At 39.8% G+C, this 72089-nt stretch overlaps 2 protein-coding genes across 2 annotated transcripts in view; one reads left to right on the forward strand and one right to left on the reverse strand.

Annotated features, from left to right (window-relative positions):
- Positions 1–4276: 4276 nt before the first annotated feature.
- LOC104083061 (excitatory amino acid transporter 5-like) lies at positions 4277–42540 on the forward strand (the record flags this gene model as incomplete). The annotated part of the gene is made up of 9 exons (XM_009586422.1): positions 4277–4492; positions 16209–16251; positions 17192–17411; positions 21098–21197; positions 22782–23015; positions 32414–32608; positions 35794–35928; positions 40087–40186; positions 42304–42540. Coding segments are annotated over 9 exons (1480 nt in total), but the record flags the coding sequence as incomplete, so codon positions are not given.
- A 12065-nt stretch (positions 42541–54605) lies between these two features.
- PODN (podocan) overlaps positions 54606–72089 on the reverse strand; it is a gene marked incomplete at its 5' end in the record, with an annotated part of 20373 nt that continues 2889 nt past the window's right edge. The window contains 7 exons of the mRNA XM_009586423.1: positions 54606–55283; positions 56737–56938; positions 58785–58933; positions 61629–62286; positions 64308–64423; positions 66431–66587; positions 68848–68957. Of these exons, the coding sequence (XP_009584718.1) occupies positions 56770–56938; positions 58785–58933; positions 61629–62286; positions 64308–64423; positions 66431–66587; positions 68848–68957 (1359 nt within the window). The remainder of the gene's footprint in view (positions 55284–56736; positions 56939–58784; positions 58934–61628; positions 62287–64307; positions 64424–66430; positions 66588–68847; positions 68958–72089) is intronic.

Raw genomic sequence — 72089 nt, forward strand, 5'->3', positions numbered from 1 at the left:
AAAGCCAAATATATTTTACTTATTAAGAATAAAAATTTAAACCTGGGACAGATTGTAAACCTGAAAATATTGTGGAGCATCAGATTTGCATTGTGTAGAGATCTTCAGATTATCAAAACACAACTTTGAAAAGGCTTGAAAGCCACAGATATATAAGGACCATAGGACAGATATTTGCACAGATACACAGCAGATACAACAATTTTGGAGGCTATTCTTTGAATCATGTGTAGTCTCTGATAATACACAATTTCATCCAAGATTTGTTGGATAAACAAGATAGATAGAATAAAAAAAATGAAGCAGACTACTGTAGACAGCAGAAAGAAAAGCCACAGGAAGATCATTTTTACATGTAATTGGAACAATCTATGCAGGAGATAAAGAGGTCATGGGGCTACTTAGTTTATTATGGTGTCTGTTATTATATCCAGCACCAGATGTTTCAAAGCAAGGTGCAAGAAACCTCTTAAATCATAGTAAACAGAGATTTCACTTAAATCCTGCACTACAAGATTTAATATCTCATCCAAAACTCATTAATGTATTTTGGAAGCCTTAGGCTTGACATAATTTTTTTTCTATACAAACTAAGAAATGGTCTCTGACCATGAAATTACACTTTTGTGGAAAATTTTTCGCCAGCCTGATTAAATGAGTGGCATGTACTGTAATTATTCAGAAAAGCTGCAGATTGTTTTTCATTGTCTTAATCCTGCTTTGTCCATTTGGCAATCATTAAAACATGTTATGGAAGCTACGCATGAAACATACATGTGGAAGCTACTCAGCTACATAGTAAGTCAAATGATTTTAATCTATGAATCAAATATCTGTCCTGTTATTCCAAGCCTAACCAGATTCTGAGGCTTGACAAGAATTAAAGGTACACGGTTTTTCATTCCGTTGTGTTTCATGAGAGTCTAGTAGTGGATGGCATGGGAACATCTTTGTTCAGTCTCAGAAGAAGCTTGGGAAACTGTTGGGGAAAGTTTTATGTAGCCAAGAGTGTCTGATAAAAATTAGATTTAAAGGGAAAATCTGAACATGATACAGTGATCTTAAGTTAAACCATCTGGAAGTGTATTCCTCCTGACTTCCTTATTCCCTAAGAAATAAGAAAAGTACTTTTTCTTGTCATTCTTTGGCTACATTATGTGAATGTTAAGAGCTCTAGAGATCAATGGTGAGGAACTCCTGTGATGTAACTGTATATTACTTCATACAACAACTGTGATAATCAGTGTCTCTTGATCTTTATGTCTTCTGTCCTGTTCCCTCTGACATCAAACGTATGAAGCCAAATGAAAAATAGTTAATGAGTGATTACGGTCTCATACTAGTTACAGGCATTTCTTTCTGAAAAAGATTCTGAGCAAGTGCTTAAAATGACATGACCACTGTTGCACCTCCATAGTTAATTACTTTTGAGGACTTTCTCATCACAGCATGAACTGAGCATGACTTTATCTGGTGACTGGATAATCTCATTACAGATGATGATCTTGTTAATGAATATCCCCAAGACAGAGCAATCTCATTATTAGCCCCCTCAGGATTTGTCACCTAAGAGCCAATGTATGATGAGATTCTAGCTGCACAACATCTCCCCGCATCCTAATGGCCCAACGTCTTGAGGCTGAGGTAGCACCCTCAAAGGCACAGGAACCACTGGACGTTTTTAATTAGGATTGTTGTCCCTAAGTACTTCTGGACATACTTCCCAGGTGAACAATCAAGATAGTTCAAGGGCTATGTGCAGTTTCATCTCCCTGTTGTTCCGTAGAACAAACACAACACAGCGGCATCAAGGACAACAGAAACAGCGTGGCTTTGCCACATTGACAGTGACTTCAGGGCAGTACCAGGAAGTGTACTGTGTCTCCTCCGTAGTACCCTCTCCAAGTAATCACTCTGCACGGTGTCCTACCTACAAGTTACATATCTGCTGGTCAAGGGTCAGGCCTTCATTCCACTGGTGTCTGTTTCCCTGCATAATGTATCTATAAAGAACACTGAAAAGTATTACCATGAAAAACATCCATCTAGTTAAAAATCAACCTGATGATACTAATTTTTCCTTTTTTTTCTGGGAAGGTTAGGGTGGGGGTGGAACAGTGCTGAAGTCTGGTATAATATAGGCGTCTCCTTTGGGCATCAAAGCTGTTGAACTGGCTCAATGGCCTGTGAAACCTCAGCCTGCAAGAAGAGTTCAGTCCTAGAAATCTAGTAACAACACAGAGATTGTTTTACAGAAAACTAACACATTAATTTGAGCTAAATATATTTAACTCAACTGTTTTATCAAAAAAATGTTTTAGAGTATTTACTCTTCCGTATGGACCCATCCAAGAGAAATGTCAAGGAACTAAGTATCATTGCTGCTATTGTTTTCTTAATATGTAGTGCTGTGTTTGTACAGTGCTTTACAGACATGCAGAAAGGTGGAATTTTTATCAAATACAATGCTAAAAGAGAGGGAAGAACAATGGTTACAAGAGTGAGAGTTATCGAGATGCTCATTTTCTAAATGATCCGTATTACAGTGCAACCAATGTTTCCCCTTGCTCCTATAGTGTTAACAAAACCCATGCTAGATGAGAGATTGGCAATGCAGAAAAGCAATACATTTTCTTAATTAATCTGGTGGATAGCGGGAACCTGGGCACTAAATCCCACCCATTTGATTTCATTAAATCTACTATAAAGGTTAAGCTGCACTTTAGCATTGGCTCTAGACAACCTCCCCCAGCAAAGTGAGGTCAAGGAGATCTCATTCAAGGAGGTGCAGCTTAGTAAATTACTATTTATGAGAAAAGGCCCGATAAATGGTTCTGTTTTGATGAGAAAGCTAGGCAGTGGGGCACACCAAATAGTAAATGTGGTATTTTATTTCACCTGCAGTTTTCCTGAGATGTATGCTTTGAAGAGTTTACAGAGAATTATTCCTAGAATCATAGAATTATTTAGGTTGCAAAGGACCTTTAAGATCACCAAGTCCAACCGTTAACCTAACACTGCTAAGTCCACCACTAAACCACGTCCCTAAGCACCACATCTACATGTCTTTTAAATACCTCCAGGGATGGTGACTCCACCACTTCCCTGGGCAGCCTGTTCCAAACAAGCTTTGTTGCCCTTCTTTGGACATGCTCCAGCACTTCAATGTCTTTCTTGTAGTGAGGGGCCCAAAACTGAGCACAGGATTTGAGGTGTGGCCTCACCAATGACAAGTACAGGGGGACGATCACTTCCCTAGCCCTGCTGGCCACACTATTTCTGATACAAGCCAGAAGCCCCAGGCAACTCTGGTGTCACTGGAAACTCAAATCTCAGCCTTGGGTCACTTGGAAACAGTGTCAGAGTCTATGTCAGAGCAGCCTGGAGCAAGTTCAGGGACGAAACAGTGCCCTGTCTAATTTGCCTATAAAAGAGGGTCAGTGGGAGCTAAAGCACTTGGCAGAGAGTTGTATAACATTTGCCAGAGGCAAGCTATACAAGCAAGAGGATGACTACTGGACATCCTCTGGCAGTGATGGGCAGGGAGCTAAAGGAGAAAGAAAAGGGTGAAGCGACCATAGTGTTTTCTTTGCTCACCATTGTGCAGCCACACCTGCCCATGAAAGAGTTTCCTCTGCACGCCATACATTGTCTCCACTTCAACTGGAGGCACAGTCCACTCCCCAATGTGCCCCCTGGTAAAGCAAAAATATATTGTGTTTTGTGTTGGTTTAGTAAGAAAAAAATTTATTCTTTTAAGTAAAAAATGGACTACATAACAAAATAGCCCTTTAGTGTTTTTCATTTTGAAGTCGTGGTCTGGCTTACACAGCAAGGGGTAAGGGGCTTGACCAGATTTCCTTCAGAGGTCCCTTCCGACCTGAATTATTCTATGATTCTGTAAAATTATGTGTAGAGTTTCATACCTAAGTTTGTATGACTGATTATTGCCATTGCTCCTGTGAACTGAGCCGTCACATGTGTAGGTTATGTAAAACTATCCGTCGAGCTTCAGGGAACAGTCGATAGGATTCAGTCCCCATGTGTGCAGCCTGAGCTTGCAAGTTCCTTCAAGTAACCAGGATCTCACATGGCAATTGGGAAACATCCCTTTAGACACAGAGGCTACAGCTTTAATGTTACTGGCAAGCTTCTAAAAACACTGATATGCAGGCAATCCTGAGAGAAGCTGGTAAACTGCAATTAGGAAATTAGGTTTTCAGTTGCATTAATGTTATGCAAAAGATACCATATGTGTTGTGTTTTCTTTCCACAGCTTAATGTCTGGGCTAGCAGCCCTGGATGCCAAGACTTCCAGTCGATTAGGTATCATAACCGTCACTTACTACCTGTGGACAACATTTGTGGCTGTGATTGTGGGAATAATTATGGTCTCCATTATCCATCCTGGTGGAGCGGCACAGAAGGAGAGCACTGAAGAGGGCGGAAAGCCCATCATGAGCTCTGCAGATGCACTGCTTGACTTAATCCGGTAACTACATTCATTCTTTCTGCTTTCTGAAGGTAACATTTTGTACCTAACTGCTTGAGAAACTGTGGCCTGAGGATAAGTTCTGAACCTAAGGATGAACATTTTGTTTATATCAAGAAAAAGAATCAAGAAAATTTCAGAAGATGATTTTCAAGTTATCAGATGTTTATACTGTCTCTTTCTAGTAAAATTTAAATGAATGGCCACCAAAACGTATCAGAAGTACTAACAACACTGGGGTAGGTTTTTTTTCACCGCTGCAGAATCACATGTAGCCTGGGGAGCTTATCATGAAATCTATTATTAAGGCCAAGAAAGTATTAAAATGTAATGTTAATTTAAATAAGGGCAGACAGTTGTAATGGGCAAACCCTTAAATATAAGAGTTGAAATCCACATTTTTCAGGAAATAATTCTTAAAAGTGCTGTTACAACTGGTCATAGCAACTCTCAGATGAACGACACAATTAGAAGGACCACTGTTGTGATCTTTTTATTCCTTATTTTTATCACATTATTTGTTCTGCTTCGTGGCTTTTTCCTTTTTTGTTTTACTTTGTTTGGCAGAAGGAAGGGTTGTTCTTTCAGACCAGCATTAGAGCACTGATGGCATTTTTATAGCCTTGCCTTAATATCCTTCTTTGTCTCAACATTTCAGGTGCTAGTGGGATTAGTTTCCTGACTGAACATAGTATGTGCCTCAGATTTATTTTGCTTATGCAGAAAGACCAAGTTTTGCCTTTGTTTGGTAGTTTCTCAAGCCGGTGATCTCATACCATATTGGGCAGGGGCGTCTAGGCCCGGTCTGTATCTAAAACAGAAAGAGTTCTCTTTGGAGTTTGACTTACAAAAATAAAAAATGTTGCACAGTTTGTCTTTCAAAAACCAAAATTCCTGACCCTGACAGGGCATCAGCACACCGAATACTTTAATTAGAGTTACTGGGACCTCAAATCAGAAGGAACTGGGATGAAAAACTTATAAAGATCTCTTTTTTCTCCTCCAAGTTGCACTTAGCCAGGCCATCTGAAACCTGCATGTTTTTCTATTGTATCAATGTCTTAATGAGAATGGGCCAAATTATATTAGTCATGGAGCAGCAGCTGAGCTTTCTTTTGTAGCTTTCCACAAACCACCATCTTCATCTGCAATGGGAAGATGCCCACTTCATGGCATCTGTATCTCCCCAGTGACTTCACTGTGTAATCTTAATGATTATCTTCATAGTGATAGTGTTTGGAAACCCTTTCTGGCGTGCTGAGCTGTTTCTAAGGCCTCGGTCTTAGACAAGTAAAGGCATAGTGAGACATATGGTGCAGTGTTACATCCAAACTGACCTTACAGCTGTCTCTGGAAAGGGTCTCCCTCACCATAGGTTCCCATTCCCTTCTTCACACCAGCCCAGTTGCTTTTTGAGACCCAGAGTAAGCTAGTTCATGAAGATGAGTCAGATGAAAAGTAATTTGGGCATGCAAAATCTAAATTCAGTTTGGGCACGCAAAATTTAACTGCAGTTCTATAGTATGTTTGCACAAAACAACTGAACGTTTGTATGGCTGGAACCTGAGATCTGAGTTACAATCTCATCTCTTCATCTCTATTTGGGTAGTCCCTGTACACCACAGGTTTAGTGGTGAGGTTTGAGAACACTTTATTCTGCTGAGCCTCATTGCAGATAAAATACTATGTCCTGATCTAAACATTTGCAAATATAATCTATAATTTCACTTCCTACAAACATTTACCTGAGCAAATTATAATAGTTTGCATGCATATTTCAGGTATTCCTGTTTCCAACCAGTCTGCAAAACCTTAGAGTCTTCACTGGTTTGGGCAGGTGTCAACAATGACTGGCCAACGAGCCACTCTCACTACCGACGCTTAAAAAGAGAGAATAAAGCTCTCTCCTTTTGCTGGGCTAAGCAGCAGTCACAGCTGCAATATTTCTACCCCGAGTCCACAAACTGATGGTTTTTATTTCTCCACTACAGAAATAACCACATTTGCTAAATAAATAAATAAGAATAACACAACTTTGGGGAATGGGCTTTCAGCCTAGGCAAACACTATGGGTGAAATCCTGGCTCTGCTGAAGTCAATTGCAAAACTCCTAAATATCTATGTGGAAGTCTGGATTAAATGTAATGATGTATCTGCTGGTTTGAGCTAGAAAAGCTGATCCTTTAGCTCAATGATAAATCACTTCCATTCACAGCTGGAGACAATCTTTTTAGGCCCAGATTGGCTTATCTTCTCAATTCATTAATTTCCTCTCAATTTATCAATTGCATATGTGCACAGAAGTTTACACAGGAAACATCTGGTATTCTGCAAATGAAGAATGCTAAATGTACAAGTGGAGAGATGATATATGTGACATAATTGTGGGGTTTATTTTAAAAGCATGAATCTTGGCATGGTGATACACATATTCATCCTCACTGATTTCAGATTTGAAGCCACTTTGAAATTATTAAATACATTATTATTTCTTGTGATGTTATATATGACATTGTCAGGTCTGGAATTTTTGGCAGGGAGGATGTTGCTAGAAATTTAACTTCTGGAATTTTTGGGTAAGGCTTTTGCTTTTAGAAGTGGTTTTAATCAGAAATTAAAGAATGTACTGACTTAGCAATAAATGAAACCAAGAACTACTGCAGACCCGCATGGTCATCCTAAACACCTGCAACATTAATCAATAATTACATTATTATTCTGCATTATTTAGTCTTTATACCTAAAATCTTTAGTGCTGCTTTGGCCTTAAATGTCTGAATTTTTGCATTACTCTGATCCAGCTTTAAACCAAGTACATCTTCTGCTGCCTGTGGAAGATACCCGTTTAACTAGATAGTTCACCTTTGTTCCTGTGCAGGAATCTCCCCTTCCATAACTAGCCCCTCTCTATCGGCAGTGCCAGGATCCAGGCTAAGGACACATAATTCAGAAGGCAGCTGTGAGTCTGAAGCTGTGCAGGAAATGCTATTCTGAAGATGCTTCTCTCTTTAGCTGCCACTTTATTACTACATTGAGACAGATGTACAAATCTGCCTTAATTATATTCAAGGTTTCTGGTACAAGCACTGCAACACTCATGAAAGTATATTTTCTTCCATATTTAAAACTATAAATCCTCAGGCTAAGTATCATCTTGTTCTCTTTAATGCACTGAAGTACCTGGTGCTTTATGAATTTTAATGGATTTATTTTCATTATATGCAATACTTCTGTGAGGTAGGCAAGGACCATTTTCCTTTCTTACAGCTAGAGAATCAAGACACATGGAAAAGAAATTACCTCACTGAGGATTGTTCAGAAAAATCTGTGGTGCCAGAGGAAATATTCCCAGCTTGTACGAGACCTAGTAGGGGTCTTGTTCTAGGAATGTGTCTTTTGGGGAACCTCAATGGAAGTAATAGCAATGAATCAACACACATCTTTACCTTCTCTTTCTTGTGTGAATTATCGAAATTAACTCTGTACTATGTCCCAAAAAATAAAAGAGAGAATTTTTAGTAGCCTTTTGTGAGTTAAGAAATTAAGAAAGGCAAGATATCAATTTTTAAAAATAATTCAGACTTTGGGTGTTTTATTTAAAAGGACAAAATGGGACATACTTAGAGGAATAGTGTTCAATTTAAAATATTAAGTTTGTTTAATTCTGCAACATATATTCACCTGACAAGCAGAATAGAAAATGCCTATAATAGGGGATGAACATTTGTAAAACAAGATATATGACTCAGGACCACAATGTTTACATTAGCAATTAATATTTCCACCACATTCTGCTGCTGTTATTAAAATACCTTTGATTTAGAAGGGTAAATCTTAAGGCAACTTAAATCATGCTATTTGCTTTTGTCACCAAGAGAAACAAAATTTGGCTGATGAGATAAAAACGAACAAGCAAACATTCACATGAGGAAACAACTCCCACCAAACTGGGGGTTCACCCTCCTGTTTTATATAAGACTGACTGTGTGTGCAAATCTGGGCACCAGCAAGCGCAGCGTTCACAGACATTTTTGGTCTGACATCGCAAGCTTATTCAGTTCAAAAGCTCCAAATAAAACAATTCAGTGAATACAGTCAGGATCAAATAATGCCTTAACCCATGACACACAAATTTGTACATTTCTGAAATTTACTGGAAGGATAAGAGCATTTTACCACTGAATATTCAGGATTGCATCCAATTTAATAGCAGGTACCAGGAAACTCAATCTGGCTTAACCAAGACAGGGGTTTTTTTTAATACCATTAGTAGTTAGAAGAGGATATAAACACTGTAGAGGATTTATGTTTTCATGGGAATCCTGAGCACTCTTTAAAATAATTTTCTTTCCCTCATTTCAAGCTAAGGGCTATATTCTATTTTATAGAAATGGTGTTTCTTGAAAATAAGGCAGGAGAAACCCAGTTATTGGCTGTAGTTTGGAAAAAGTCCAGGCTGTGCAGAACTGAAAATCACACTTTAAAAAGTTTACAGCTAAAGACTGAATTGTATATACACACAATAAGATATTTAAGACTGCATTAAATGATCCAGGGTTTAAACTGTGAAAGAACTTTTTTAATACCTTTGCCCTACATATCTTCTGCCAAAAGCCACTGTGTACTATGGTAGAAATATTTATCTGTCCCCTATGGCAAACTACCATTTTTTACTCATTTCAGATCACCAGTTTTCTTTTATGTCACAAAACCAGCCTGGTGCCAGTGCTGTTCTGCACTGTATGTGACCAGATGTTCACTTCTGGTTAATTTTTAAGCAGTTCAAGCTGCACAGAAGCCCAAACCTCAAGTATTTACAAAGGACTCTGAAGCCCCTAAATGTGTGGTTCCTATCTGGCACAAAAGGAAACCAACATGGAAAAAAGATAATTCCATGATGAAAACAACACTGGGGAGATGGACTACGAAGCAGTTTCTGCTCTCTGGTCAGGAGGCCTTAGTCACAGAGGGGGAGGTGCATGGGGGCCAGGAGTTAAAACTGCTGGCTTCAACCCTAAAGGGAAATAAATTGTCCATCCTCCTGGCAATTGGCGTGGACACCTTCCAATGTAAACGTTTACTTTTTATGAAATAACTTTGCCTTGCTGGAACCATAGTGGAAATACGTTGATCCTGTCATGCTACCTTTGATATGATTCAGCCTTTTCAAGATTCCTAAAGATGTGATGTACTTGTGCTTCCACTCCAAAGAATGATTTTCTCAGAAAGCCATAGCCCTGTTGGGGCTGTGTCAGGACCTTTTCTTTCAGAAGAAGCAGGGAAAAGAGGTTCACCCTCCAGATCCCTTACTGGAACTGAAAGGCCATGCAGCAGTATCACCCTCAGGACAGATAAAAAGTCCATGTGTTTGGCAAAACGATTCCACAATATGAGTTCCGCTCTGATCTGCAAAAAGACAATTAGTGTCTTTTCAATGATTTTTTTGCATTCTATTAGTAACTTTTATCACAATAATGAGGATTTAAATGCCTCGTTAATTCTGCAAAAGCCTTCTTTGGTCCTTTTAGCGGGAGGTAGTAAGATTGATACTGAGAAATGAGATGAGGCACTGGAGGTGACTACTGATGTTCAAGATGCATCCTCCCGTGTGCCCTGAGGTCATTTGTTCAGTCTTGCTGAATTAAATTTTGCACTTGATTTCGGGAGTGCAAACCCTGATGGAGCCCATCGACACCAGCAGGAAGGTATTTCAGATGTATACCCATATGACTAAGGACAGGATTTGTGGCTCATGTGGTACAGTAATGGTAGTCAGGAGTCTACACAGCTGATGATGAAATCATGCAGAGGACAGCAAAAGCAAACGAATTTTTGAGATTAAGATAATGTCACTGAGAAGGACCTCAGCCTATAGTAGATAGGAGCCACAGTGCTGTTCATTCTTGTGTACAGCTGTAAAACCTGGAAACTTTACAGTTGTCATGTCAAGCTACTCAGACTCCATTTTTACTCTCTCTATGTCTTTGCTATATAGAGTGACAGGGTAAGATCTCAAACACTGAAGTATTAGAATACTGTCAAATACCCAGTCTTAAAACAATGTTCTTGCAAGCTCATCTATGCTAGTTCAAATCTGAGAGCAGTGTGTCCAAAGCCGTTTTATGCTCAGTGCAAATATAGGCCAATAAAATATTACTCGTATATAGCAAAAACCCAGTCTGGTGGCATTAATTCCACAGCGTGGGAGACTGCAGCCAAAGACTGTCTGGTATGGCAGCAATTAGGTACTGATAACATCAAAGTCTGAGAGCAAAACCAGATTGCTGCTGCAGAGCACAGAGTGCCCCAGAGGGAGTGAGTGTTCTGAATCGAGGAAACGACATCTGCCGTACCTGTGGCTGCTCTTGTGCTAGAGCAGCTGGCCTAATTTCTTATTAAAAATATCTGCAAAAGCTGAATGCTTTGAGTTAACAGATATTGTAGTCAGGACTTAGAATGAGTATTTCAGATATTCAGTAGTATAACTGCAACCAGAATTTGGCCTATTATTTCTAATAGAAGTTATCCAGCAGCCATCAAACTGGCTATCCCAGTAGCTGTAGGCTCATGTTCTGTGGACAATTCGGCTAACGGCATGAGCAGTAAACCAGTTTAACAGTGCTGATATTTGTATCACTACTGTAGTTCTTAGAGTCAGCAGCCTTCTGAAGAGAGCAAGAGGGCTCCCACGTCCTGGGGGGAGTGCCAAGGCACAGCCTGAGCTGAAAAATGGCTTCCTAACACAATTCAGCTTCCTAAAGCAGCAGAAAACTAGGGGAGCAAAAATGAGTGAATATTGTTAATTGCTAGGTTAATTGCTGGGAGACAATGGAGAAGGAAAGAGGACCTCCCAGTTTTGGCAGTGGTAAGGTGCTAAGTAGTCCTACATGCAATGGGAAGCTGCACCCTCAAAACTGCTCCTTAGACCAGGTGCTGTCTATACTTGATGTAAGTCTTCAGGATTTTATTCAAATTCCATGGCTACCAAATTGCAGAACACACGGTGCCTTAGTCATACATACACATTTCTAACTCGATACATGCTTATGTCTGAATCATCTTATCCCATACAGAATTAGGGAAGGACTCCAGAATTTGCTAGTAGAATGAACCAGCCTGTGCATCAGAGCAGGATGTAGTCAAAGAAGGTGTTTAGTAGGTCAGTTGTGCGTATATGCTGCTATCACAGCAAATGCAGGCCAGGCATGCTGTGCCAGCTGTGGCTCAATAGCTGACGGTCTGTAGAAGGTTCACTGAGCTGATACTGAAGTTTCATGCACATTCACTCTTTTAGCCTGTGTTGAATGCTCCTGCTCTGTCTGGCAGAATTCCTGAAGCAGAAGATGCTCTGGGAAATGTTCTTCCTCAGGGCAGACAGTACTTAGCTCTTAATTTTTTATGTAACCAGAAACCATATGTCTCAGTTTCTATTTTACAATCATATCCTTGTCTTAGTCCTAAATTTATCGATGTTCCACACCAGCCTCACTCACTGTTATTGACTATATTTAATTCCCTATTATTATATGAATTATATGAAATTATTTTTGCCAGGAATGCTGAATTGTGCCACTGAGGTTAGAGACAATGTTGCTTGTGCTAGAGAAATGAATCCCAGATCACTTTAAGTTTCCCACAGTATTATTTTGTCCCGTATCTTGTCAGCAATCTGAAAGTAATGTTGGAAATTTAGAAGTTTTATTTGCTTAGCTCGCTTAATTGAATAAATACAACAGCATTTGTAGGTGGTGACAGCAATGAATAGCTCAGCTTGAATTATTACTTCATAATTACTGACAGTGTCTTTAATTCAATATATGTCGGTGATAAATACAGTGCCTGTTCTGAGCAGAGGGACAGCCTCACGTTATGATCCTGATAACAGATCCATGTGTGTAGAACTTTATCTTGTGCAGAATTGCGGTAAAGCTATTAATGATCTGCAGGGGCCAGTCTGATTGCAGGCTGGATGCCTGGAAGATAGGCAGGTGGCACAAAGAGAGATCGACAGGCTGTGATTGATTTTGTACTGAATTTGGCCATTAGTTTTGTAACATATTTGGACAAATGCAAGTGTCTGTATTTTGTGCTAGACTGAAGCTCCTACCCCAGCTAGCATCTCCAATGCTCAGGTTTGGTGGGCCAGAGACCCACAGGAGGGCTGCCCTGAGGCAGCCAAGCTGACTGGCAGTCATGAGGATCCCGCCAGCCCTCCTCATCCCAGTTCCATGGTAAAAAGTCAAATCCCCCTCCCAATGGAAACATTCCCGGGAGATGCCTGCCAAACATCCAGCTCATGGCTGGAAATATCAACGTACAGCAAAAGGTACCCCTAAAGCAAGAATTTCTCAAGTGTTTCTGAAGAGGCCTGACTAAACCAACAAACACTCCCATTCATCTCCCAGCTCTAGGTGACAGTTTGATACTTTCTTCTCATTTTTTTTTTTTAGTCCATTAGAGTTCTTGTCCACGAATTGCTCTCTTGAATGTTTTTAATTAACAAAACAAAATTTTGGCTAATACTGGATTTTTTCAATCCAAGTAAACCAGCTTAAAATAAAAAATAAGCTGAAGCTCTGGCAAACACATTCAGGTCAGCCCTTCACTAGATAAATTGTGTAACTTTGGTAAGGCTAGTCTCAAAGACTGGATCACAGTGCATAATGTATTAAAAAATATTGGGAGAATTCCAGGATCCAGTATTAAGTGGGTAGTTGTAATTCCTGCAGGATAAAGAATGATAAAGAAACAAAATGCTTTAATCCTCCACAAATTTGTGTAACATTTAATCTAGCTACTAACCATATGATATTTCCTTTCTCGAGCAGTCTTAATTTGTTCCTAATTCTACTAATTTGGACTATAAAACTAAGGGAGAAAGTGGAAATCATCAGCAATTAAATTCATATTTCTTTGTAAAGCTACAGCTCATACATGACATTCATATTCAGAGCTGTGCAGGAATCCTCAGTGTGGGTCTGTGCTTTCAGGATAATTCATACTCACACAGCAGGTCAGAGCACAATCATCACACTAACACTGTGCACTCCTGTAGCACCTTTCATCTGATCATCTCAAATCACAAAACAAAGACAATTTAATACTAATGAAGCTTTTAACAATCTGGAAGCAGAATTCCCTTATGAGGCATAATAAGGCAGTAACCATCTTTTCTCTCCAGTGCTTCCCTCTCCCATAAACATCCTCGCCATTTTCTCCATCCAGCTGTTCTTCGGTTAGTCTCCTGTGTCAGCCAAGCCCCTGGGGCTCAGGCAGGAGGTTGTGTCTGCATCTGATAGGAAAGCGATGCATAGCTGGCTGTTGTCTGTGTCTTGCTTTGGCTACAAATTTGACATTTGAACCAGAGAATCATCAGCTTTATGGACGATTTGCAGAGATACCCCAGTGCTTTGCACTGTTGTTAACTAGGGTAACTCAAAGCTCTGTTGATGGCATCACAGCACTCAAGCCGTACAGCACTGCTTACAATGGTGTAGTGAGTGTTCATCACTAACCACATTGCTACACAGTGTCTTAAGTGTCTTAAGCTAAATCATTCCAATTAAATGAAAGTGTGTACAAAGGTACTGCATTAATTTAACTAAACCTTGCTAACTTATGATAATTTCCTTATATGGAAAGATGGACTAGATGACCTCTAAAGGTCCCTTCCAACCCAAACCATTCTATGATTCTATGATTCCGTATGGCCAAAACTGCTGTCCTCTGCTATCATGTCCCTGTAGCGCACAGCCATCATCATACCTAGGGTTCTTAAGCAGGATTGGTAAAATGGAAGGAGATGTTGCAGCGTACAACACAGCTGGTGTACCCTGTTTCCCGCAGCAATGCCGGGTAGCAGATCAGGCTGCAAGGGGTAGATAATCTGAACTGTCTCGCCTGCACTGAGGTGAGAAAAGGCCAGGACAGTTAAAGAAGAGTAACTGAAGTGCTGCGCAGCAACCTCCTATCTTGCCTGATAGTAACTTGTCTGTGTAACACTAGTTTGTCCTAAAGCAACAGCCTTACCAAAATGACATATGATGCCTTTATGTGGCTTGTCTGCTCTCACACAGCAGGCCAAAAAAACCCACTCATTTTCAGTCTTCTGTTTCAATCATTAGACAGTACTACTACACTTTAATTAAAATTTTTCTCCCTCTGTTTTACCCTGAAAAGGATAATTAATTATCTCTTTGTAGCAATTGCTCTCAGTGCCTGATGCTACTGAAACAGAATCTACCTCATAATTCTAAGTGCGATCTTAATGTCACATTATGATCACTTAAAATAGCAATAAAATTGTTTTGTCTAAGCCAATGCTGCACAGCATGCTCTTGCTGCGACACCATTAGCAGCAAGCATATGCTGCTGCTGCAAAGAGGAAAGCAGGTCTGGAAAATGTCTCAGTTCAGCATGCATTTAACTATATATGCAATGCTCTTCGGAATGAGAATGAGCTTTTCACATGTACTTAAGTGTTGTCCTGTCTTGGGGCTTGAGCAGGACTTCAATTAAAAACTCTTTTGGTTGGAGAATTCAGGAGTTTCTCCTTGCATAAATATATGTATATGAAAGCATATAATTGGGTCATAAGCTGTCACTGTCTTCTGCCCCTAGGTTCAGAAGCTTTGGAATGAAAATAAACCACTTCTGAAAATGATCCTATTAGAATCATCACACAAATCTTGATTCCCAAATGCTGCACGGAAATATATGACTTTTTAGCTTTTTTGCCCAATTAACTATGATTCCTCTTTGAAGCCTGTAGAGGGTGTGCTCTCCATTTCAAATTATGATTGAATGTCTTTCTGCAAAGTAGTAATCTAGCTCAAACTGAAGTTATAAATTAGCTCCAGATATTATTGGGTGAAATGTTATGGACTGAGACACACAGAAAGTCAGAAAAGATGACAACAAGAGTCCCTTTTGGAATTAAAAATCTATTGGTCTCACTGCAGATCTCACAGCGTATGGTCATTGTCTTCCTCTGTAGCTCAGCTGTGAGCAAAGATGAAGCTGTTGGCCTCACTTCAGACTCTTGTTCTGAAGCCTCAGAACCATATTAAAATAAAATTTAGCAGAGACTGTACAGCTCTAATCTCAATTCTTTTAATCAGGAATGAGATCTTCTTTTTGAAAAGCAAACTGTTCTTGACCAAACCACTGCAAAGTCTACATCACTTACAATTTTAGCGATTAGGAGGTACTACAATTTATGAATTATCTTACAGGAGTGCTTAGAAGTACCAAAGTAGATTACAGCACTCAGGGGTCTCAGGAGTACATCCCTGAACACTGACTCTGTCTTGAACAGCTCATTATCTAAGTAGGGAAGACAAAATATGGAAAAAAGGAATATTCTTCTCCCCAGTTAGCAGGTGGGGAAAGGAATGATAGCAATTATGTTGCCCCAGTTACAACATGGAGACTGTGGCAGAGCCAGAAACTGAAACTAGAGCTCCTGAGTCTCACTCCAGGTATTTAGAAGCAAGTCCCAAAACTTCAGTTCTGAGGAACTGTCTCTCTGTTGAGCCTTGCTCAATCAGGTACAGCTGTATGGCATGAGTGGGAGAGAGAGGCAGTCTTCTGCACCCGTCCAGCCCTTGCTCTCTAGGAGGGTAAATAACTGATTTATCGTGGGAGACCCAAGACACAGTAAACTGAAGTTGTTTTCAGTTCCATAGAAATTATTCTTCTATTTGTTCATTTTTAGGAACATGTTTCCAGCCAATCTTGTTGAGGCCACATTCAAGCAGGTAAGTGGCTATATTCCTTTTACCACTGATGAAAGAGATGAGCCAGCGTCATATAAAACATGTATCTTTGTAAAACAGAATCCAGATACAGACACTGCGTATTACTTCAGATATTTCAGATACAGATTAATGAGTCCCTTTCCATTAGCCTCAGCAGCCTTGGTATCTGAAGGCAAAACAAACAAGCATAAAATGCACAGTGTGACTAGAAAGTAGACATGCACATCTATATCAGCTCCACCTCCACCTGAGGACCTTGAGAAAGGTGCTGTAGGGAAGTGGAACAATTTATGCCGGTATGCCTAGAGCATGGTTTCTCTTACCACGGGACTGCATGGTCACAGAGTAGCTGGAATCTCTTTAAGAGCACACAGTAACACCGCGCAAAGGAAGAACAGAATACCATATCTAATTAAAGCAACAAAATAATGCATTTGGGAAGAATCTAATTACTCAGATTGGAATTTGGCCAGAAAAACTCATCTAAAAGTTCTGAGTGAGCAAGAGGCATGGCTATATTTATTTCACCTGGTGGAATATTTCATGGGAACCTTACCTCTGGTGAGACAAAGAGAAGGGCACTCAGAACCTCTAGGGAGTCATTCCCCATTATGTCTTATAGGAAAGTAACTTGTCATTCCCCATTATGTCTTATAGGAAAGTAACTTGTCATTCCCCATTATGTCTTATAGGAAAGTAACTCTATCAGGAGACGATGTGTTTGCTGCACAAGGGTCTGATTATAGGAAACTCTGATTTTGTTATGCTTTCCCAAAAATTCAACTGTTTTTACAGATTTTAGCAGCATAGGGACAGGAGCTGTCATTCTTTTCATGCTTCTCCCTTTAGCATGCAGCCTTGTTGAAACAGAGCACTTAGGAGGTCTCATTAAACTATTAATTCCTGAAATTTTAATGAAAACTATTTTGTTTTCTTTCAGTATCGCACCAAGAGTATTCCCATCATTAAATCTAACAAAGCATCATCTGAAAGCACCACTCGACGCATTATAATATATGGAGTCCAGGATGAGAATGGATCCAATGTCCAGAATTTTGCCTTGGATATCACTCCCCCTCCTGAAGTGATTTACAAGTCAGAACCAGGCACTAGTGACGGCATGAATGTGCTAGGGATTGTGATATTCTCTGCCACAATGGGTAGGTTTCAGACATGTTTAGTTTGTAATAATCCAAGTATCCATTTAAGAGAAATAGATAGGCGATGGGTTTTTTGGTTTCTTGATTCACCTTTTTTATCTGCTTCTATCTAAACTTTGTGGGGAAAAAGGCAAGACTGTTCCAGAGCTGTTCCCCCAACCTTTTGAAGATAAATCTTCAAAATCCTTCATGTCTTTTGTTCCATGCAGTTCTGTTTTCTGTGCATGCACTTACATTCTTTTTGATTTATTTTTTTCTGGATTGTTTTGAGCTTTTATTTATGAACCATTTTTTCCTGACTGTAAGAAACACTAATACAGTGTGCTCAGAGGAGGTAGGAATTATTATACCAGGTCAGACCCATAGCCCCTCTGCCAATACTCTGTTTCACTCTCTAGACAGTAGTAAAAATCCCAGATGAAGTTTCAAGCAATTCTGAAATAAACAAGTCCGTAGCAGACTTTCTTTCCAAAGCCCGAGAAGTTAGTACACTTTTAATGCCCAGAGCTCAGCTTATTGTATTGCTGAGTTGTATTACAGGAATAAAGAACTTCCCACACTGCTCTTGGTTCAGGGGGCATCAGGCTGAGACACCCCTCCACTCTCATGGCTGGACGTTTCACTCCTGCAGCTGGCAGTACAAGCAAAACCTGCTCCCAGACCAACTCCTTGGCTGAAGTTCCCCTCACCAGGCAGAAAATTACTTTAGCCCTGGAACCTGTCCTGTCTTTTGTTCTTACCCATTCTTAGTCACATTTTACCACATGATTAGTGTAGAATATGACTGTCACTGGTAAGAACCCAACGCAGATAACGAGCTTCAGTGATATCTTGAATAAGTGAGCTACAAAGGTATGTTGTTTTATCAGTTTTAAATCTGTGGATCTTCTTTTTGATTGAAACTTCCTGATTTTATTTTTGCCATCCTGCAATGCTGATAGTTATATACCATCTAGTAGCTTATCACAGAGGACTCTAAGAGCTTCTGTCTGGCTAATTTATTCAGTTTAACTTGCTGGAGGAACTCATTGGTGCCATGTGTGTTATATCACGTTTGTGGATTTGGAAGAGGGAATTCAAACAAACATGCCCTAGTTAATCATAAAATTCTGATGATTTTTACAAGAAAATGCTGATCAAATTTTCCTTATCCAAATTTATTTTTGGAAGTTAATTTGGTCAGAAGAGGTAGTTCCATAAAACATCTTTGACTGTATTTATTATATTATGGTTCATACCAGCACAAGGGGTCAAAAATCAAGCCTGGAATTACCAGATTTGTCTCTCTTTTTTAGTTTCTCCATATGAATATTCCATATGAAACACTGCTGGAAACTGGCTGTCCCCCAGTTTATAGTATTTTATAGTCAATTCCCAAAGTACAATGTCACAGGAAACACTATTCCCGTCAAAAAGTATTGGATATGAATTAATTAATTACATGTGCTTATTAGGATCAAGGGCAATTTTATACTTCTAAGCATAGAAGATCATTCATTGTCTTCCCAGAACTGAATTACTTTTACCATGCCCCTAAGTCTTGCTGGCCTAGGGTTCAAGAGATGGAAGTTGAGAGTTGGTTTCTTCCCAGGTGATGTACAGCAAATCAACTGCCAGTACTGCCACGTACAGCATAGTTCTGGTTGCTGGGTCACCTGTGACTGTATCAGCCACGAACAAACCTGAGACACTAAACCCTCAAAACTTGTCATCTACCGAACAGTATTTCAGACTGTCATTTTGAACAAAGGATGCAGCCAAGCGTTTATCACTGTCTTCAGCTTTCCCCCCCAAAAATGGAAGCAATGAAACAGAAGACATGTGGCTTGAATCTCTATGAAAGAAGAGCGTTCTTCCAAAGTTTTTATTTATTGCAAAAGAATGTATACAGGCCTTGGTGCTTGGTACCAGTTTTGCTCACTTTGGCTGAGTCTTGCACAAAGGTCTTTTTACATCACTTTGCCATAGAAAAATGGCATTAGGGTGGGTATGAGTTCTAATTACTGCCTTGACGCTGGGCTCAGCTGTGATTAGCTATACTACCTCTTCTCACACAGTGTGCAGGAATTTCTGTTAGAGATTATGACAAGTGGCTAAGAGTTGAGACATCTGATCTTTTTTTCTTGGAGGAGCACACATCATTTATTCACTACAAGGAAAAAGTTTACACTGAAATGGAACTTGGTATATCAGGGCTGCAGACAGGAGGCCCCAGTCCTGCCTGCTCCCCTGTCTGTCCCCACCAATAGCCACATGCTTAGGTAGGACAGCATTTTAAAGAGCAAATTTCAGTTATTCCTGTAAAATAAAAGAGAAAGCATTCCTCCTTTTTTGCATTATACAGAATTAGAAGTTAAGACTCTTGTAAAACTGCCACCAGCTAGGCTACAAAAGCTGAACTATATTTAATGTCCTGTTACCAAAGATGAGCAACATGCTTAATAAAAGAGTGTTGTTTTCTGACCTAAGAGTTACAGCTTAGATGACTTTTAACAGGCTTATAAACCCACATCTTGAATGCACTGTTATTGTGAAATCCCTGGATAAAACAGCTGAGAGCCTCCCTCCCTCAGGAGGGGATTGCCCTGGAAGCGGTGCTGCCTGAGACCTGGCTCGCAAGTGCAGATGTGGGCTCTGAGGGACAGAGCCCAGGCTCCTGCTCAAAGCAAGGACACTGCATAGCCAGAGCAAGTGGCAGCACGCACCCCACTCATAGCCCCCCTGCTTCCTCATGAAACTCCCTTCAAAGGCAGTCTCACTTGGTGCAGCTAGCTTTTGAAGTGCTTCCTTGAGCAATTAACTCGATCACTTACAATCCTTTCAGGAAGTGATGGCAGAAAATTAATAAAATAGGAAAATTGTGTCTATTTATATACATTATTGGAAACTAACACTGTCTGGAGAATATACGGTTAGATGACACATTCCAGAGCTGTATTCTTTTCCTTTCTAAGCGCTGGGTGCACATAAATGGGTTTTCTTTGCTTTCTTCTTTGCTGGTTGGTCTGTATAGCAATTTGGCTTTTCTTCACATGAACTTGCATTTCCTTCTCTCCCCCAAGTTTGCAAAGCCTGACTGATTATGAGGGTTGGTTTTTATTATGTAGACAGATATCTACTAAAACCAGGATGGAGACCCCCCATATTAACTCCCTGTTACCAGAACAAATCTCAGTACTGGCTTTGCCCCAGGAGAGTCTCATGGATGCTGCCCAGTTCTATGCAGTGCACAGCAGTAAGGCAGACTGCAGGCAGAGATAGTTTCCTTCATTAGAAAAATGTTTTTCAGTTTGTCTTCCATGGATCCCTCAGAGCAGGTAAATCCTTCTCAGGGCTCTATGAAAGATAGTTAAGGAAACAGGTTTGCTACCAGGGGGGCTAAATCTACAGCACAGAAGTACCTCCACAGGAAACTTTCAGGGAACTGCAAATGAAAAACCACCCAGCCAGGGGAGAGAGCCCTGTATGGAGCCAAAGCACAAGGCTGTGGCCTGGCTCCCCCATGCTCTTGCTGTGTTTGTGTAAGGCGAGATTTTCAGATAACATGTCTGTTTCTACAGCACGAAGATCTGTATTCATCCAGTCATCTCCCACTTAGTTCATTTTGAATTACAGCAGGGGGGGAAAGCACTGGGGATTTGCATGAAGGCGCCTGAGAAATTGAACCTGAATGCCTTTGTTTGCAGGTATAATGTTGGGAAGAATGGGGAACAGTGGCGTTCCTTTGGTCAGCTTTTGCCAGTGTTTAAACGAATCTGTCATGAAGATAGTGGCAGTTGCTGTTTGGTAAGTAACTGTTTTAGTAAGAAAATCAATATTTTTTTTAAAAAGTAAGAAAATTTCAACAGAAGAGGATGCACAGAAATGTCATAAACTTATTTCCAGGGAGATAAATGAGGGTGAGCAATCCTTAGCTTTGTGGGGGCTCAGCACTTGAAGGAAGATACATACACACACATCCTGTCCCTGGCTTGTACTGTCATTTTGACAGAGGCACCCTGTATATTACTCCTGAATAATGAAACATGGTATAGCTGGGTAGATGTGTGCTGTATGCGATTAGGAGCAGGCCGAAAGAGATTATAATACATCCAGCCCACACAAGGGAGGAGCGTGATGAGATCCTCGAGCTGGTACTTCCATCCCTTACAGCACTGCTCGACTAGAAATACTAGCCTGGCTTCAGCTTGCTCAGGAGAGGGCTGGGGTCTTGTGCTGACGTGACTGTACTGTTGTTAGCGTGGTTGCTGCTAGCTTGGCGATCTTTGCACTGAACAGCACAGTGGAGATGATATACCCAGAGTGCTTGGCACTCGGGATGTCTCCAGCAGAATAGCCCTCAATGAACCATCCTAGGCCATGTCACTTGGGAAAAGCCTTCAGAGCAATCCTAAATTACACTGAGAGCCAGCTAGACCTGCCAACCCACCTGCCCCAAAGATAAGAGGAACAGTAGGTGACTGCCAACAATGAAAACTATCAGCTTAGCATCTTCCCCACTCTTCAGAAGGTACCTCAGTGTGGTTCTGCCCAGGATCCTACTCTGGGGGGGGATCCTACTACCAGCACTCAGCCTTTGTTTCCAGCTACCTGGTCCAGTCTGACTGAGCTGGGTCAGGGAATGATCGCTTGGTTAGATGGGTCCAAGGGAGTAGTAATTTCTGGAAGGATGAGGGGGAAGTGGCAAGTCTCTGGAGATGGTATGGCTGCCAGTGGAAGATGGCTGGATGCCCCCAGATTTTTGTTTTTTTTTTTTTTTATCTTAAGCTCTTTCGGCACCCATGGCTTTGTGTCTAGCCATGCACAGAAGCACAAGTTTTGATAAAGCACCTGTCCCACATCCAGTCCAGATGGGGTTCAGAAACTAACTATTCTTCTGCCTATCTATCTGCCCCAAATCAAACTCCCAGGCAGTCCAAGAGCATGTTGAATGCATATTGGTATTTCTCCTATGTCTTCCAAAGGCAACATAAACATTTACTTAACAGTGTCCAACTAAAATCCATGAACAGTCACACTAGCACAAGCACATGAGCAGAGCTTAGGATTCATTCCCCCTCTCCCCAGTAAATGACCTGCCTTAAGCTAAAAAGTCAGAGCTGCCTTCTGAACCAAAACATTTTAAAGTCATTCCTGACCAACACCATAACCTCAGCTGTGCTGAGGAGTACCCCACATAAAAGAGTGTTTAGCCCGGTGTTTTGGGCACTCTCCTCAAGTGTGAGAGAGAGGGGCTTAATATGACGAAACAACGGAACCCAACAGACAGGCTGCTGTTACTGCACTGCTACTGGAAGTACAAGGCTTTCCCATCTCACACTGATGGAAGTGAGCTATCTCCTAATAATGACTGTCTTTCTTTTTGCTCAGGTATTTTCCATTTGGAATTGTGTTCCTAATTGCTGGTAAAATCTTAGAAATGGATGACCCTTCAGCCATTGGGAAGAAACTGGGTTTCTATGCCATTACTGTGGTTTGCGGCCTAGTGGTGCATGGGCTGTTCATTCTGCCAATGATGTACTTCTTTATCACCAAGAAGAATCCCATTGTCTTCATCAGAGGGATTCTTCAAGCCTTGCTCATTGCTCTGGCCACGTCCTCCAGGTATTACACAGTTTCTAGACAGGTGCAACAAAATACTTGCTAGATCCTTACTCCAGCTTTTTCCTGGGAACAGCACACTATATCTGTACTGGAGCAGATATATTTGTATCTGAACAATGGCCTGTGTCAAATTCACTGGTATATTTGTAAAAGATGTGTCTCTCAACATTTGGAAGTTAGGTGGGAGCCATTTGACAATGATGTTTGTCACATTGTTTTCCCTCAGTTTAAAAAATATGGGACAAAAATGTTTTTTCTTAGAGGACTAGAAAGGAAATAAGTGTGTTTGTCCATAAAAATGAACATTGTGCTTCTACAAAGTTAATATATATAAGGGACACACAGTTTGTCCAGACTTCATTTTTGGTATTAGTAGAGAACCTCCTAGTTCAGTCATGTGGAAACGTTTTACCCTTTCTACTCATCTTAGTCTTTGTTTCTTGGTACATTAAAAAAAGACTGTGGTTGCAAGCTATTGTCCAGCACTGGGAAAGTATTTAGCTGTTCTGCTCAAGGAATAATAAATTTTGCATCCTTTTTAGGGAGGATGTACAATGAGTTTTAACCATAGCTGAACAAAGGTACAATGAAAATGGGAAACAGCTTGTGAACTGGTTATGAAAATGGATATCCATCCCAACATGGATAAACTGGTGCGTGAGAAGTGCTTGAAAGGGCTGGAATTGACTTGCACGGAGTGGAGACAAGAACGACAAGTAAAATAACATTTCCCTGTAGCAATATAATGAAAACACAGTTTCATGGCATCTGTGGCTGGAGGCTTGTTACTCTGAAGTAACAAGAGCAGCTATGCCTACCACTTTTTATGCAGTAATAAAAGCCACAGTACAAGCGGAAAAAGCCAGGTAAATAGGTCTCTTTAGCACATCTTATATATTTATTATTTCTACTGTCAGCTGTAAAGGAAGAGGGCTAAAAAAGGAAAAGATACCTTTCTTTTATCTCATTTTTGCTTTTGGATTTTTAAAGTTATTATTGTTACTTTACAGAGAGACTGGAAAATACTAAATTCTTATCCAGATTTTGAAATGATGACAGCTAGTGACAAACACCTACCTTCAACTACCTAATTTAGACTTCAAATTAGTAATTAGTACAAAATCAATGATAAATTGCGAACATCTGTTTATAAAGAAACATAATGAAAAATCAAAAGGTTTTATTAACCCCAAAATATTTATGCTAATTAACAATAATGACTGAGAAGTACTTCATCTAGTTATACTTAGATACCGATTCCTTCTTCCATCTTATAATAATTTCTATAATAAGTTGAGCTCTGATGACTAATATATCCTTTCAGGGAATAGTATTGTACCAGCTTCTTATCCCTTGTGCCGCTAATCTTACTTTTCTCCATAACTTCCCAAGCTCCTTGAGAAACAATTCACGTAATCTCTCCTACAATGGAGTGACCCACTTAGAAATAAAGTGCATTTGCAATTGGTGGGATTACAGAAGGAAAAGGCAGGAATGACATATAGATAAAAAGTTCTGGAAAAGCAGTCAAACAAATATTGATTTAAATAACTTCTTTTTAATAGTCTAATAAGGGCCGTTATGTAATCAGCGCACATGACTTTCCATAGGGCATCATCACTGATAAATAATTATGTCAGTTTTGCAGAAATCTGGAACTCTTCTGCGAATTATCTAAGTAAATAAATACATGGAGAAGTAACAATGTAACTTTCTTGAACTCAGATTAGTTGATGTCATTCATTTTTGCTATAATCTTCTGCAAAACTTACTTTTGTTACAAAACATTACTTTGCAGTGTGGTAATTACCGTCAATGTTAGAAGAGAAATAATCTCTATTTTACTGAAGGGACAATGAAAAAGAGAAAACTTAAGTTGTACTAGACTTGTGCCAGACCTGGGAAAAGAGCCTAAAACTTTTATCCCCAGCCCATTGGCCTGATTAGGCTCATTATAGTTCTAGCAAGGTCCGACAAGGTAATCTGGGGGAGGAAGGTCAGATGCAGATGGCCGTTTCTCTCATGAATATACGTACAGTGGTTAGGGCAGGAGTAAGCAGAGCAGAAGGAATGTATAGGAATTAAAAGAACGGAGACGAGGGAAAGATTATTTCAGTACAGTTGGAAGCTATTGGCTTTCCACTATGTTTCATTTTACAAGGTGTTTTCATATATAACAGTTTGCTCCAAAATGACCTATGAAGAGCAACATACTGTGAAATACAAAGTCAAGAAAAAATTACGTGCTGGGTGGTGTTCTAAACTCTAATTAGGCTTAAATAATTAAGGCAATCTTTTTTATTAGAACATAAAAAGTCTGTAGCTTGAGATGTCATCACATCCCCAGATTCAAGTAAGATGCTAATTTTGCACTCAAAGATGTTAGTGTTGGAAAAGGCTCATCAAAAGGCTCGTCAAAAGGTTCACATTTGACACACTTGACTATCTGCCCTGCTCCTCTAAGAATTCTGTTTCTGAAGAACTCTATTGCTGACATTCATTTTTTTTAATCTGTGCCATTCCATTAATTCTCTTTTTCTAGAAAAGGTAATTTTTCTTAAAAATCTAATCTGATTTTTTCTCTTTTTAGGAAAAAAAGGAGAAAATTTTGTTCCTCATCTTTAGCATCTCTAGAAGAGTTTGTCCTTTTCTCTTCTTTTCTGTTATTAAGCAGCAAAAATAACCAACTTCTTCACCAGTATAGATCCCTTTATCAAGGGAGGTTTAATCAAGACTTAAAAGATCAGCACATATTCCACCATTTTCAAAAATAGATTACTTTTCTTAATTTTCCCTATTTTGCATCAGCATTGCATTTTGATTTTATAACCAATTTACTAGTCCTTTACTGGTCTGGAAACTTTCAGGGCTTGTGCTTGTTTCTTCATTGGATCTCATCTCCTTACTCTGTCTCTAGCTCTGAGAGTATCAAGCCACTTTACAATCACGAAGGGCCCTCTTTGCAGTTCATAATATATTCAGGTCCAGGTTGCTTGTGGTATATATATTGAGGTTAGAAATGTTCCAATGCCAATATCGTCAATCATAGTAATAAAACAAAAAGTCAGACACGATACGTAGTAACCATAATACACAACCGGATCTAGAAAGGTATGCAGGGGTTTTGATTCGCCTGTTTTACACGAGTGCCTAAGTTATATCACTACTTGGAGAAAGTTCAACAATGGTAGGTTTGAGAATTTTTAGATCAGTTATTTTTTTTCTCAATTACTTGTAGAAGCATAAGGAAAGAACATGTACACTCTCTAGCAAATGTGAGCTAGCTCTTCTAAAAAACCTATATATCACAGTGATTGTCATTGCAAAGCTTAACTTTTAGGCAACTTTCAACCATGTAAGATGCCTGTGGTTCATCTAGGAACTCAGCTCCTCATGGGGAGAGTTGGGCTCCTAGGAAAGAGCCCCAAAAGCCAGTGTGGTAAGGAGAGCTAGGCAGGCATCAGGCATAGCTATAAAGCAAAAATCTCAATCTGCAGAACTGGTGAGAGAGTGTCTCTCTCTGCTGAGTCCCTCTCAGGTAAGCTAATCCAAACTCGAGGTTTTCTCCAGCCCCATTTCCTTACCCCAAGCTGATGTGAGAGTGCCCGCTGACAGTGGGGAACTCATAGGGAATTCACCTTTCCCTGAAAACTGCACTGACTTTGACTCTCCTAGGCACTGACTCCCAGGAGAGAGCCCCTCTCCTGGGGGTATCGAGCATTTTGAGATAGCGCTCTCTCCCCTTCCACTGTGCAAGGAATAATTACATATTTGTAGGCCCAAAGAGGGTGTAGTTTGGCAACAGATTTCTGGCGCCAACTGGCAGCTCAGCTTGTCAAGAATCACCAGCAGGCCTTGCTACCAGAAGAGATTTAGTATCTTTATTGTTAGAAGCTAATGTACCGCCAAAGTTAAGGTGAGTCCTGAGGAAAGGCTCTGAAATTACGGATTTGGGGCTTGGACATGTTTGATGGGCTTAGCTCTGATTGCCCCTTCTTACCACTGAGTATATTTTGCAAATCCAACACAGGCCCAACATGGTTTTTAATGTTTTTCTGCTCAAATAGCAGTGCCTTTTCTAGAGATAGCTGAACTTTTCACCTTCGTTACACTGAAAGGAATGGATACTGCACATAACAGAGCTGTTGCCAAAAGAACATGCACAAATAATTGGGGCTGGACAGGAGAGCTGCTTCTCCTGACAGTCAACACATCTGTATTTGGTTAAATAATACTTGCCACAGGGGCATTATGTAACACTCATAATGTGGGTATTGGATTTTCAGATCATCTTAGAGGAGAACAAAGAATTGGTTTTAAGCGTACTGATGTGTTTCTTGCAGATGTTTCTGTGTCAGTTCATGTCTACATCTAAAGATAGAAAGAAAACCACAGATCAGTGTCCTGATATTCATTCCAGCTAGTCTGCACCTGTGGAAAGCCTTCTTTTTAAGCTAAAAGTCAAAGTGCAAGAATCAAAAACAATAACATGTACAAAACCAGAGAATGTAACAGAAGGGAACCTGAAAGCCACTAAACAGCCATCTCATGGCAATGATTTTATTGAATCTGAACATTATTTCAACCCATTTCCCTTTAGCAAAATGTTCTACACTCCATTCTCAATCCCCTTATATTTCTCCAGAAATCCCAATCACAGCAATATTTTGGTTTGCACAGACATTACTGGAGAGGCAGGGACAGAGAAGGAGATCTCTTATTCCTTTGGTGCATCATTTAGGACACAATGAACTCGATCCCTACGACTAGCACCAAGTCCCTGCACGAGCCACCCGGCCAGCCAGCCCCTGAAGCCAAACCCCAGTACAGGCTGGCTTTGCTACAGGCGCCCATAGTGATGTACACAGCTCCTCTTGGCTACAGCAGTAAGGTGGTACAGCAAGTGCTGTCATTGCTCACCTTGCCCTGCTCTGCGGTGTTCAGGCCACATAGCTGTGGATCTCTGACTTGCTGCTTTCTTCCCCCCACATCGCCCCTGATCTTGTCACCTCTTACTGTATTGAAAAAGCAGTATTTGGCCTACAGGCAAAATTCCTCTTGATTTTAACTTTCCTCATTCCAATGAGGGAATTCTATTTCTCTAGGTCATCTTTCCATATCATTAATGAATTAAAGCAGCATCTTCTCAGTGGTACATCCCATCAAAAGAAGCAATTTTCATCTTCTCTGAAGACAAATGATAAAACATGAGTTTTTCAAGGGTTTTGCTGCTTATGAAACACTACGATCTTGGCTATTGCACAGTGTAAATTAAAGGCAGATTTAGCAAAAGGGAGATGAGATCAGTTTGTTGATTTTTTGGAGCAAATATCAAAATGTATTTGAATGATAAGATAAACAGAGCAGGCTGAACAGCTGTTCTTCCACAGTGACTAGCTGTCTTTGTGGCTCACACTAGTAAGAGCTTGGCCTGATCCAGCATTAGCTTATGCTCAGTCTCTGCAGCTGCAGCATTTTATCCCAAAATTGAGATAAGACTGAAAATGTATTTTTAATTGTTAGAGTTAGTGCTGGGAGAAGATACCTCTCCTCTTTGCTGAAAGCTTTAGGACAGTTTTTAAAAGACTTAACAGATTAAGATCAGTGCTTTAGAGTATTTTTCCTCCTAATAAATGTTACATGTCAGGCTTTCATGTTACTGCTGCACTGTTTAACACTAGATAAAGCAGCTTTCAAGAGAACAAACTTCACCTAATTTAACTGGAAAGACGAAGTATTTGAGAATGTTTTTTCTTCAGCCATTGAAATTATATATTAATATAACTAAAAAATGACAGTAGGAACATGTTTTTTTCTTTGCCACTTGTAAGTCACCAACAGCCAAAGCCTTAAATAAGACACATATTTTCTGATATGTGCCAGATGATACATTATGAGTAAAAATGAACCATCATTGAACAAGACAACCTCTCCTAGGATACTCCCCATAACTTTTCTCACCTGTATTCAGGAAAAGTTCATTCAGATTGAAACAGGTGCCGAAAGGGTCATCAGGGATGTAAAGTAGCAATCTTGTCAGAGAAGACTTTAAAAACTCTGATTGGGTCAGTCCAAGCTGAGAGGGGGAAAACTGATTTCTAACAATAAGTGTTATAAGAGCTGAACTGATTTGTGCAAGGAGAAATGCATGAAGCACATAAAAGCAAATTTAGTGTAAATTGAAAAGAGTACATCTAGATGATAAATTGAATTTCTCATCTGAACAGTGAATTCTGGAAAGCCTTTCAATAGGAGTAGTTAGGACAGACAGCCTACTAGCTCTAAGATGCAGTGTCATAAATTTGAGTGAGACTATGTAGTAGTTGCCTGTGCTAGGAAGGTACAAGAATCTGGGACCTGGAAATTTGCTTCCTTTCAATATCTTGCACAATGTTTTTTATCATCATTGCACTTACATCCTGCCCATTTTCTTTTTTTATTATAATATTTAATAAACAACAAAACCAACATCTAGTTATGTGCCCTAGAAATGTTACTTCTAACAGCATAAAATTAAAATGAAAGAAGCACCTGACTCTCTGTGAGATGATGCACAAGTTTAAAAGTTGAATTCTTGCAAAAACAGTGTCGTACATTCCATTTACAACAGTGAAAATAGATACAGATTTTGCTGATTGTGCCCTTGGTATTATGGGATTGTTTTTCACAATCTTTGTCACATCTCAACCAAATTGGAAGATAGATGTCAGTCAGTTAAAATTTGCACATTTCACAGCTCAGCTCTCTGCCCTCAGAACAGGAAGGCATTTAGGTTTAGAATTCTGGTATGTCAAAGTATGGGCGAGGTGGAAAAGGACTTGTAAGACTACCTTTTTCTCCTCTTTTTCCCACAAAGAAATTAGACAGGGTTTTGTTACAAAAAAAACAAATGGCCAAGGAAAGACTGTCTTTAAAAACAAGTGACCCTCCACAACTAAAGTAGCTGCAGGGAAGGGAGACAATGAATAGTAAGTCTAGTAATTGCTTCCTGGCCATGCCTTTAGTTAAGAACATCCAGAAGTGTTACTGTGATGGTCTGCTCCTAGTTACAGCTACAGCAGGGGTTTCAGTTCTACATTATCTGTGAGCCCCAGCCTCACCCTTTTATTTTATGAACATTTAATGGTAAACAAGACATAGAGAATTTCAGTCATTCACAAATGAATGTGTGAAAAATGATAGGCATGCCCAAGAGAGAAATGACTTCTAATGTGTAGCTTGGGGGGTTATGCTTTGCTGTGTTTGTTTTTCAAAGTAAATATTGATTAAATATTAGGACTGCCAGAATGAAAAAGTTGAATATACCCCAGTTACCAGAGGTAATCAGATTTCTATTGCTTCCTTGACCTTTCAGTTTATTTGCATACTCAGAGAATTACTTTTGTCCAGATTTTTGTGGCAGTGACTGCCAGTCTGTAGTAAATCATTCACCAGTCAGACTTTATAAGGTTATAGAAAACAGAGATATCGTAATGAAAGCATAGACTTGTCTTGTTCCTTGTGTTTCTATTGCAGGAAGCTACTTTTCCTTTCCAAACACTGTTACTTTCCTCAAACAACAGCTTGCACAAACATAAAATGACAACTCCTGCTCATGGAAACGTTTTGCTAATGCATTCCTATGATTTCAGAGCTTTCAGAATCTCTCTGTGATTTTGTAGGTCACATGTAATGACTGAGAAAGAATTTGTAGATCAAGTGTCTTATCCTCTGTTAGGAACAGATAATGGTCATTGTAAGATTTAGATATCAGAGGCATATTGCTGATGTGAGGCTCACAACACAGAGCGACTGAGCAATCTGAACTGTCCAAACTAGTGGAAAGATGCCTGTATTTCATGACTTGGGGCATGCAGATCACAAGAGAACAGAACATTAAAGACCTTAGTATCATGATAGCAATATTTCCCCTCTAATTACTTGTCTCTTTAAAGAGGTAACTTTGGAATAATTTTGAAGGAGTTTGCTATTTTACATCTATTTAAATAGTCTCAAACACTGAGCATTATATTAAAATGAGTATCATGACAATGAAAATATTTTGCCATTTGTATCTTTTCTTCAACGTATTACTTATTTTCCGTACAAACTGGCATGCCATAAAAAACATCCCCTCACTCACTTGAATGCAGTTTAATTACTCATGACATATTAGTGAATGTGACACTGTATGGTAAAATGCAGAATGTTACGAAAAGGCTGATAAAATGTAAAGATAAACGTGTTTAGGTGTGTTACTATTTAAAAATGCATTGATCTTGCTGAAAACGAGGAAATTTATGACCAGATAATATTTAATTAATTGTGTCAGTTAATGAAAACAAAAATCAGATTTTTTTTTAAAGAGTATGAAATCAAGGGTTAAAGTTTGGAAGGGTCAAGCTCATTTTAAAATTAATACCTGTCAACAGTCTTACACAATTCCACTCCATTCCCTACCATTCTGCACGCATACATATTTATATCTCATTTACATACGTACACATTATTATATGACCTGCAATTATGTGATTGTTATATGATCACACAAGGGACATGGGCAGATCTGTCTCAGAGAGGAAATGGGATTGTATACTCCTGAATACAGGAGCTTGGTCTGTAGCTTTTATTTTCAGGCGTGCTGTTGATAAGATCTTTGCCTAACCCCTTGCAGAAGTAAGATACTGCTTACACGTGAGGTAGGACGTTACTGCATTAATGCATTCTGAGGCAAAAGAAGGAGTAGTTTCTTGGTCAGAGCTGTTGCCCACTGGGATGTTTTAGAGTTTAATCCAAGCAGCATTCCAATCTCTTGTAAACTCTCACTACCATTATAATTCGTTGCCTAAATTGGTCATCTAGTAACTGTCAATATGCAGTGAGAACTGGAACAATCCCTAAGGGCATTTATATAGCACCTCCTTACAATGAGTTAAGAGCCTTTCTTGCTTTATACTTTTCCTTGGTTTATGGTTACTCTTCCTGTTTAAAAATGGCTTTCTATTTCAGAAGGCTTGGAAGGAAACTTTTTTAGAAACCATGAATGCACAACAGTTTTCAGAGATTTTACTAATAAGCTGCACAGGGTGTTTCCCTTGTCTTGCATTTGAGTGTACAATACTGCCTCTGCGGGACTTCTGTCCCTTTTCTGAAGAAAGAAGGAAAGAGAAAATGACATTTTTAAGTTGGGGAAAGCAAAATTTGCACTAACTCTAGCATTTATACATGTAACTGCGTTTATCTCCCTCAAGCAAAGAAGTTACAGGGCAAGTGAGTTACACCTGCATACCAAAGAATAAGAAGCAGTACTCACATGGTTAGTGTAAAATTTACCCCACCTGGAGAACTTTTGCTACAATTTGTTCTATTCCCCAGAAATAGAAATAATTCAATGTGTGCTTTTCTCCACTGTTTTGCAGCTCAGCCACACTGCCTATCACTTTCAAGTGCTTGTTGGAGAATAACCATGTAGACAGGAGGATTGCGAGGTTTGTGCTGCCTGTGGGAGCCACCATCAACATGGATGGGACAGCACTCTATGAGGCGGTGGCTGCCATCTTTATTGCTCAAGTAAACAACTATGAGCTGGACTTTGGGCAGATTATCACTATAAGGTATAAACTTCAATTTCCACATGCTGTGGTCTGCTTGTCTTGTTAAGTCTGACACTCTTACAATTCTTGTATGTAGCAATGTTCAGAACGAAACTCATCTTTGCTATTGCCAAAGAATCCATTCCTCATAGGATGATTATCTTTAAGTAATGCAGAGATAAGGGACTGTACAAAGGGAAATTGTATTGGTACTGTTCAATAGAAGCATGTAGACACCAGGAAATCTGTTTCTGTTTGAGGATAACTGTATAATTTTTACTTTTAGGCAACCCATTGATCATTTACTAGGATTGGAATATTTTACTATTATTATTGGTGTTTAAAACACTATTTTAAATGTCAGAATTGTTTTCAACTTTAACTCTGGTTTGCATCTTTACATGAGAGGAAAAGGTTAAAAAATCCGCAAAACACAAACATAAAAAGTCCTGTATCAGATAACAGGGAATAGGATGTGTTAAGAAGCTTTTTTCAAACCTTGGAGGAGTAGGGGAACAGAGAAGGAGGACAGATGCTACTATCAGGGCAGGTTTTCATGAAGATGTCATATCAGTCAGATATTTTTTAAATGCCTTTTCTGCTGCTTGTTAAAGCAGAAAACTTCATAAACAACCATGCTCTCAGTGGGTAGAGAGTGCTATAGCTGCATACTCCGTCCTTGAAAGGTCTGTAATGGATCCAAAAGACTAGAAGATCCAGCTGAACAATTACTGCCAGAATAACTCCAGTGGCTGCCAAAGAATGCCTCAGGGACCGAAACCTGCAGGTTTCCAGCAGGGAACAAATGATTAGAAAAACATTCCTCATAGTCAGAGCCTTGTGCAACATATTTGAGATCTGCTTACCTACCCACCCAGTGACCTCATCACTTCCCCGTTTACACTGCTGGGCCTTGCCAGTCTTCTGCTGGACTTGAAAACCTTCATGACAAGAGGAGGAGAGTCCTGAAGGTAACCCCAGATGACAGCTGAGGTTTGCTAATGGGCTTCTGGCAAGATCTGGTTAGACTAGAAGCAGAAGAAATAAATTGTGCCCATATGAGCTTTTGCTTCAGGCTCTCTCTCTCTCTCTTTCTGAAAATTATTGGAATAACCTGTGCTAAAATTTAGCCTTTGGTGATTTTGAATTTGGAGATGTTTTTAGAATGTGGTCCCAAAATATGGCCCAGAGCATGGGCAGACATTACACACACCTTGAAGTAGAGAATGGTGATTTGAAAAATGAAGGAGAAGGAGGGTGATAGTAGATGGAAGGAAGGCAAGTTCTAACTTTCTCTTAGCAGAACCCTATTTTATCTCTATTTTCACTCCCCATATTATGTGCTAGTACATAAGGACCAGAAAGAAGTAAAGACAGCAGAAGGAAAATAGAAATGAAGATTGGAAAAATCCAAGAAAGGAAAAGAAATAAAAAGACTGACTTAGAAAAGAAGGGGGTAAATAGGAAATCACAGTGGACTCAGTACCTTCAATATCTGAAGCCAAATTCTAACTGTATTCTATGGGCCAAACCTGCCTCAGATCTTGATACTTTAGGATCTGGAGATTTGAAATTCAAATATTCCTGAGTGTCAGGATATTTTTGCCAGCGGGGAAAAAATGTTAGAAAAATTATCAGTCTAATTTGCTCATAATCTGTAAAATCCAGGTTGACAGTTTATGTCAATGTGATTATACAAACCTAGATGCAGCAGAAAAAGAGATTTAAGATCCTATTCCTATCATTTGAGCATATTATAGGAAGAAACTTCTACATTAAGGTAATAATTCAATGGAACAGCAGATGGGCTTGCCTGTACAATCTTAGTTAAACATTCCTATTTTTGCTCCCAATTAAGTCATGAGACTTTCTGGCCTGAACTGTCTTAGGAGGCAGAAGCAGTCCTAATCAGCTAGCCAGTTTATGACACTAACTGGAGAATCTTTTAATGTTCATTATATTTATCTCTTACTCAGCACCTGAGCTTCTCTCCCTTCCTTTCTATCTATACTCTGCCTGTTACAATCCTATTAGAATGCTATACAAGCTAACGCTTTCAAAATGTAGTTTTAAATCTTTCTCATTCCCCATCACACCCACATGTGAATGTATCTTTTTTAGGGCTCTAGTTATAAATACTGATGCTGCTCTACTGGTACACTGTACAGCTGTGAGCAAGATACTGGATATCTCTGTGTCTCAGTTTCCATATGGGTGCATAATGTTACCCTGATTTTCCATCATAGGAGGTTGATGAGACTTAACTGCTTGCCAAAAGCTCTGAAATTCTGGATTGATGAATGCAGTGGATTATCAGTGTATATGCTTTATGCCATCCTTTTACAATTGTCAACATTCGTTTTTTTGTCTTTCTGCTGGATGGCCTAGCTCTTGGAAGTGGCCAGATGGACAGAAATGAATACATCCAGTCACTTTTGCTCCTGGAAAAAGGAATGAAATCCCTCCCCTAAAAATAGCATTATGAAAAAAAATATTAAGCCTGCCAGGTCCACTCTTGCCCTGGTCTCCCATTCATTTCTGCTTGCCTGGCTGAAAAAACGGTGTGAAGGTCAAGTAAAAATACTTTCCCGAAACTGAAGAGGTACAGTCACATTCATGCTTGCTTCATATTTAGATCCAAGTATGCAAAGCCATGTGCTATGCAAGGACTTCACCCTTGGCCCAGCCTCTTTACCCTTGGCCTAGCCTCTTTGTGATGGATTGACATTAAAGGCCTTAGCCGCAGCCAGCCACGGATTTGCCTGGCACAGGAACTGCCGATGATGACTCAGAGATGTCTGCTGGGAGCTCTGCTGCCAAGGGTGAAGCAGCGATGAGGAGTGCTGGCAGATTCGTGGCACACAACGCTGCATGGTGCCATGAACAATGAGAAGCTGACATAACTCAGAGAAGCCCACAGCCTGGCTGCCCCCCCTTTCTCTACACTTGTGATACTAAGAGATAACAGAACTGCCCCACCAGAGCCAAAGCTGCAAAGGTAGAGGGTGAGAATTTAGCACTGGGCAGGCAGTTTGGCCTGTTCTTGCTCTCTGACCTGGCTTCTGTCCACAAAACCCTCGCACTTCTGTGCAGTGGCTTGTGTAAGAAGGATTATGGTTTAGGAAAGCTCCTGTAGAAACATGGTGTGGTTTCTTGCAGAGCAACCCATCACTGGTAAAGCTTATTCCTTTCTTTCTTTGTTAAAGTATCACAGCAACAGCTGCAAGCATAGGTGCTGCAGGTATTCCGCAAGCTGGCCTGGTGACAATGGTCATTGTTCTGACCTCAGTTGGGCTCCCAACAGACGACATCACATTGATTATTGCCGTCGACTGGGCACTGTAAGTAACATTAAGCTTTTGAGATTTCCAGTGTGGCAACATTGCTAAAAAGGCAAATGGTCTCCAGGGGTATAGTATTACCAATATACATAAAAGGCATGGAAAGTAATTATTTTGCTTGAAATGCTGCTAATGTGGCCTCAGATTAAATACACTGCCAAAGTGGGCATTATATTGAAAAAAGACATAGACAAATGAGAGAAAGTCTAGATGTCTCATCTGGACAATATGACGTACATTGAAAGGCTGAAGAAGCGGAGTTCGTTTAGTCTAAAACCAGAGCAGGCTGAAAGAGGTCACCACAGCAGTTTCTGATATAGATAAGATTGTCCTGAAGACGACAGTGATCAATTGTTCTTCACATTCACAGGGAGGGAGGATGAAGAAGTAGACCAAAGTAACTACCTTAAGTCAGATCACAGGAAAACTTAAGAACGATTTTTATCTAGAAGGATAGTCAGGCAATGGAAATGACTGCACCTAGCCAGGTTCAAGGATGACCTTCATGAGAAGTTTTAAGGTCAGGTCAGACAAATGTCCATCAGGTGCAACTCTGGCACCTTGCCTTGGACCAGGACAAGGGGCTGACATTCCTAGGAAATGTGGTTTGCCTGCACTCCGCTTATCAGCCCACTGATGCTTCAAGGACATCATCTCAATGTAGTGAAGCACTCTGCAAAGAGGCATGAGCCAGTGCTAAAGCAGGCAAGTACTCCCGCACCACAGTTACCGCTCTGCCTGAAATAGCCATGACAGTACAGTAATGGTTTGTGCTGTATATTAGCTACTACCACGGTAACTAGAACCATGATACAGTCAACCTGAATGTAATACTTGCAATGCACTGCATTAGGACTAATAATGTAATGTCTTCCTTTTATCACGGATCCTGATGCAATTCTGCTCTTTCTGATTTCAGTGCTAAATAGGCAGCAGCAATTTGTAGCCGCCCCCCCCCATGTTTTGCAATGCAGCCATTCTGTGGAGAGGTTGCTTTGCTGCATCCCTAATCACTGAGGATTTAACAGCAGAGGCAGAGGCTAAAACCTAACACACTCAGAATAAAAGGGATTCGTGTCACCCATGAGAAGAGCCGCTATAAAAACTCATAAGGATTGGTTTATTTGACCTCTTAACTTTTATGTAAATGTCCATAAATCAATCAAACAATTTTGAATAGTCTAGGAAGATGAATCATAAAATACTGGTCCCTAGCTCATTAGCATTTCAATTAGCAACATAACTAGCGTATGCATCGACAAGGAAACAGTCCAAATTATTTTTTATTTAACCTGTGTAAAATATATCTCCATTAATACAATGGAATTTCATTACATCAAGGTTCTGGGTAAAAATGTGTTACAAGTCCATTCTTTTATATATCCTATTTTATTCAACTTCAAGCCACTGATTTTTTGTACAAAGAATTGTGAGAAGGAATTATTTACTTTCCTGTTCAGTGTAATAGAATGTTGTTATTATTAATAATAGGAGTCATGAGTGTTGTATTGTATGCATATTTTAAGACATATTTTATTTTAGCAATATCAGAAATATTATTCTGTAAAGGATAAATAATATCTGCTGTGGGCACCTAAACTCGGGAATGGCAGTTCGAATTTTAATAAAGCAGCCTATCTAATGCTAGTCACTGAAGCTCAATAGTTAATGAAGCACAACAAAATCAAAGTATTTTAAGCTGTATTACAAAAGCCTTTTGCCTCTATATTGCTCACCCACTATGTTTTCACCCAGCTCTTGCAACATCAACATTTCATTGTTTTTCCAGTAAGTCTTCCAGCGTATATGGGAATTATGCTTCTTTTTGTCTTACAAAACTTTTCGAAACAACAGACAAAAAACTTTTTCAGGCTATAGTTCCAGATGGTATTAAAAAGTGAGCAAGGAACAGACCCAATTTTCTGTCTTTTGCAGATGACCTTTCATACAAAAAGTATATTTCTGTATTTCGGCACTTGGTGGTTTCAAGAGCCTGCAGATGCAAAGTGTCAACATGGTTGACATGATGAATATTTTCAATATTAGTTTTGGAAGTACTGGAGTATGAAGAATGCTCAAAGAAGGCTGGTTAGATGATCTCACAAGACTGAAATACCCATTACAATGCACTGCAGGTATTACAACTCATTTAGGTAGCCATAACATGTATGTGAACTTCATACCTTTAGCTAGTGCCTAGAGACATAAAGAAGAAAATAAAATACTTTCTCAGTTAATTTATTAAACACAAGGTAAAAATTCTGCATCTTTAATTTTGCATCTTTAATAATATCATCTAAAGCTAAAATACCACTGCAACACCTGACTCACGTGTTTGCACTGAAAGAAATGCCACTAGCAGCAGGTTGGCCTCTTAGTGGAGAAATGTCAGTGATGTGCAGTGTGGTTCTATTCATGTGTAGCGCAGACTACTCCGAACACATAGAAACATGGAATAGAACTGGTCAAACAACATGCCAGGCAATCCTTTTTCTTAAGAGTTTCAGTATGGTGCACTGTTTTCTCAGAAACATTCTGTCTTCAGAAGAGATGCTAATCAGAGCCCAAAAGGGAGTGCAAACTCTTGAGTTCTGCTCATACAGCTTCTTGTCTAACACAGCTGACTTTTTGCACAATCCAAAATTAACAACTCAGAATATCGTTCCAAGAATCAAAATTTTATGATCAACCAAGGAAAAAAAAGTCTATCAATATGTGCTGTAACAGTATTGTTCTCTGCTTAACATATTCTTGTGGGAATTTTCCTCAAGGCAAAACCCAAAATCAGAACAGTAGGAATCAGAAAAATGGATTCAGCAAAACAAGTGTAGGACTGGGTCCTGGAGTCAACAACCACATCTAGGTGCAGGCTGTGGAATATTATTGCTGAAGTTACTTGCAATTGCATGTACAATTTGGGTAACTGCACATGCAAATAACCTTTCATGCAGGAACTTTCATGCTAATTAGGCAAGCAACTGCATAAACATTTGCATGCACAGAGTACATGCCTAAAATATCTGAAAAAAAATCAGCACACAGTTTCAATTATTTTCTATATTAAGATACGGCATCAGAAATCTGGGCAGTGTTGATATTGGACTGTCACTGACTTTAATAAGCCAAACATCTGGAGATTTCTGAACCGCCATTTTATAACCCACGTATATAAATCAAGTTACCAATATGACACAGTTTTCACATGTGTATGTTTTTCTTGGAAAAGACATGATATATTTCAGACTTAAAAGCTATATCATCTATTTGAAATCTCGTCAATTTTAATTAATAGATTCCAAGCTGTTTCAAGTGTAACACTTGTCTATTACAACCACTTACTTTTGTGTATTTACAGTCTGTATTTTAATAGATTTTTTTTTTTAGACAGTGGGTAGAAGGTGTAAACAGGGGAGAAATGATCCCATAAATGAATAATGAAAAATAGTGAAACTGTATATATACAAAGTACTGTCAAGCATACAAATTTAAATTGGAAAAGATGATAACTGAAAATGAAGAATCTTTAAGAGCCACTGGTAGCCATAGCAACCATAGCTTTTTCAGAAATGAACAGGATTTAAATATGGTCAGTGCCTGCTTAGTTTGTGAGTGTAGTTATTTAGCAATCTTCTGAATAATTTTGATTGTATTCTGCACATTCTAACAATACAATAATCTTAACTAGCACTTTAGTTGCTGAGAGTGGGACCTTGATAACTAATACAAGGTACTGGTTGTACTGGCTGCCCTCTACTTTTATTAAATTAAGACATTTGCAGCCCCAGCCTCCAAATCAGGCCATAATACTGGACCTTAATATAAAAACTCGGACATAAATGCAATCTTGATCTGCTGTGTTAAACTTTTTTAGGGCTGAATCAGCTTGCATGTATAGGGAAGCATAGCTGTTCTAGTTAGCTCAGTTACAAATTAAGATATGTGGCAGCGCAGGGCACTGAGCTCTGAAAAGGCTGGAAAACCCAACTGAGCAGCTCAGTAACTAGTGGCTTCCCCGTGCCAAACTCCTTCCTACCACTTCTAAACTTGTTAGCTCATAAAAACAGCCAAACTGGCCTTCAGCTATAATTACTGCAGTGATGAAGGCATAGGCATGTACCCAAAGAGCCAACAACTTACCATTACTATTTCATTTTCCAGAGACAGGTTTAGAACAATGATCAATGTCCTGGGAGACGCGCTGGCTGCTGGGATCATGGCCCACATCTGCCGGAAGGAGTTCATCAAGGACAGTGATGAGGTAACAACGCCATGAGCCAGGGTGTGCAGTGTGTGCTGTATTACGGCAGAGAACCTGCGAGCTCTCAGCCTCCCACATTTGTTTTATCTGATTTATAAAAGGTGTTTCAGAGAGAGGACAGAATTGGGCAATGTGCTGCTTAGCCAGATGGGGTGGAGGGGTCCTTTTCCATGAGGTCATGCAAAAAGCCACACAAATTCAAAGCTTGCCAGCCAGCTGTGTCTGGCACGCTGGGGCTGGGAGCAGGAGAACCAGCTGCACTGTCTTACAAATGCATGAGATGCTGGAACTGTGAGTCTCACAGTCAGTACCCAAGTCCTGACTGGCCAGTAAGTCGTCCTTCTTCTAAAAATGTGACCAGCAACAGAGCAGGGTGACAAATGTCCTTAAGTATTTGTGTGTAGGGGCAGGTAAAGGTATCTATGAGTGCATATGTACATAATCAATAAGCTCACAACAAAAGCAACTACCCTGGGTGTTTCAAGCCTCTGTGTTAGCATAATCTGAAGCCACCATTGCAATAATTTCCTTTCTGGACTAGCACAAGCACATTGCTCCATTCTTGACTTCATTCTCAATCATCTTCATGCCTTCTACATTTAATACAAGTCCCTCCTTACATCTTTGTTTTTCCTTCTCTGTATCTTATTCCATATACCACACAAACCTCTATATTCTGCCCCTGCCTCCCTCCAATCCTATGCTTTTTTTCTTTCCTCCTTGGCATGCATCGTTCAGTCTTTCCTTATACCAGGAACTCCTTCTCATGCTCTTCCTTCAAATCCTTGACAAAGGAGATTCCTAATTCCACAAGCCCATCATGCTTGGAGGTGTTAATCTCCAACCATTTCAGCTCATGGCAGACTCTCACTGCCTTTCTTCCACAAAGACTGAATAGTTTATGCAGAAAAGTTTCTTCATCAAAACTGATTTTCACAAGCCAAGTTTCATTTCTGTGTATCATTTGTAATATTCTACAAAGAACAGCAGTATTAATAGCAAAGTTTTATTTCTGTTATTATTTCTCCCATTTTACAGACAGTCTTTCTGGTAAATCCCATTCTCCTGCTTTCCTGCAACATGTATTTAAAATTCCTGCTCTTTCAAGTTTTATATAGAAAGACAGGCTTTATCCGAGGTACTTAGCACCTGCAATAATTACAAGATTAGGCCTGAATATATGGGCTACACATATAGCTAGCTACAAAAAACCTAAACATACAACCTAATGGTAAGGTATGTCATCTGTTACAAAGCCAGAAGTGTAGTCTGAATCCCTGCATAAACATCAGGCCTCCTGACATTTCGTTGCTGTATTTAGAACTCAGTCAGAACTCAAGAAGAGATGTTTCAAGAATATAAAATCCCTCCTAAGGGATTATTTAGTCATCCGTGATGAGATTTTTCTTTGCATCGTGCTCTATAATTGTATTAAAATATACCATTAGTCTGCTATATGTTTTGCCTGCATAATTTGTGGAGTTAGTAATGTATACCTGAAGGCCAAATTTTCTCAGCTGCAAGCCCACCTCTTTTCTCTGCCAGTATTTACGTCTTATTTTCCCCATCAGCAGTTCTGGTTTGATTTAAAGGACACTTCAATATTTAACTTATGAATCAGTCAATAGAATCCTCTATTTCTTTTGAAATAATGCAAACTGAAAAGACAGGTGTTGGTTTATTGGGTTAGAAGAAAGGCAGAAGACAACAACAAATACTTACTGGTCTATGTAATTGCACTCAAGGGCAAGCACTGCCCAAAGCTCAGCATACTGGTCATTGAGAGTCCATATCTTTCTAACTTAGCCCTGAAATTCTAGTCTTTATTTACCCTCCTTATATCACTTTACTGATGCAAGCAGTTATTACTGTGGGTATAAGTTAAAGTAGAGTTGTGGCAGAATTTGCATTTTTACATACTTCAGGACACCTTCACTTTATCCAGATGGTGCAAAGATGCTTTAGTGTATATGAGAAACAGGTCCTGGAAGTCTGTGGAGGCCCTAGATAATCCTGGTGAATGTAAAGCAGACCCCAGGCTTTCAAAGTAAAAATTCCTTTCCTGTTGTATACAGCAAACAGGGGCAGTATTCCAAATCTTAATGCTTTTCACATAGGTGCCATTGATCTGTGAAACTAAGCCTATTAACATCCATCAGATTGTGGCTTACCAGAGAAATGGCTGTGTGAAGACCATGAATGAATCTCGTGGACCAGAAACAGTGAAAGGGTTTCAGCACCACATACCCGTACAAGTGGAGCAAGAAGAAAGTCCAGTGGAGAATCACACTAAGAAATCCAACAGTAAAGACCACTGCACTATTGAAATAAATGAACTAGAAACAAATGTGTAACTGCTACACTCAGTGGTATCTCATACCCCAGTGACCTGATACCCAATCTCTACCTCACAGCTGGAAGAGGGACTCTTTGCCTTGAACAGGAAAATGCGGAATTATCGCCACCCTGCTTGTACTGGAGCTAGGAGACCAGCTGTGAACGTCAGGAAAGGCACACAGCTTGCAAGAGACATGGGCTTCTTTAGGTGGAAGATTTTAATACTGAAAAATTAACTAATGGCTGACTCCTGCTTTATTCTGCACTCATTTGACTCCAATATAGTATTTGACACTCCTTTGGCTTCTTTTTTTAAAGTTTTTTTTATTTGATCCTTTTTGATTTTCTAACCAAAGCCTTTTTTTGTGAATCTCCGTAATTATGAACACTGTATTTATGTAGATTTTTTGCTATGTGAAAATGTTTCACCAAAACTGCTAAAGATACTAATTTTGTCTAATATTCGCTAAATATAGAGTTTGTGCTTAGTTTTAGAACAGCAGTAAGAAAATCACACTGATTTCCTGATCTCAAGGGGTTACATATATTACTAAATAACACTTCAAGCAGAGGTGAAGCAAAGCATGCATTTTTGCAAGAAAGCACATTAAGGTAATTCTGATGGGCAGCCTTCAAAGACAGGCATTCAAGTGTGATACATAATATGAAGAATTCCTAGGTCACTGCAGAGCACAGTTTGCCTTCCAAGTGCCAGATTTATTAACCTTTTTTTAACCTAACTCTTCTGTAGAGTCAGTACCATGCACATGCAGTGGCAGAGGTGATGTGAGCCCTAATCCATAAGCACTGGTGCTAATGTGTCCTCTCCTGTAATCTGTAGGTTCTACTGTAAATATGTATAAACCCAAAGCCCAAGCTCATGAACCATACGCTTCATCCTAAGGGCAGACTGAACACAAACTGGAACATGATGAAGCTGAGTAATATTGGGGTTTTGTGAGGAGTTTGCTGTGGAAACTGGCCCGTTATTTTTCATAATTCAGTGGTTGATCTACCATGACAGTTACTCCCTTTCCACTATCTACTGAACCTTTCAGTTACAATAAAATCTGCTGAGTATGTTTCCAATATTTGTGATAGAGAACATTTTTAATAAAACTGCCATTTAAAAGCGGGCTGTCTGTGCACTTCTACTATTAGTGTCTTCTTACTTTTCTGCCAAAATGGAGAGTGGAAGTGAGGAGACCTTTCGAAAAGTCAGGATTCGATCCAGAGATTACATACTAGTTCACACCAATACACTTGACATATTATATTTAGCCTCTTGTGGCATATCAGTTTCAGGTAACATGTGTCTGGCATTATAATATGCCCCTCTCATCTGTAGAGAAAAAATAATCCAGTCAAAAAGGACAATTTCTGCACTCACCAGAAGCAGAAGTGCTTTATACACATGATTAATGGTTTTCCTGGGATGTGCATATTCACCTCTTCTTTGAGGGCTCCTGTTCAGACTATTTCTTTTGTCATGCACTAATTAGTTGCCTGAGAGGGTTGTAGTATATGTAGTTTAAATATCAAATGGTAGAGCCAGAAAGAACAAACATACATCTTATTTACCTATAATTCCTCAGAAATGATGTATTAATTTGAAAATACATACAGTTGGAAACTATTTTCCTGATTTGATCCTAGAGTGAAAACAACAAACACAGAACACAAAGAATAGGGAAGAACTGAAATTATTCAGAACAATTTGCTCCTGAACAAGTCCTGTAATGGACCTGCTCTACAGAGTGCCATTAAAATGAGTGATCTGGGAGAGCTGAGGCTGGTCTGTGCCTCTCTGAATGAGCAGAAGCACTAGCTGACAAACACAGCATCTGATACTTTCATCTCAGCAGCACTGGCAGCTCCAGGGGGTCCCCCTTCATCCTTCCCCAGCTCCCCATTCCTCCCTGCACTGCCTCCCCTCCTCTCCCAGCTGTACAGACCCAATTATTTATGAGGCCAGATGAAGAATCAGATGAGAAGTATTTTTAATTCAAACCAGTTCACATATGTTTTTAGCACAGTCCTAAAAAACAGTTGTGTCAACACAAGTGAAGGGGTGACACAGGGACAAGAACAAGCAGCCAGGGATGAAACAGCCTAAGAGCGCATGTAGGGAGGGCAGGACCTCTGCATGCTGACTTTCCCAGCAAAGAGAACGTAACATGAACAACTTCACACAGTCAATTACACCTATGTGAAGTGATAGTAAAATCCTGCCAGTCATCTATCACTTTGCATAGATAAAAATGATGAAGAAAGAGGCCAAGTAGATCCAAGATTTGGAATGAGTAGTTCCAAATCAAGTGGTTTAGGATGAGTCTGCCCACACACCGTGCCAAGGTGCCATGGTCTGCCAAGCAGAAAGTGCTGCTAGCCTTACCACCACCTTCTTCTCCAGCCACCTACAAGCTTTGGCTAACTACAAAGTGCAAATGCTTTTGCCTGCCTGCCTGAGACAGCTTACTTAGTCTGACACTCTTCAGCTTAGCCATGTCTCAAGAGGTCTCAGGCAACTCCAGTGCTAAGAAGCTGCGACTTCTACAAGGAGAACTTCAGATGAGATAAAGCATCAAAGACCAGAAGAAGCAGCCAGTTGAGCTACACAAATCCTACACAATAAAGAAAACCACAATTTTTCCCTTTACACTCTGGCGAGCAGGGAATGTGGAAGTCTCATGTGTGAAGGCATATTTTTATGGAATCAACAGGCTGTTTTAAAATTAGCCTTCTGCATTCAAACTCTATTCATAGACTATCCAATTTTGCTTTGCAAATTTGAAATGCATTTTTTTTTTTACATTATATTGTTCAGGTCTTTAAAACTTGGGTTTTATACCAATGTGTGCCTCCCATTCACCCTAAAAATTACACCAATCATAACTTAACATTATCTTGGTGAGTCACTGTCTCCTGTAGTTTGGAGCTACTGTTTGGTGTCTTAAGTTTTGCTTTGACAAACTCTTTCCGGGGCAAGTTTATTTTCTGTTGATGTTGTTTAGGGCCTTGCACCACAGTGGCAGCTGCAGCGTGAACCAGCTGGGAGGAAGGCAGCGGTCCAGTTTCTCACCTGACCTTTACAATTTGTGGTATCAAATACTGGTAACTAGAGGCCTACAGCACTTTAGTTCTTTGTTCTGGTAAACATGTGTTGCTTAGTGTAGTGCGACCTTGACTGGAACATCTGACTGCTACTACAGTCATTCTGTACTAACAACACAAGACACCACTGTTAACTGTGGAGAGTTAAACACTGAAGTTAAAATAATTTTTATGGTAAGCTTTCCTCCATGTTAGCTGTTTTCTGTGTCTCATGGTGTTTGTTGTCAAGGAGCTTGACACATGGTGCAATTAGGCTAGCAGTCAGTACCATATCATATTTGCATGTATGGATCTGTTCACATTTTCCAGCTATAATCACACTTCCTTCCAAAAAACATAATGAAGCTGTTGATTATCAAGTTAGAGTGCAAGCTTTGTGTTGGTAAATATGTTTCTCCTACTTTCAGAGCATAAAAACAAACGTGACCTTTATAGTCTCAAAACTTTTATATTAAAAAAATCAATCAATCAACCAATCAATCACTAATTACAACAGTTTGCATGGAATACTTTCAAGTATATGTGGAAAGAACATATTTCTTAACTGGCAACATTCAACCGTATTTTGAAGTTGCCTCCCCCTGCTAAAAAGAAAGGGAACTTAGCCAATTAAAGTATACTCAAGACACACTAGGAGAGAGTATTGAGGAGGGAGAGAAGATGATTAAGAAGGGTGATGCATTGTATACAGCTATGGAACAAATAATTTGGGAAGTAACTCAAATTAACACATATTTACCAGAGACAGTCATTTTATGCTGGTTAATTTGCAACTGCATTGCTCTAGAGATACTACTGAGAGGACAGAAGCCACTGCAGATTGTTGTGGCATAAAACATCATTAAAGACATCTTAAAACAGGTTCTTGAGGATTTTGCCAATACCAAGGAAGTTTTGAAGTGTTGAATTGCTGTAATAAATCCTTGTGCAAGAAAATTAGAACTGGGAGAAAGAGACACAACCAGAGCACTTACACATCCCACTAACTCCCAAGAGCTTTTGGCTGCCAACCCAAATACGGAAGTTTATGGAACTAATAGTTACTCATATTCTCAGCTAGTCTTAATTGATGCCACTTAAATGACTTAATTACAGCTAAGCTTATTTGTGCCACCTGAATACGTATCCCAGCATACAAATAAGATGATCTAAATAATTACCCGAAACATTAACTCGTAGACTCCCTCCATGCTATACTAGCAATTCTAAAGCACTTAGAAAATACAGTAACTCTGTAATGTCACCATTCGATAAGCTCTCTCAATTCTACAACAAACGTTAATTTTAGTCCCTTTTTAAGAGCAGCAAACTGATTTGTAATACTTTCAAAGCAGATGGAAAGCTTCATCTTCAAGCCAGATGGATAGTCTTGGAAATGACCTCAGTCCTTTCCGTGCTTTCCATAAAAATGAAGTAACTACTAGCAGAAGGTGGCTGATGCGTGCAAGCAAAATGTGTAACCTGGGAAATGAATTGAATCTGGAAAACTCAGGCTGCCTTTGATCTTGCCCAGTGCTAAGTACTCCTGTGTCTGTGTCTCTACTGAACGACCAGGTGCGTTTTTACATCAAGACAGCTATCTTTCATTACAGTCACAGTGGCAATGAGGAATTCCTGGTTTTCGCCTCCAGGCACTAAGCTGGCTGAGATCACAGCCCTCCAGCTGAGGACTAAATACAGTGAGGAGAGAAAGCAATGTAGGTTTTTCCACAAGGATGCTACTGCTGCCTATCTTGCAGTGGGGGAGCATATCTTTTTGCAGTCATAATGACTGGAAAATATCTGACTTTGCCTCATTTGAAAAAGAGGCCACAGAACAGACAAATTCAATGCATCCATTCACTAATGGCTGAGCTGCAAATGAAATACATGTATTAAATTTCTCACTTTAGCCTATGATTTCACATACAACTAAGAAGGCAATATGCTCAAAATCACATTCCTCATTAACTACTTTGGAGCATATTGATTGATGCTTCTGGATTTTTTAAGAGGGTTTGTCCCACAAAACCCAAAATGGGTGAGTTCAATAGAACAGGAAGGGTGGTCACTGCCTAAGTTCAGTTCATTATTCACTATTTCAGACTTCTCATGTGATCTCATGGTCAAGTGACCACAAGAACGCAGGGTTTGCTTCCCATCTATAAACAGACAAAAAGTAGTTTTCTAATTCAACAGGGCGTTGCATGGTAAGGATAAATCAGCTGAAGACTGAGACAGTTACATAACACATTAAAGGGGACTCATATGATTACCTTGGATTAGACACTTCTATCTCTCTGGAAGAACAGGATCACTACACACAATATTCACAGGAATTGCCAGGCTCCTGCTTCAAATGAAAAAAACTCAGATTCCATCATTTATAAAGTAGCAACGGTTGCATCTCCATAGCCATGATATATGGGAATGGATTTGGCACAGCTGAGACTTTTGACAGATTGGTATCACAGGATATTTCAGATATTTTACAGGCTGTCAAAAGTAAAATCATAGCAGTCTGTTACTGAGAGAGTGGTATTTTGGGGAAGAAATAAAGAAGACTTCAGGAACACAAGATGGTGAGTATTGCTAGGTGAAGAGGAAGAGTGTTTAATCACTCCTGCAATAGAATCAAACCTCCTTTCCTCGCTGGCTCCAAGATGAGAGGGTACCAACAGCTGGAGATGTAGGGATGGAGCAAGCCACTGAAGACAAAGCAGACAGGTCTACAGGTACCCACAAGCATCTGTGACTCACTGGTCACCCCTTCATAGCTAATTCTTGGCTGCCTCTCACTCACTGAAAACTATTGGAACAGACTATGCAGTTAATGGAACAACTCTTTTCCTTCTATTTGTGATACGATGAAAACTTACTTGTACTCCCACAAAGACTTTTGGTGGTAGGGCATGCTGTCCTTCCAGACTAGCATGGAGTATTCAGTCTAGCACAAGAACAAGCAAATATTGTTGCTGAAGTGTTTTCAATTAAGTCATTATAAAACCCTAGACTTCTCATGCTACTGGGAATTACAGATATGCTGAGGGTAGGTCACAGTTCTGCTTTTCAGGTTCCATCACAGGAGTTTTTCTTCTGTAAGGTACAGTTCTGCATCTGTTGCTTTAAAAGCAGTCATCTTTTGTCACAAAGAGGTATCTGCATTTCATTTAGGAATTAAACGTATGCTTGTATGTGTCTGCACACAACGCTAGCTGAAAGCCAGGACTTGACCCACCACATGAACTTACTGTAGTTAATTGTTGCTTTTGAACTTTCCTAATAAGGATATAATATCTCTAGCTCCCCCCCACTTCCTCCCCCCCCCACCAAAGGGTATTTTAATAAGATGGAAAAAGCAGGGGAAGCAAAACAAGAAGTGTTTTATGTTCACAGATATCTCACATTACATCTGCTACAAATACTGTACGGGCTAGATGGCAAAACCAAAAGAAAAACAAGACTGACCTTGAGATGTTTCATTATGATTTCATTGCTTCTAGTGGTTTTATTGGGTTTTACCTCTAGGCTATTAAAAACACGTGGAAATTATACAGAACTAAGTCAAACTGAGTATTTTCAACCCTAATCTTCCATCTTCTTTTCCATTTAAATACTTTAAATAGTTTTTTTATATTTCATGAGTTTTCTTGAAAACAAACTCAAAGTACAGAGATTTGGGTAGTCTATATTTTATTGATGGTTTAATCAGTAAATGTATGATCTTTGTTTTAGAATAAATCATCCAATCTATGTGTTTTTTTAATAGAAGAAAGCATTTCTTGCATGAAACCCTTCCTAACCAAGTATCTGGGGAGGGAGGAATCAGAATGGACAGGAGGGTATCAGTCCAGCACTGTGGTTGGAGCTAGTTCTAGCAGAAAGTTCGGAAAGGAAGTCTCAAAGCTCTCCGATGGAGAGAATTTCCACTGTGACTGCTCATTCTCAGTTGTTTTCTCACTGGTGCTGTGCACAGGACTAATGCATAGCCCCATACTGTACTTTTTGCGCAAGTAATCTGCAGCTCTCCAGAATAAATTTCACAAAAGGTATTACAGATTATCTGCATCCCAGACGTTTTGCTTGTCCCATCTCTCTAAAGTAGGTGGGAACAACCTGGAAGTCGCAGTTTGGCTGTTCCTGCTTGATTTGGCATTGGAAGATTCACCTTGATGCTTCCTACCTGCTTTACAGAGAGAGTAGGAACAACCAAAGTGAGTCTTCCAGTGCCAAATCTTTTAAGCTGTGGATGATGAGTGTGCAGCAACTCTACTGTCTCTAGCACATCAGTAAAGTGCTCTGGCTTTTATCCCACTGCTGCATTTTAATTAAACAGACCTGAAACAGAGGTCCACCACAAAGAAGGGGAGAGATCTAGAGTGCTATATAAGTAATCAAAGTTAATTTTAATCCTGTATAAAAGATATATCCTAAGTGAAGATTTTTTAAAGCTAATTTCTTTGATGAAAGATAATGCGTGTCAACAAACACGCAATTATATCCTAGGTAATAAAAGCATGACACTCAATTATTTCTTGTCTGCAACTGGAGCTGGGAATACTGCAAATCAACTTGAATTTTTATGGGAAGCAACGTTCTCGATCGTATCATAATCATATGCTAAAAACAGATTCTGGAACTACCATGGGGAAAACTTGAGATAGCCTGTACAACTGTGCATTGAAACAGCCTTTGCCTGATTCAAAACCATTTAAAGAAGGACTTTAGACTTTATTGATGGACTGTTTAACGTCCTTGGATACTACCGAAGAATTTTTATGGAAACACTTTGTATACTGGATTATTAGAACACATTTATCATCCATTGCCTCCACATATATCTCACAGCTGGCTGACTTTACAATAGCAGGATGAATCATAGCTACAGGGCACACCAATATTTTCCTCACTAAAGGAAATGGGGTTCTTTAGGGAATTTACTCACTGTTCTTATATTAGCAACATAATAAAGCAATTACAATGATCTCCATAAATTAATCCCATTAAAGAAGGAAATATCTTGAAAAAACAAGGCTAAATTCATATTATATAAAACTATATAGATGTTTAAGTTTTTAGGACAACTATTTCCAAACCCAGGGAGAAAGACTCACCAATATCACAGTATAGACTGAAATCAATTAATAGGATATTGGACTAAATCATAGAAGCTTTCCAAGAGACTGCTTCCCATCAAAAATATTATTTGTAAAATATGTCTTTATTCTTATTACTTTTTTGTAAGCAAAATTTGTAAAAATGTTAGTGAGCTCTGTCAACATGGTGACAAACAGCATCATAAACTCAACTCCTAATGATCATCAGGAACCAGTGTCAAAAGAGAACAATTGTGACGTTTCGATCAGACCCCTCCTGCCTCCCCTGTCTGCATGGACCAACGAGGAGCAGAAGAAATGGCAGTTGGGTCCCAGGGAGGAGGACATTTCCCATTCTCATCCACTTGGTTAATGCAGGTCTGTAGCGTCACTCCTGCACCACCCAACTTCTGCTACTCCAGATCCGCAGCCTTTTCAGGAAAAAGTCCCCTCTATCCCTCTTGCAGAGCAGCAGAAGAGGAGGAGGGGGTTTGTACCACTGGTGCCTTAGGAGCAGGCCTGCCAGCCCAACTCTTCCACACCTGCAGAAGTTGGAGGATCCTTTTCCCAACAGCCCTTTTAATGGACAATCCTGTAGTATTTATGAGAGGGAGTTAATGAAAATAATCTCCAAGTCCCCAAAGCTCAGAAGATACAGCAGATCTTCACCCCGGCATGGCTGTCTGACCCAGAGCCGGCTGCAAGGAGGGTGGCAACTCTCAGAGGAAGCAGCCCCGCAGAGATGCTGCGCCATTGCCAGAGGTCTGCAGTTGGCGGTTCATTAGGAGCTGCCGCTGCTCCCCCAAGGGAGTATTTTGCAGCCTTCCTCCTGCGCCACCACATCCCTGTTCAAATTTGGTCAAAAGTTTTCTTTTGGAGTTGTTTTTTTTTTTCTTTCTTAACTCATTTTTCCTTAGAAGAGTATCTATTTACTGTGTAAAGCACTTCATTCTCATTAAACATAACATCTAAACCCCAAACACCACAGAACGGTGTGGCGAGGCCCTTGAGGCAGAGCAGGAGCCCCTTCACCACACCGCAAAGGTGCTTTGCCCCCCCAACCCCTCACCCTGCCTCCCTCCCTGGAGACATGGCCACGGGTGTCCCCCTCAACTCACCCCTCCTGCCAGCCAAGGCTGGGGACATCCAGTCACCCGCAAGGTCCTGTTGTCCCTCGCAGAGGGGCTCACAGGGTGCCATCTTGGAGGAGGGAAGGCCTCAGCCTCGTGCCACCTCCCTCCCCACAGAGAAGCCGCCTTGGCTGGGGCCTTTCCTCTCCTCACAGCAGGCAGGACGGCACCAGCTCCTTTGTGGGGCCTTTTTGCCGGTTTGGGGCAGGAGGAGCCCTCCACTTCTGTGACCCTCGGGAGCAGAGGGAAACAGGCTCCCCGGATCCAGTCTGACCCCTGGCACCTCAGCGTGGGCCCTGCGGCCCCTCCCGGCACCCAGGGAGGGAAAAGGGGCCATAACCCCCTTGTGGGGAGACAAAACCTCTGGGGAACATACAATTATCCTCGGCCTTTTTTCCCCTGAAGCCCCCAAATAACAAGCGCCTGTTACCTGGAGGGGAGCAGTGCAGGGCAGGAGTGAGGGGAGGGCATGAGGAGGCGGGAGTGGGAAGGAAGCGGGCGCTGGGTGCCCCAGTCCTCGGGAGAGGACATGCATGGGGGTGAGGAGTCTGAAGGAACGGGAATGAGGAGGAGAACAGCTGCAGAACGGCCTGTCCACATTGCAGACGCAGCCGGGCTACGTGCCCACCGTCTGAAATAAAAGCTATTTTATCCAGAGGCTATTTTTGGCACCTGTTGAGTTCTTGATAGCTCACATGCTGCATTTGTACTCCTGTTGATGTGAAAAATCATATGCAATCTTAGAAAAATACCATTTCCCGCCCCTGCCATTTTGTGCAGTATCCTCTGTAATGAGGAAATATGGCCTTTAAAATAAAAACAGCGAATAAACTCAGACCTCAGTTTGCATACAGACTACGCATGAATACCAAGCATGTGCAAATACATACTTAGCAATAAAGTTGCCAACTGAACATTTTAGACTTCAAGTTTTCACTATCCATACGTCTATCTCAGCCTCAAAAACTTTCTATTCTTCTCTTTCCCAAATCCAAGCAATTCACAGGAAGAAAGTTACATGAAAACAACAGTTGTGTTGTCTCTTTCTGGCCCAACTTTGTGGCCTAAGGAGAGGCCAACTTCCTAATTCTCTTAATTTTCACCAAAGGAAATAATAAAGTTAGACTCTATTCCTGGGTCCTGCTCCACCCAAGGTCTGGGTTGGACCTTTGGATTACAGGTACCACACACAGCCAAAAAAATGTGGGCTTAGTCCCGTGGATTCTATGATTCTATGACTTCTGACTCTTCATCATCATCTCTCATGGAGCCTCTTATCCCTTTGAAAGAAACAAACAAACTACCATTTTTGTTTGACAATTTTATGTCCAATGTCATAGGTGCTGATGATACCCGATAAGCAAGGAATCAAGCCTGTGATTCTGCCTCATCAATCTCTTACATGACAATCAAAAGACATTCCTCTTGGGGGGTTTTGAGGCTTTTGTTGGGGGGAAGGGGTGTCTTTTCTTTTTTTTTTTTTTTTTTTGCTGCTGGGAAACATTGGCCCCTTTAAAGGACAGATTCAGTGTGTAATTATTTTGAAATAAACTTGGGAAAGGGTTTCCTAACTCTACTTGGTCTACGGGATATGCTCCTTCAACTGTAGTGGGTCTCCTCTGGCAACGGCTGACGCTTGATTAAGAAGTTTAACAGTGTATGTATCATCCTGAAATTTTGGGCCTGATTCTACAAGGTGCTAAAATGTACCTTCACCCCCGTATTCACCACATCAGACTCTCAAGGGATTCAAAGGGAGTCTGGGGCACCTGACTTCTCACAGAATCACAGTATAAGGGACTGAAGTTTAAAGATAATCAAACAGTTCTCCAAAAAACTGTACAGATCTGCATATTCTCAGCTTGTTCAGTATAATAAATTGGTCTGTTTCACCAAAGACCAGCAAAACTTCCACTGGGGTTTGCTGGAGATAGCTAACTGATTTGAGCTATATTCTGTAGACATTTTACATAGAAATCTATCCCAAAAGTCTGTTGGAAGGATATTTTATTGCTCAGCTGTGTAGCTGATATTCAAAAAAGTGTTTTTTCTGCAATTTTTAGGGCCAAGCTGTTATTTTTTTCAGGAAGCAATCTTTCCTTCTATGATTCATGACTGTGTTGAATTGTCTAAGGTAGGAAATATCAGCTTGAAATTACTGTCATGTGCTACGGGAACCCAAAGGGAGAGTGTGGAACTAGATCTTCTCCAGCAGGAAAAACAGATGGTAAAAAATTAAGCCAACTGTGTTTCCAAGTAAATCCTGGAATGCAGTATGCAAAACAACACGTGTTCAATCAGAAATCCTCAAAAGAAAAGACCATTTCCTCAAGCAGATTAGCTACCTCAGATGAAGGACATTATAATCGAATAAGCAGCTTGCCACCCAGGTACCTCTGTAAGTCTTCTTTTCCTTGGTTTCCTTATTTTCCATTATTTCAACAGGAGCTGAGAATACTCAACACCATAAAACAGGCTTTAAGAGAGTATGACAACCGGCACTGTCCCCAGACTTGAACTAAACAAAGAAATTTCTCTTGACGCTTAACAGTTTTCTCCGAAGACACCCCACAGTCACTTCTCTCTTTTGCTTCATTAGTCTCACTTCTGACTCTTAATGTGAATGATACACAATATGTGAAAAATTCTACCACATATATTAAACTGCATACTGTTACTCCGTCTTCTGGACATACCTTCAGAGACATTCACACAACTGCCACATGGGCAAACAACAGCAAAACAGAAACTTTACCAAAGCTCTGGAAGGCAGACATACAGATTTTTTATATATATTCACAAGAGCAATTGTTTTATCTTAAAACCTTTCTAAAACAGGCATATACTGCAGGCTTTGGCAGTAGAGATAAAATATTATGGGATCCAGCCTTACTTTGTTTTTCTCATCCAAATATACACATTGTTATAACAGAGGAATAGTTGCATCCAGAATTATTACTGCTGCTTGATGACCAAAATGCCTCATAATACTGCTCCACACATGAAACTACCGCAAATATCCATCTCCTCTGATCAACAACAGCTTCTTTGGGGTAGAGGAAAAGAAAAGAAGCATATACATGGTTCACTTAAAATGCAGTGACAAAAACAGCATTTGAAGGCATGTGTTCAAAACAGTCCCATATTGTTATTACAGATGGAAACAGTGAAGGAAGAGAAACAGAAGAAACAAAAGCCAGCTTTTGTGAGTTCCAGAGCAATCCCTTATGATCCTGGGTCTTGTGTAAGATGATTTGGAAGCTTTGGAAAGGCATTCAGGGTCTCTCCCTGAATAAGGCACTGTAACACACTGTCTTCCATGAGCCTGGCCCAGTGCCATGACAGTTTCTGCGTAATTCATTGCACGTTTTGCTAAGTGTTCTCCGTATATCTATATAGATATATACACATAGACATATATGTAATTTTCCATATGTTTTCCTGCAAAACATCAGAAAAACAAAATCAATTACATAATGGAATACAGAATTCAGAATATGCTAAACTTAGTACCTGCTGACATGTCGCACGTGCCCCAAACTAAACCAGAGATGTGTTGATTCCGAAGTCATATGTACTCTAAGTCTGCAGCTATAAATTATTTCTTCTCTCACAAAATTTTCATATAGCCCAGCCAGGAGGCCTAATGTTTGACTTTCCAAGTAGCTTCTGCCCTTTTCAAGCCCCATCATCTTTTCAGCATATTAGCACTATTCCTAGCACTTCCTTGTGTCCTTCTCCATGACAAAATGTTGATTTGGGACAAAACGAAACATTTTTTTTCAAGTTTTAGAGTTCAGATCTCCAAGAGTAGAGGGTAGTGTCTTGAACCTCATCATCTTTCAACATAAAACGCTTAAAAGATGCATAAAGCAGATTCCTATTCTTCTTATGGAAAAATGCATATTCTTCAAACATTATTCTCCATTCATCTTTTCTTCTGCAGTTGAAAAGAAAAGAGGTTCAACTAGAGAGATCAAGTGGCTGACCAGATTGTTTATGGAATACTGAGGTCTTAATTTCAAGATTACCAGTCTGGAATCAAAGTCAGCAGCAATCACAACCTGTAACTGGCCAGAGGCCTTTCAGTGAATCTGGGTGAAGTGAGCAATGAACACTCACCAAGACTTATCAGTAGCAAAAGCACAGGCTGTTGTGAGAACTGGCTATCCTGGACCAGGCATCAATCCAGACCTGCATACCATCTCCAAAAGTGACCTGAAGTAGATACTCTTTCCATAAGAAATACGCCAAGTATAGTATTATCTTCCCATTCCGAGTGGTCAGTGATTTAAGGACTGCTTGAAAAGTAGATATTCTTTCCATAAGAAATACACCAAGTATAGTATTATCTTCCCATTTCGAGTGGTCAGTGATTTAAGGACTGCTTGAGATAGAGGTCATAATCTTAATGCCATGTTTAACAGACACTGATGGGTCTATCTTCCTTTAATTTGTCTAATTTTTTTAATCCATTTTCAGCTCACATGGTCTTCTGCATCAGTAAGCTTCACAGTTTGTTCTTTGTTTTCCTTTTGAACCAGTTGCTTAAAAATATCATGAAATACCTTTTAATTTTTTGTTATCAGAACTAGTAAATAATGACCTTCATATTACCTATCGTGTCTGCTGTGGCCATAAGCAGAAGCCACTATGAACAGTCCACTGCCTCTGATAAAACACAGATATATACTGACTCTTTCGTTTTACAAAATAATGTATTTTCGACCCTTTTTGATTCTGCAATTCCCAGAGATGTTTTAGTGAAAGTCTTTGAGTCTAGGGCTCAGACACCCACTTGTTATGTTTCAACCATAAATTCCATGTAAATTGGAATTATTTACACAAGAGTCTGAGAACTGGGTCCTTGATCTAACTAAACTACAGTTGTTACCTCCCACATGATGTGCTTGTGTGAGTTCACATTTTATCTCAGTTCTTCTTCCTCTTCCTCATCTTCCATTTCCTCTTCTGAGTCATCCGTATTCTTTGAACTGTTGCTGAATTCAAGGTTTCCTTCAATATCCAGTACTTGTAAGTGATTTAGGTTTTGGAAGGTACTTTCTTTCAGTGCTCCAATGGCAATCTTATTAGACCTTTAAACAAACAAACAAAAAGGCCTTCCTATTAAAATAAGCCAATTTTTTTATCCAACACAGAAATGAGGAGAGTAGGAGGAAACCATTCTATTGAGTTACTCTAACTTACCCTGGCCCAAGCTACTCTAAATTTAGACTGACCCACAGCAGCACTCTAAGAGTACTGACTCCTCTGGATTGAAAAAAAGGAAGGAAAAAAAGGTACTAATTAGCAAGCAGGCAAATGCAGTGACTGAACAAATTTTGCTCACAGCACTCTGTATCATCACAAAGGACCTTGCAGGAAAATACTGGGAAACATTAAGTATCTCCCATTGATTTCAAGTTCACTGACCAAGCTTTCAAAAAACTCCTACTTTTCTCTGCCCCGGCCCCTCTTCCCCTTTCTATAATTGTATTCTGCAAGGAAAAAAATCATAATATTGGAATTCCTCCCCCACAAATTCTTTGTCTTGGTATTCTGCTTTCTCCTTCCGAGAAAGGAAAGGCGTCTGCTCCATAGCCCACATTTCAATTTGTAACTTGCTTTTTCATGAGATTCTGTGTCATTCCTTGATAGTTTAAGTCTTCTCCCTCCAATACTAGTACGAAGTATCTCTTTAGAAACAAAGCAACATGCAATAATTTTTCATCTATTATTTGGCTTTCTAAGAATATAAATAAACTAATCTGCAATTTAAGAACCTCTCACATATACTGCTTGGTCCGTTATTCATGAACATGCTTAAAATCGTATTCTGTCTAACATTCCAGATGTATATTATTGTTTCACAGCACTGCAGTGATTAATAGCCTCCCATTAAGAAATACAATTTAGCTTGGGTGGAGTTGCAAAACAGTTTTGCAAATTCCTTTTTTCTCTTTATATAGAAATATAGAATGTGGTATGTGGTTTCTGGTTTGCATCCAAGCATTCACTCAAATCTCATAAATGTGAGCAGCTGAATAGACAGACTGCTCTAATTTACACCAGACTTAGTAATTTTATTTGCTTGGTATGGAATCGTTCATCCAAAAAGGTATGATTCAGAACTATTCAGAACTACAGAACAGTTTATTTGCATACAGACAAAATAAGGCCTTATTTAGTCTTGTGCAGCAGGCAGCCTAGGCTTTTTGAACACATCCATGGGATCAGCTTAATCAAATATTCTGTAGGGTTTCATAAATGACTTCTAAGCAATATTTTCAATAATGTTCCATCAGATTAAAATTTAATATATTACTGGGCCAGATTCTTGCTTCACTTCTTGTGGTATAAATCTCTGCTTAAATCAGTTACAATACTGTGACTTTACGTTATATGTAAAAAACCAAGGTCCTCATCCAACTGACAGAGTAGAAGAAAAAAACAGAAAAGCTTTCTCAACTTAGTTACATAACTGTCACAGTTGTAACTTGTCATCTGTTTCTGACAAAACTATCAAGGGAATATGCACAACTTCAAGATTATTCATACACGCCTTACTAGAGGGGGATTTTGTCAAAATCCAGGGCTAACAGACACAGGCGAAGCTGTAGTCCTACAAGTGGACTGTAAACTTTTAGTTCACAGCTGAATATTGGAATATGCCATTATGTTAAACATTAATTTCCCATAATTTCTAACATGCCTAATCCATTCTAATAAGCACAGAAAGGACCAACTCCAAACAGAAAGTGCATATTATGTGTTTCCACATGTCTTTTCTGAGCAGGTGAACATAGTTTCATCATACATCACTATAAAACAAAGTTGCTTGTTTAGGAAGTTAGGAATTTAAGTACTTTCTAAAAAGTAAGCAATTATAAAGTGGATGAAGAAGAAAAAATCCTGTATGTTCAAGTGGAAGCTTGACCTTACCTGAGGTAAATCCCCTTTATTTTGGGTGTGGATTCAAAAGCATTCTCTGAAACCGTCGTGATCTTGTTGTTCTGAAGATACAGATATTCTAGAGATTCTGGCAGGCCTGATGGGATAGAAGTCAGCTGGTTGCCAGCCATGTCTAGTGACTGCAAGGAAGAGACAACAAGGAGTCAAATAAATAATTGAATTTAAATATCCAAAAAAAGATTTAAGTTTGACAACAAATGCCCTTCCAAAGGCTGGCTCTATACACACACACCCCTCCTTTGGAAGTTTATCTATTGTTTTTTACATATATATACACATACACATAAGTCTATTAAAAATATATATAAATATATATATGCACACTTATAAAAAACTTAGTATGGTAACAGTGCAGAAGTGAGATGTTTATGCAAAGCTTATCCAGGATTTGCTGAGTTTGAAAATCGTCTGGGAATGGGCTTTATTTTTCACATGGTACTTTGGTGAGTCTGCTTCAGAACCTCTCCCTTCTGTGAGATCAGGAAAATGACAAACACCGTGTGTACAGTGGAAATTGTAAATTGTCAGTCATGCAGAAAAGTTCAGTTTGAGTTCATGGTGGAAAACTGGAGTGATATTTTTTGTAGCATAAGCTAATTTAATCTACCTCTAATTTGCATCAAGGTTAAGCGTGGCCATGATAAATCTGCTCTCTTACACTACCATTTAGCATCATGATTTCACATGAGACATCATGCTGTTTTGTTTAGGAGTCCCAACATTTCTTTATCTCTGTCCCCAGGCTTTAGCCCATGCCTGCTTAAAGTAAATTAAAAGCAGACTGAGTTTCAGATATGCATGGGAATTCCTTGGAAGCTGCTTCTGCAAACACTTCACTAGCTAAGGTTACATTACTTAGAGTTACACATAAAAACACCTGGAAATATTCTAACATAGACCAATGTATGAAGACTTCAGGACTAAAGGCAATGATAATTTCTCAGATGAATTTTAAGCAAGCAAATGGATCAAAATAAATGTTTTGTTATCCTGTATTGTAGCATTTTCATAGCACCAAGCTGACATACTAGTTACACATTATTCAAAGCTACACTTCTGCAAACGATTGTCATGATTTCAGTGTTTTTATTCTCCACATAATCCCAGTATGGCAAACAATTATGTAAATGTCTAGCTTTGCAATTGCAGATAGTCTTCAGTGATTTCCATGGAAACAGTGTGGACTGCGGCATATGCTAAGTACATGCACGATCAGGATCTTTTGTAATGGTTATTTCTCAAATCCACTCCAGTGCACCAACTCATAAACCAATTGCACAGTTAAGCCCTTAATGATGAAAAAGATTCATATATGCTATCATGGAAATAACTAACAAGTAGTAAAGCTGTTCCAGAAAAAAGCAACAGCCAAAAAATGCACCGTTAGTCTAAGAGAATTTTAAGTGTCTGCTATTATCTTAACCTTGTTTAATATGAAGAGGGTTTACTGTGGGGTAGGTACAACTGAAGGGCCAATGTTTGATTCAGCAACATGTTACTCTGGCTTGACACTGACTACAAGGGAGTGACAGTAGAATAAAAGTAACGTGAAGAAGCTATGAATCGGGCCTTTCGAGAAGGAAAGCTTGTCATTCCAACCAACAACTAAAGCTGCCTAACGGGTCTCACGATCTGTTTCTGTTTGAAAAAAAAAACAACCGAGGTGACAGTGCCTACATTTCATTAAGCTACTGCAGTGAAACAATTCCAGCACCTGTAATTCTCAACAGCATCTTCCTTCCAGACTACTTTTCATCTTAGATATATTTGCACGCACATACACACGCGCGCACGCACATATATATCACTGAGGCACCAAACAAATGCAAAATGTAATAATAAAGCCATGGACCAAATCCGCAGCTGATTTCTACAATTCTACAGATACTGTTGCTGCATTGCTGATTTACATTAACTGAAAAACAAGCTATTCCCAGAAACTCCAGAAAGAGAAATGTTTGCACAGATAAGTGTTTGCATTGTCTGAAAACACACTGGGGGCCAGTGTGACATATGCTCCATGATCCTTATCCCTGATCTGCTCCGAGATGTACAAACTTCGCCTGTACAGTGACCTAACCATATGCACCCTAGATGGTTGCCATATGACATAGGTAATACCTTTTACTGCAGGAAACAGGCTGTTGCCTAAAAGGAAACGCAGACAAATCCTTCTGCCAATGCAACAATTTTGAAAGGTCATTTTGCACAGCACAAATGTGATTGTTCCTGCCTGCCTTATGGTTTGTGTTTAATTTTCTCCAACAATTAAGCAAATGAGAAGACTGCTGATTGAATCCAGACCTCCTAGCTGCTCTCCAGGTGCCTTAGCCAGCTGAGCTGCTAAATCCTACAGCTTGGTCTGTCTGACTATAAGCTGATGTGGCAGCTTTGAGAATTAAGAGTGGTTTTGTTTATGCATTCCTTCCTCCTGCTGTCTCTCTTCAGAGCTGATTTTAAATCTTTTGGGAGACAAGCTATTTGAAAGGCATAATTTCAGTTTTAATTACAACATTCACTAATGTTTATCTGAAAATATAGGACACCGTTAGGGTTCAGAAACAAAGATGTCTTTACATTTCCCAGAATTAGCAGTACATGGTGGACCACCACACTGGCCAGCAGTGGGAGGTACCCACCTCTGGCACAATGGCCCGTCATTTCTACTGTAGAAACAGAAGGTGTAGCACTTACAATGCAAGCCCAAAACATGAGGACCAAGTGCATCTAATATTGGTGCTATACAAATTGGCTTAGGCAGACAGACAAGGACATCGGCATTACTAAAACAATTAGAGAAGGTGATGTTTCTACCTGGAGACTGCTGAGTTCTCTCCACGCTCTTGAATAAATGGAATTTACTTTCAGTTTATTGTTGCTCAAATATAGTTCCCGCAGCTTTGTCATCCCGGACAAAGTCCCCTTTGGGATGATGCTTATCTCATTCTCCTTCAGCTTCAGAATCTGCAAGTTCTTTGGAAAGCCAAAGGGCACTGTGTGGAGATTGTTTCCAGAAAGATCCAAGGACTTCAGTTGCCTCAGTTTACGGAAGGCCTCCCGATGGATCTGGGGACTTCTGAGCTTATTGTAGCTCAGGTTCAGCTCTTCAAGGAAGTAAGTGGTAGCAAAGTCATTCCTGTTAATCTCAGAGATCTGGTTATGAAGGATCATAAGTGTTTTCACTCGCCGGGGCAGGCCACTGGGAATCCTTTCCAGCATGTTGTTGTACAGGTGGACAGTGTGCAGCTTCTTTAAGCCCTGGAAGGCTAACGGGTGAATACCTCGGGCTTTTAATTTGTTATTGTGGAGCAGAAGGTACTCCAGGTTCTTAATTTGGGTCAAGACATCTCTGCCAATCACCTTAATTGCATTCTTCTCCAGGTGGAGGAGGACGATGTTTCGAGGTAAACCACTTGGAATTTGTGAGAGGTTATTGCTGGACAAATCCAGATATTCAAGACTAGACAATTTCCTTGGGAAAGCAGGAAAGAAAACACTCTCCATTTAGACTCTGCAAGGTGAAACGATAACCAACTTCCCTTATGATTTTACAACCTTTGCTTTAGAGTCTTTCTCCCCGGCACAGCTCCTGTTACTGCCCTTTTTTGTCTCGTGATATGACTGATGTGGACAGCAAAACAGAGCGCTCCCATACTACCATTAGGGATTAGGACTAGGCGCTGCCATTGCTCCCCAGCCACTCTAGCAAGAGAACCCACCAGAGATCTCAGACATCCAAACTGCCACCAGGCTGAGACCTGAGATCAGTTTTGCAGTCTACTGTTCTCTCATTTGACACTACACATAGCAACATATGAGCAATTTCAGTGAACAAATACCACAAGAAAGATGCCATGGGAGCACCATTAGAACAGAGAATTCAGCTCTCGGTTTTACAGAAACGTAGCCTAAGCATGAGTAATTTCTGTCTCTCTGAAAGTGTATATTGAAACTGAAAAGCAGGCCTGCTTTTTAGATGATGAAATATTATTCTTATGAAAAGCAGAAATGCTAATTCAGTGTCCTAGGCTAAGGTAGTGAACTGCTCCTGACCCTCCAGCATTATGGAAGTGAGTCAGGGCTAGAGCTGCTTTGTGTAAGCTACTGAATCTGGATTCCACGGACTCAGTTGAAGCTAAAATAAATCCTCAGACCAGCCACTTACACCAACTGGATGTGGATCAACGATATTATATGCCAGGACTGAGGAGTGCTCTATTCCCTTGTATTTCCAGTCAGTTTCTCAGTTCAAATGAGACTGTAATCTGCATGGCACTACATAACCCGCTGCAGATGACTAGAAAGTTTTCAGGAAATGCGAGAATTAATGCCTTACAGACATTATTTACTGGTTACTGCACTGCTATTCACAGCTATCCAAGCATGCTCTGAATGAGCAAATACACTCTCTGGGTAAAGCACTTCATTGCAGCAAGTTGTAACACTTCCCCCAGCTTGGGTACATCTCAATAGCACCATGCTGTGCTGTACAGACAGTATCATGAGAGCAAGGAGCAATATCCACTCCCTCTGCTGACTTGATTGGTGCCTTAGCTATAGCCACTGTACTCTGTTCATCAAAATTGTAACAGAAATGATATGTCCAACATGACCTGGAGGCGGATACAACACAGCTATGGTAAATTACTAAGGGAGGTTTCTAGGAGTGGGATGTGGGAAAGAAAAGCACAGTTTGATACATTTTCATGTCTGGAGATCAGAAAAGTTTACAGAATTAAGTTATGGGCAGGACAGATTATGTGATCTGGATTTTCAGGTAGAACAAGGGGAGCACTCAGTGCCAGCAAAGACCCAAATGTTAACTTTTCGAAGTGCTAAGTCCCAGGCTAAATTTAGGACAGCTAAATATAGGTTGCACCAGTTTGTAGCAAAGCTTTTGCAGCCATCTGCCTATTGAGCAGCACCACTGCATCCCCTCCTACTCCAGCAATTCATCTGCACTGGGGTACAACTATGCCAGATGAATTCACAACGTGTATCTGTGGCTGCTTTCAAGTCACCTTCACAGAAACACAGAAGTGGCTTTAGCGAAGATGAAGGTCTGGCCTGAACTTCCAGTGAACTGTCCTTGAAACTGGAAAGTCCTAAGTAACCTCACTTTTGACTCGTTTGAAAGAACAGAGACCAGCTTTCAACATCGTTCTAGGTGGCCTTTTCCTGGAAGGCACTTAGTACCTGGTGTGATTGGGTCTGTGGCAATCAGGGAGTGATGTGGTCTGATGTTCAGTGTTGTGTCTTTAGTATAAAAGTCTTCTGCAGTGTGAATTCAAACCACTCACTCAGACCTTTGCTTTTGAATGGCAGAATCTGAATCTAAGTCTTTTCACATAGACTTAGCAGAGAAATGCACAACGTCATGTAGCTTTTAATAAATGTACTTTTTAAGATGTACTTTTTTCAGTAGATATACTACTGTACCAGAAGAGATAGACAGACACAAACAGAGGTGCAAACTACAGATCTCAGTCTCACCAGAAAGTTTCGTTGTCCATTCCTTCAGTAGTCAAGTAGTTATTCTGCAAATACAGCTCACGCAGACCTGTAAGTTCACTGAAGGCTCCTTTGGGAATCTTCTCTAGCTTGTTATTCTAGAGTCACCAGAAGCACAAAGCACAATATTTGGCATGAAACAACATAGGACATTCAGGTTCTGCTCAACTAACACCAGGCAACTAAACTTCAAAAGGGCTAGACATAAGATATTTCAGGGGGCATTATAATTCTGCTTAAGAAATAAATACAAATACTAGACTGAAATTTTACAACCTATTTTTATTGATTCCCCATGGAATCCTTGGGCTAAGGAGTTAGAATTTGCTCCCATGCTGGACGGTTTTATTTTGTATTCTTAGTCCTTCCACCTATGTGCAAATGTATAATGTAATTTAGGCAACTACCTCTGGAGTTTGCTCAAAATTTCTGCATTTTGTAAGACAGATTTCACCATAAAGAAGAATTAGGTTGGAAGCTGGGAATGAGCTATCCTTCCAGCATTAATGGCATTCCAAAAGGTACAGTTCCTGCAATGTAGATTCCAAAATAATTACTCCTGTTGCCTTAGTGTGGCTTTAGAGTAGCCAGCAGGCAGACACGAACAAAATGTAAAACTGAATTCCACTTAGAAATTCCACACAGAAACTGTAGGAACTAGAAAAGGATATATAAAACACTAGGAATTATAAAAGGATATACAAAACACTGACACTGAATTTGTTAAACTTCCCATAATCCATGTATACACAATAATGTGATGGACAGACTGGAATAGATTCGTGTGCCAACTGATATAAAGTGGGTACCACCACAGACAGTGGTGTCACAATGAATAGTAAAAAAAAAAAAAAAAAAAAAAGATCTGTCACATCTACAGTACACCGTTTGGACACTTTTGGTCCACTATTGGCTGCCTCTCATTTCTCATTGTCCTGTTTTTTTTCCCAGTCAAAATATCAAGGTAAATGTTACTACTGACAGGCAGTGCACTTGAAAACAAAATGCTCATTTCTCTCTTTAGCTCTTCTGCCCTTAATACAACTGGTGACAGCAGGGAAGGATACAAGTTCCAAGTGTAGTCCTCAAAGTCTGCGACCCCTTTGGGAGATAACGATTACCTACAAATGGCAATAAAATGCAGGGTACTAGTAACTTCACACTCTGCAGAGAAATACCAGCAATTTAAAGGATCAGACTGTTTGCCTTTACTTTTCTTCAAGCTGGAGAAGCCTGTTTTCTAGAAGACTTTAATGGGAATTAGCGGTGAAATCTTCAAGGGAGAAGAAAGCTGGGAGGCAACACAGAATCCCTAAGTCCAGGGGCTGATAACAGACTCCAGCCTACACACGTCCAAGGACCTGTCAACACTAAGAGCAAGCGGAACCAGGATTCCCCACCGCTGCAGCTCTCCCATTGTTAACAAGGCTGAGATCTGTAGCACAGACATGATGAAGTGTTTTTATCGAAATCAGATGACATGAAATTAAAAATGCTGGAGACTAGTTAATACCACAACTTCTGCTATTGCACTATTGCTGGAGATGTTGTAGCAGTCAAGATGATCCAAACTTTCTCTGTGTTGTCTGAATTGCCAGTTCAGTAGCAAACAAAAATCACTGATGCTAGGAAACAGTAGTCCATGTGAAATGAGTTAGTGAGCAAAGCCAATACATAGCGGGCAAGCAGCTGTCAGGAAAAACAGCATCATCAGTGGCAAACTTAACTGGGAGGCCAGTCACTGGATGGCCATGGAGAATGATCTACCTTCTTGTACTAATATGTATTAATATCATTAAATACAGGGAAGAGACCAACAATGCTACTACACAGGCATTTGCAATACATTCCCCTGAAAACACAGAAAAGCATTTTTGTCCCCTGTGAGCATTTTGGTGTTTTGCAAAAACATGCTGTTACTTATGAACAAAAAAGTAAGGACATGGGAGACTGCTACTGCTGAGGATATAGCAGACGAGACTTACAACAGGCCTGGGAATGTTTCCAAGTGCACTGAAATGGCTTGGCTGTGTAGCTTGAACCCCATACAAATACAGTACTTGGTCACAATCGTAAAGGAATACAAAAAACCTTGTTGTCGTTACCTTTAAGTGTAATTTATATAGAGCTGGAGGGAGATTCTTTGGAACATACTTCAAGAAATTGCTGGACATGATAAGTATCTCCACATTAGCAGACCCATTGAACATATTATCAGGTAACCCAGCATCTGAAAGTTTGTTGTTATGAAGATACACAGACCTGTTGGAAAGAGAAAAAAGATGAAGTTAAACACATAGTGAGATCTACGTTTTTTTGTTTACCAGGAGAAAGCTGTTTAGAAACTACATTTCAGTCTTTTCTTCTTTGCTTGACATAACTAGATTTGTTTTTTAAATGTGCCCTTTAATTTAGGAAGGGATATAGATGCAAAATGAAATCGTTGGTCCAAATATTCTCTGAAATTTAGGTCTATTCAAACCTGTGTTTGAATACAAATTTCACAAGTAGCCTTATCTTCTTAACAAGAAACTGAATGCAAGTCTGGGATTGTACAGTGCTTTGAAACAAAGAATGTCGGTGTGGTGGCCTGACTTGACAGGGTTAGAACTCATACCTGATTAATAGATATGCCCCCAATTTTAACTTCTATTTGGAATCAAATCTGGGCTTCTTGGGCTTGCAAAATCAACCTGTAGATCTCTTAAGAAAGGGCCATCTCACCCCTCCATTCTTTCTGCTCCCATGAAGGCTGGAAATACCCCAGGAAACAGTTTCTCTCCTACTCCTAGAACTCAGAAAGGCATAAAGTACTGACAGAAAGACAGAGCAGATTTATCAATCTGGAAGAATTTTGGTTTTTAATGAACCTTTGGGATCGAGAGAAAGAGGCTTTCTTATTTTCCCTTTGCCCTTCTTACTCTTAACCTTTAATATTCACAGAAGAGTTTTTCCAATCAGATTTTTAAGAATTGATTCATTCTTTCTTACACAGGTTTTATAAAACAATTGACCCCTATGAAGTTATTCCTGCTTTTCATTGGCTTAACTGCTAAGGGAATTCATTTGACTTCTTTTTAACAAAAGACATTATAGGTTTTTACTGACTTCGATTACCCCTTCCTTTCCTGTGTTCACCCCAAGATGCAGCAGGCAGCTAAAATTGTAGAGACAGGTTAAAACTGCAAAAGAGCACAGTGTCAAAGTGTGCTTTTTTAACTTGTTCTTGGATTCTCTACCAGTTGCAGAGAACTTGGCAACATCTTTCTGGAAGGAAGGAAAGGCTCAGTATGGAAACACACTCATGTGATCACAGACTCCAGGGAGTTCAGAGCCAGACTGAAAATGATGTTCACCCTGCATGGTCAGCTGTACTTTTAACTCACAAATATTTGCCTTTCTGAAAACCTTCCTTTCCAAATAATCAGTCTGAGACCATGAACTCTGCTGGGAGCAAATAAACCAACTGAAACAACAGTGTTAGGATTTTACATCAGCAATCTTGGAAATCAATGAATTACTATTCTGATTAAAATTAGTGTTGGTATAGGAGAGTGTGAAAATCACTTCAGAAGAGTGCAAGAATTTTAATATGAAATCAAAACACAGCAGCTTCTGCAACTCAGATTAAGGAAGAACACATGTATAAATGTAGCTTCTTTCATGATGAGATATTACCAGAAATCAGTGAGTGATTCAGCCTTTTCAGCAACCAAGAGCCTATGAGACTAAAGGCCTAGTAAGTACACAGTAGCTTCAGCTCTCAACAAATTCAGTGGGAACAGAGAGTTCTTCAGTTCATCACAAGACTGGGCTCTAGGAGCTTAACTGGGTCAGCTATTATTAACTGCTTCCAAACTTGGATGCGTAAATTGCTATCAACAGAGTCTGTGATGTCTTTGCAGGATTTAGATGCTGCAGTGTCCGTATAGATTACTCAAAATGCCTTTGGAAAAGACCGTATCTCACAGGAGGTGGTCTATGTGCATCTGAATTTGAGATGGGCCAATGTGCTCCACTGGATCCAGCTGAGAAAATCACAGTCTGAAACTAGCAGAGAGACCTTTGAAACCTGATCTGAGGGTATGAACCACTTCTGAAGGTGCTAAAGTGCTTAGCTTTAATATAGTTAAGTTATACTCAACTGCATTGAGTACTGTACTTTCAACCTGATTCTATTTTTTTAAATGAATGGACTATAATAAAACTAGGGATTTCTAAACAGTTAATCTCCATTTTGAGAAACCAAAGCTGTTCCTTTCAACTCATAACTGATACACAAGTAAAATGGAGACAATTTAATTTTTATCTATGCAGAAGTGTCTGGCAGCTAGTAAAAGCCCTTGGAATGTGTTTGTCTGAGATCATTTGATCTTTCATGCTGAGAATAACAAACAGTCAGTTTCTTTCCAAAAAACATAAGTAGGCATAACATGGTTTAGCCAGATAGTTTCTTATCACTCACCAACTGCCTCCAAGCAGTGGCAGAACACTATTATTGTTTTACTTCTCAATCCCTTACCTCAGGTTTGGTTTCTGTCCAAATGTGAGCCCATATATCTTAGTGAGATAATTGGCTGCAAAATCTGCACTGATCAAGGTATTTGGCAGGAATCTTGGAGCCACAGTTAGCTATAAAAGAAATATAGAGGGGAATTCCAATTTAATGCAACGAATGTTTTAACCAAGTAATAGACCAGCAACAAAACACTTGCAACTTTATTTTCTCTAAACAGGCAAAAATAAATGAAACTGAACGCAGATTGCATGAATAAAAACAAATTGTCTTCACTCACTAATCTCTCCAGGAAGGAGACAGACTTTTGCTCCAAGATATCTGAATGTTTGTTTTGGTTGGAAGAGTCCTGCCTCTTTTTGGTGGAAGAAATCAAGAAATTGTTATTCAGAGAGCAAACACATTGCTTATTATTGTTCCTAATTCCTCAGTCTGCTGTGCCAAAAAAATCCGACCTACCTCACAGTGGCCTACTACTTACTCCCATATGAAAGTACATGGGGAGCGGGGGAAGAGTCACTTCGTATGCCTGTTCCAGTATTGCATCCATTTACAACGATCTTTTCAACAGAGGATTCAGGTTCCCAAAAGACAGGGATTCTTCTGAACCAAATGATGGAATATCAAATGGGACTCCAAAGCAAAGACCTACTGTACAGTGATACTTTGTTCATTAAACAAGTGATGTATCAGAAACAAAATACAGAAAGGTCCTGTCTCCAAAACTTTATCATTGACAACACGTATAGGATTTGATGTGTTTGCTCTTGGCCTATTCCTATTTTTATCAGTGATTTGAAAAAATAATGCTAGGAACATCTGCATCTGAACAAAAATTCTGAAATTTTTCTGAAATCCTTAGTGAAAACTAATGATTAAAAAAACTCAGTTTTACAGAGCATCCAGATAATACCATAGCTAGGTTTACTGAGTGGCTGCTAATAGCCAAGTCATTCATCTAGAAATCAAGAATACAGGTTACAATACAGGCTGGAGGACAGTTTTCTGGAAAGCGTAAACCCAGAAGATGTATGCATCAAGATTAAGCCCTTGGGAAACAAATTCTTAACACGGTGCTGTAATAGATATGATCCTTGAGTACATAAGCAGAAGACTACTGAATTGCAGTAGGCAGGTGCAATCACCGTGGTTACAGATGTTAACTGTAGTACTAATGAGACCACTCTTACAGTATTTTATGTACACTCTGAAAGGCTCTGGAGAGAACATCTTTTCTAGGGAGATACTGAAGTCTGTCATCTAAAGCTTTGAGATCAGGATGGGAAACTCTGGGCAATGGAAGAGATCTGCCTTCTAGCTTGAAATTCTTTGAATCTGTAAAGCTTCTTCCTCACAGCACTATTGTGCGAAAGAGGACCTAGTCCTCACAGCCAGCTAGGCACAGCAAGACTCACATGATGAGAAAACATATTTTTCAAATTTTTATTACAATAAAACTGCAATTGGCTATCAATAATAATGTAAAAACAAAAATAGTTAAAAGATTAACGATGTGTGAGAGAAGAGACACTTTATTGGAGAACTGCCTAACCCAAGCCTTAAACTATGTATTTACCTAAAGGGTGCCTAGATCTCTCTCTACTAGTTTATCAAGTGTGCATTGATGGACTATATCCATGAACTTGGAATTTACTGGACTCACAATATAGTCCTATTTTTTAAAAAATGAAAGTACATTATTTACTGTTTTTCATTTTCACCTATACCAAAACCTCCACATTTAAGCTGTCTTAAATTTTTAATGGTCACAAACACAAGAAAGATCACACTCCTATCGGTATTTGCAGATAGTACATAAGCAGTGGAAATGGGCATTTCACATATTACTACAGTTGCCACAGTACCGCTCTTGGCTTTACCGGTAATCTCTCACCTCCTGACCTGGGAGATACGATTTCAGGCAAGTGGATAAAGGCACTCATCTCTCACTAGAAAGGTCTGACAGTGCCTCAGAAAGAAGTAAGTCTCTACCATAACATAATATTGGGAATTCAGACACAGGAAATAGACTTAATCACTTTCATACACTATGGCACATTAAAGCTTTTCTCCTGAAACATGGTCTGTTAGGTCATAACTTTTATCCAAAACAAAGGGCATGGCTCAGATACGTGAAATGCAAGCCATCAGAACCACAAGAAAGAGGAAAGAGAAAGAGAAGTTTCATCCAAAAAGAGTTTTCACTTGCTCAGAACTTTCTGCACTTAGTCATGAGCCTAATTGATCTCCACTGGTTGACTGCTTGAAGGATTAATGCTGGATTGTTGTAACTGTTAGCAAAAATAAAGTTGACTGAGTAGCTTTGTCTAGTATATTGCCTAATAAGTAGCAATCTGCATTTCTCCAGCTGCAATTTTCTTGCGGCTTTACTGCTGGATCTTCCTTTCCATATGGCAGAAAGTGTTTCTCCACTGTTAACTAGTGAACTCAGAAGGATTATACAAAAGTTATTATCAGTTTTGGAACAAGTTTTCTTGCTTGTAACAAGCTTTGATACAAACAGAAGTACTGGATCCAGGTGAATCCCGTATCACTTTGGGGATATGGGGAAATGTAAAACCTTCTGTCACCAAAATCACCAGCTTATAGTAAATAATAATGACAGCTGAGGACCTGGTCTACAGTTTGGTGGAAGATATTTCTGTTGTTAACAAGGCTTACGGTGGATACTATGTGATAGATAAAAATTATGAGAGTGGGGTGAAAAATTAAAAAGAAAACTACAGCATCCGTTCTTTACTTGAAGTACTTGTTACTCATAAGCCATAGAAGGCTTTTAGTCTATTATGATATTTCTTTTCTCCGACCAACTATGCTAGTTTAACGAAAGATAATTTAGCTACATCTGATGGGATCATAACTGAAGATAAAGCAGCATTAAGATAATCCATAAAACAAGGAGCAAACTACCAGCAAATCCCTGCTCTCCTCCAGACACCACAGTTACTTGATCTGCAGTGTTTCCTGCTGCAGAGTGGATGCAGTTTGAAGCCAATCTGGTTTGTCCTGGCTTGTGATTTATAAAGAAATGCGTTATTTTTGTGGGTCCACAACCTCTCACCGTAACTAGTTCTGACATTCGCTGATGTTTGCAGTTTCTTTTGGGATCTTTTTCTCTCTGCAGTAAAGCCAGAAAAACCAAACACTTTGTTTTGTCACACAGGGAAAATTGGAGTGCAAAGTTCTGGAATATTAGTCACAGTCTGGCTTGTTCCTTTTTATGGAGT

Source organism: Fulmarus glacialis, unplaced genomic scaffold (genome assembly GCF_000690835.1).
Source record: "Fulmarus glacialis isolate BGI_N327 unplaced genomic scaffold, ASM69083v1 scaffold6681, whole genome shotgun sequence".
Taxonomy (NCBI): domain Eukaryota; kingdom Metazoa; phylum Chordata; class Aves; order Procellariiformes; family Procellariidae; genus Fulmarus; species Fulmarus glacialis.